The sequence below is a fragment of the Lolium rigidum genome, chromosome 5 (assembly GCF_022539505.1).
Source record: "Lolium rigidum isolate FL_2022 chromosome 5, APGP_CSIRO_Lrig_0.1, whole genome shotgun sequence".
NCBI lineage: Eukaryota > Viridiplantae > Streptophyta > Magnoliopsida > Poales > Poaceae > Lolium > Lolium rigidum.
The window spans coordinates 77,824,688-77,896,776 of record NC_061512.1 but is presented as its reverse complement, the minus strand read 5'-3'; the positions used below and the strand labels follow the sequence as shown (position 1 = coordinate 77,896,776).

At 41.9% G+C, this 72,089-nt stretch overlaps 3 protein-coding genes and 1 pseudogene across 4 annotated transcripts; 2 read left to right on the top strand and 2 right to left on the bottom strand.

Moving 5' to 3' along the window:
- Window positions 1-29,397: 29,397 nt before the first annotated feature.
- LOC124653442 (phosphoserine phosphatase, chloroplastic-like) lies at window positions 29,398-34,620 on the bottom strand. The gene is made up of 8 exons (XM_047192507.1): window positions 34,512-34,620; window positions 34,112-34,351; window positions 33,896-34,028; window positions 33,684-33,791; window positions 31,493-31,586; window positions 30,182-30,331; window positions 30,057-30,110; window positions 29,398-29,682 (listed from the first exon to the last, which is right to left on the bottom strand). The coding sequence occupies exons 2-8, from the start codon at window positions 34,335-34,337 to the stop codon at window positions 29,557-29,559; spliced, it is 891 nt and encodes a 296-aa protein (XP_047048463.1). The 5' UTR covers window positions 34,338-34,351; window positions 34,512-34,620; the 3' UTR covers window positions 29,398-29,556.
- Window positions 34,621-34,746: 126 nt separating this feature from the next.
- LOC124655452 lies at window positions 34,747-38,944 on the top strand (annotated as a pseudogene).
- A 2,457-nt stretch (window positions 38,945-41,401) lies between these two features.
- Window positions 41,402-45,420, top strand: LOC124653910 (DNAJ protein JJJ1 homolog). Its single transcript, XM_047192969.1, has 3 exons — window positions 41,402-43,105; window positions 45,034-45,092; window positions 45,198-45,420. Exons 1-3 carry the CDS (start codon window positions 41,441-41,443, stop codon window positions 45,265-45,267), a joined length of 1,794 nt encoding a protein of 597 aa, XP_047048925.1. The 5' UTR covers window positions 41,402-41,440; the 3' UTR covers window positions 45,268-45,420.
- An 8,259-nt stretch (window positions 45,421-53,679) lies between these two features.
- On the bottom strand, window positions 53,680-56,128 carry LOC124653534 (ureide permease 1-like). Of its 2 annotated transcripts, none has more exons than XM_047192586.1 (7): window positions 55,892-56,128; window positions 55,653-55,791; window positions 55,190-55,358; window positions 54,971-55,025; window positions 54,787-54,915; window positions 54,258-54,632; window positions 53,680-54,046 (listed from the first exon to the last, which is right to left on the bottom strand). In XM_047192586.1, the coding sequence occupies exons 1-7, from the start codon at window positions 56,126-56,128 to the stop codon at window positions 53,888-53,890; spliced, it is 1,263 nt and encodes a 420-aa protein (XP_047048542.1). In that variant the 3' UTR covers window positions 53,680-53,887. The 2 variants fall into 2 exon arrangements, with proteins under 2 accessions (XP_047048542.1, XP_047048543.1); XM_047192587.1 differs by having other exon boundaries at window positions 54,787-54,893; window positions 54,982-55,025.
- Window positions 56,129-72,089: the final 15,961 nt, after the last annotated feature.

Genomic DNA, 72,089 nt, shown 5'->3' with positions numbered 1-72,089 from the left:
GCGATGAAGAGACCTCCGGGAGATGATTCCCCTCTCCGGCAGGGTGCCGGAGGCGATCTCCTGAATCCCCCGAGATGGGATTGGCGGCGGCTGCCTCTCTGGAAGGTTTTCCGTATCGTGGCTCTCGGTACAGAGGGTTTCGCGACGAAGGCTTTAAGTAGGCGGAAGGGCGGAGTCGGAGGAGTCACGGGGGCCCCACACGCTAGGGCCACGCGGGCCCCCCTTAGGCCGCGCCGCCCTAGTGTGGCGGCGCCCGTGGCCCCACTCTCGTTTCTCCCTCGGTCTTCCGGAAGCTTCGTGGAAAAATAAGCCCCCGGGCGTTGATTTCGTCCAATTCCGAGAATATTTCCTTTGTAGGATTTTCGAAACCAAAAACGACAGAAAACAAGAATCGGCTCTTCGGCATCTCGTCAATAGGTTAGTGCTGGAAAATGCATAATAATGACATATAATGTGTATAAAACATGTGAGTATCATCATAAAAGTAGCATGGAACATAAGAAATTATAGATACGTTTGAGACGTATCAAGCATCCCCAAGCTTAGTTCCTACTCGCCCTCGAGTAGGTAAACGATAACAAGAATAATTTCTGAAGTGACATGCTGATACGTCTCCAACGTACCTATAATTTCTGATGTTCCATGCTTGTTTTATGACAATACCTACATGTTTTGCTTGCACTTTATAATGTTTTTATGCATTTTCCGGAACTAACCTATTAACAAGATGCTGAAGTGCCGGTCTCGTTTTCTGTCGTTTTTGGTTCCGAAAAGGCTGTTCGGGCAATATTCTCGGAATTGGACGAAATCAACGCCAAACATCTTTTTTTTCCCGGAAGACCCCAGAACACCGAAGGAGAGTCGGAGGCGGGCCAGGGGGCCACCACACGACAGGGCCGCGCGGGCTCCACCCTGGCCGCGCCGGCCTATGGGGAGGAGGCCCGAGGCGCCCTCCTGCGCCGTCTCTTTGCCTATATAAGCCCTTTCGACCTAAAAACGCGATACCTTTTGACGAAACTCCAGAAAGACTCCAGGGGCGCCGCCGCCATCGCGAAACTCCAATTCGGGGGACAGAAATCTCTGTTCCGGCACCTGCCGGGACGGGGAAGTGCCCCGGAAGCCATCTCCATCGACGCCATCGCCTCCATCATGCTCCGTGAGTAGTTCCCCCATGGACTACGGGTTCTAGCGATAGCTAGTTGGTACTCTCTATCCCATGTACTTCAATACAATGGTCTCATGAGCTGCCTTACATGATTGAGATCCATCCGATGTAATCGGTGTTGTGTTTGTTGGGATCCGATGGATGATACATTATGATTAGTCTATCTATAAAGTTTGTGAAGTTATTGTTGCTTGCAATCTTGTTATGCTTAATGCTTGTCACTAGGGCCCGAGTGGCATGATCTTAGATTTAAGCTCTATACTTATTGCTTAGATTGTATCTACAAGTTGTATGCACATGTCTATGTCTCGAAACCAAAGGCCCCAAAGTGACGAGAATTGGGACAACTAGAGGGGAAGGCTTAGATATGAGGATCACATGTTTTCACGGAGTGTTAATGCTTTGCTCCGGTGCTCTATTAAAAGGAGTACCTTAATTTCCGATAGATTCCCTAGAGGCCCTAGCTGCCACTTGCTGGTAGGACAAAAGATGTTGTGCAAGTTTCTCATTGCGAGCACGTACGACTATATATGGAAAACATGCCTACATGATTAATGATCTTGATGTTCCGTCTTAATGCTTTGATTCCTATCAATTGCCCAACCGTAATTTGTTCACCCAACACTTGTTACTTGTTATTGGAGAGTTACCACTAGTGTAGATCTCGGGAACCCCGGTCCATCTCTCATCATTATATACTCGTTCTACATGTCTTTGGAAGTAGTATCAACTATTTTCCGGTGCCATTGCTCCTGTGTTATTGCTACTGCTGCCGTGTTACTTGTTACTATTACTCTCATACTACTCGCTGCTTTCACATCACCCCCGTTATTAGTGCTTTTCCAGGTGCAATTGAATTGACAACTCGATTGTTAAGGCTTATAAGTATTCTTTACCTCCCCTTGTGTCGAATCAATAAATTTGGGTTTTACTTCCCTCGAAAACTGTTGCGATCCCCTATACTTGTGGGTTATCAAGACTGTTTTACGGCGCCGTTGCTGGGGAGGCATAGCTCTACTCATAAGTTCACACTGGGGAGTACACTCTACCTCTCTCTCTGTTTTTATTTTATTTTATTTTGTTTTGCTTAGTTTACTTTTGTCTAATTTATTTGTGCTTAGTTTATTTCTGTCTAGTATTATTTTGCTTAGTTTACTTTTGTCTAGTTTCTTTTTGTCTTGTTTTACTTTTCTCATATACCCAAAAATCCATAAAAATTTGAAAAACCTAAAAATTAAAAACTATCTGTTATGGGAGAACCCGTAACCTACTTGGAGCTTATAGAATATTATAATAATTATAGAGAATCAAGAGCGGGAAAAGTGATGAGTGTTGTGATAGAAAAATTGAATACAATTGCTAAAATCTTGCTTAAACGCCATGATATAAACAGTTGCTCTCAACAGGACACTAAACATCTTAAATTTCAATGTGGCTTTAGTGAGGAATTTTTAATTAAGAACTATAATCGGAATAGCTATATTCATTTTGGGTTTGAAGAGGTAGAACAATTTTTCATATTTATGGGAGCCTCTGAGATAGAATCCTTCATGGTTAAAAATTATGAAACTTGTGTTGTTTGTAAGGACCTTAAAGATTATGTCTCTTCTATCCTTAATTTTTGCAATGAAAGTTACAATGATAATCCTTATATTATTGATTATAAAGAGAGACTCATTAATGCACAAGAATGCACTCACAATTTGCGGGGACTCGTGGAAGAAGAAATTGATGAACCTGAAAGCTCATTGGATGAAAAAGAGGAGAAAAATGATGAACCTGAAAGCTCATTGGATGAAAAAGAAGAGGAGAGTGATGAACAAAAGGAGGAAGAATGGATTAGCTACCCATGCAAACCTTCTAATGAGAGTAACTCTTTATCTCTTACACTATTTGATTGTCCTCCATGCTTACCGAAAGAGGTTAAATGTTATGTTCCTGTGGATTCTCTTGAAATATTCCCTATGAGTAAAACTTGTGAGAATAATTATGCTACTCGTTATTTATGATAATCCATGCTACTTTGATAAATCTTATGATAATGCTTTGTTTGTGCCTCGATGTCGAAATGCATGGTACTAAAGAGTTTTGCTTGGCAAATGTTTATGATAAATCTCTAGATGATGGTCCTATGTTACTTGATACTATTAATTGTACTACTAATGAAAATGGGATTGGAGAGTTCTTGACTTTATCTATGAGTCCCATATCTTTTGAGATTGATCAATCATCTTGTTACATTATTGATAAAAGTGGGTTTGAAAGTTTTAATCCTATTATTTCTGAGCTTGATAAAAATCATGTGTTTATGGATCATGAAAGCATGCTATATGTGATAGTTATATTATTGAGTTTGTTCATGAAGCTACTGAAAATTATTATGAGAGAGTAAAATATAGTTGTAGAAATTTTCATGGTGCTAAAACACCTCTCTATATGCTTAAAATTTTGAAGTTACTCTTGTTTTATCTTCTTATGCTTGTTACTTGGTTCTTCATGAAGTTATTTATGTACAAGATTCCTATGCATAGGAAGTGGGTTAGACTTAAATGTGTTTTGAATTTGCTTCTTGATGCTCTCTTTTGCTTCAACTCTTATTTCTTGCGAGTGCATCATTAAAAACTGATGAGCCCATCTTAATGGCTATAAAGAAAGAACTTTTTGGGAGATAACCCATGTCTTTATTTTTGATACTGTTTTGTTGTGTCTTGGAAGTTGTTACTACTGTAGAAACCTCTCCTTATCTTTATTTTATTGCAATATTGTGCCAAGTGACGCCTCTAATCGAAGGTTGATACTAGATTTGATTTCTGCGCAGAAACAGATTTCTATCTGTCACGAATCTGGGCTGTTTTCTCTGTAGGTAACTCATAAAAATCTGCCAATTTACGTGCGTGTTCCTCAGATATGTACGCAACTTTCATTAGTTTTGAGTTTTCTGATTTGAGCAACGGAAGTACCTTTTAAAAATTCGTGTTTACTGCCTGTTCTGTTTTGACAGATTCTGTCTTTGTTTTTTGCATTGTCTCTTGTGGACTTTAAGTGAGGCTTTCTAGACGTGGAGAGCTGTAGCTAATGTTTTATTGAGTTCTTGCAATGTGTCACTACAGGACCAAAGTGGATTAAAGTTTTTTGAGTACTAACCCCTCTAATGAAGTCTATGAGAAGTTTGGTGTGAAGGAAGTTTTCAAGGATCAAGAGAGGAGGATGATATATGATCAAGAAGAGTGAAAAGTCTAAACTTGGGGATGCCCCCGTGGTTCATCCCTGCATATTTCAAGAAGACTCAAGCGTCTAAGCTTGGGGATGCCCAAGGCATCCCCTTCTTCACCAACTTATCAGGTTTCTTCTATTGAAACTATATTTTTATTCGGTCACATCATATGTGCTTTACTTGGAGCGTCTATGTGCTTTTATTTTTGTTTTTGTTTGAATAAGATCGGATCCTAGCAATCCTTGTTTGGGAGAGAGACACGCTCCGCTTTTTCATATGAACACTTGTTCTTCGTTTTACTTTTAATGTTCATTGATAAAAGTTGGAAGCTACATCACTTATGGTTATTTGGTTGGAAACAGAAAATACCTCATATTGTCTTGGATAATTTGATACTTGGCAATTGTTTTGAGCTCTCAAGTAGATCATGTTTAATCTCTTGCATCATGTAGTTTAAACCTATTAGTGGAGAACTACCGTAGAGCTTGTTGAAATTGGTTTGCATGATTGGTCTCTCTAAGGTCTAGATATTTTACGGTAAAAGTGTTTGAGCAACAAGGAAGACAGTGTAGAGTTTTATAATGCTTGCAATATGTTCTTATGTAAGTTTTGTCTGTACTCGGTTCATACTTGTGTTTGCTTCAAACAACCTTGCTAGCCCAAATCCTTGTACTGAGAGGAAATGCTTCTCGTGCATCCAAAACCTTGAGCCAAAACCTATGCCATTTGTGTCCACCATATATACCTACTATGTGGTATTTCCTGCCATTCCAAGCAAATACTTCATGTGCTACCTTTAAACAATTCAAAAGCTATTATCTCTTATTTGTGTCAATGTTTTATAGCTCATGAGGAAGTATGTGGTGTTTTATCTTTCGATCTTGTCATTTACTTCGGACAGACTTTTACCAATGGACTAGTGGCTTCATCCGCTTATCCAATAATTTTGCAAAAAGAGCTGGCGCGGGGTTCCCGACCCCCAATTAATCAACTTTCATTAATAATTCTCTTCACATGTTTTGCTCGATTCATCGGTAAGCAACTTAATTTTGCAAATAGACACTCCTCCATGGTATGTGAATGTTGGAAGGCACCCGAAGATTCGGTTAGCCATGGCTTGTGAAAGCAAAAGGTTGGGAGGAGTGTCAACCATAAATAAAACTAAAGTACATGTGTAAACAAAAGAGAAGAGGGATGATCTACCTTGCTGGTAGAGATAACGTCCTTCATGGGAGCTGCTCTTGAAAGTCTGGTTGATAAGGTAGTTAGAGTACCCATTACCATTCGTTGACAACAACAAACACCTCTCAAAACTTTACTTTTATGCTCTCTATATGATTTCAAAACTTAAAAAGCTCTAGCACATGATTTAATCCCTGCTTCCCTCTATGAAGGGCCATTCTTTTACTTTATGTTGAGTCAGTTTTCCTACTTCCTTCCATCTTAGAAGCAAACACTTGTGTTAACTGTGCATTGATTCTTACATACTTGCATATTTGCATTCATCATATTACTTTGTGTTGACAATTATCCATGAGATATGCATGTTGAAAGTTCAAAGCAACTGCTGAAACTTAAATCTTCCTCTGTGTTGCTTCAATGCCTTTACTTTGAATTTATTGCTTTATGAGTTAACTCTTACGCAAGACTTTTGATGCTTGTCTTGAAAGTACTATTCATGAAAAGTTTTTCTATATGTTATCTATTTGTTAGCAACTATAGATCATTGCCTTGAGTCACTGTATTCATCTCATATGCTTTATAATAGTATGATCAAGGTTATGTAAGTAGCATGTCACTACAGAAATTATTCTTTTTATCGTTTACCTACTCGAGGGCGAGTAGGAACTAAGCTTGGGGATGCTGATACGTCTCCAACGTACCTATAATTTCTGATGTTCCATGCTTGTTTTATGACAATACCTACATGTTTTGCTTGCCCTTTATAATGTTTTTATGCATTTTCCGGAACTAACCTATTAACAAGATGCCGAAGTGTCAGTTCTCGTTTTCTGCCGTTTTTGGTTCCGAAAAGGCTCGTTCGGGCAATATTCTCGGAATTGGACGAAATCAACGCCAAACATCTTATTTTTCCCGGAAGACCCCAAAACACTGAAGGAGAGTCGGAGGCGGGCCAGGGGGCCACCACACGACAGGGCCGCGCATGCTCCACCCTGGCCGCGCCGGCCTATGGGGAGGAGGCCCCAGGCGCCCTCCTGCGCCGTCTCTTCGCCTATATAAGCCCTTTCGACCTAAAAACGCGATACCTTTTGACGAAACTCCAGAAAGACTCCAGGGGCGCCGCCGCCATCGCGAAACTCCAATTCGGGGGACGAAGTCTGCGTTCCGGCACCTGCCGGGACGGGGAAGTGCCCCGGAAGCCATCTCCATCGACGCCATCGCCTCCATCATGCTCCGTGAGTAGTTCCCCCATGGACTACGGGTTCTAGCGATAGCTAGTTGGTACTCTCTATCCCATGTACTTCAATACAATGGTTTCATGAGCTGCCTTACATGATTGAGATCCATCTGATGTAATCGGTGTTGTGTTTGTTGGGATCCGATGGATGATACAATATGATTAGTCTATCTATAAAGTTTGTGAAGTTATTGTTGCTGCAATCTTGTTATGCTTAATGCTTGTCACTAGGGCCCGAGTGGCATGATCTTAGATTTAAGCTCTATACTTATTGCTTAGATTGTATCTACAAGTTGTATGCACATGTCTATGTCCGGAACCAAAGGCCCCAAAGTGACGGAAATTGGGACAACTAGAGGGGAAGGCTTAGATATGAGGATCACATGTTTTCACGGAGTGTTAATGCTTTGCTCCGGTACTCTATTAAAAGGAGTACCTTAATTTCCGATAGATTCCCTAGAGGCCCGTACGCCACCGACTTGGTAGGACAAAAGATGTTGTGCAAGTTTCTCATTGCGAGCACGTACGACTATATATGGAAAACATGCCTACATGATTAATGATCTTGATGTTCTGTCTTAATGCTTTGATTCCTATCAATTGCCCAAGCTGTAATTTGTTCACCCAACACTTGTTACTTGTTATTGGAGAGTTACCACTAGTGTAGATCGCTGGGAATCCCGGTCCATCTCTCATCATTATATACTCGTTCTACATGTCATTGGAAGTAGTATCAACTATTTTCCGGTGACATTGCTCCTGTGTTATTGCTACTGCTTCTGTGTTACTGTTACTATTGCTCTCATACTATCTGCTTGCTTTCACATCACCCCGTTATTAGTGCTTTTCCAGGTGCAGCTGAATTGACAACTCAGTTGTTAAGGCTTATAAGTATTCTTTACCTCCCCTTGTGTCGAATCAATAAATTTGGGTTTTACTTCCCTCGAAGACTGTTGCGATCCCCTATACTTGTGGGTTATCACATGCTATCATAATCTTGATCAATACTATTGTAAAGCACATGAGATGAATGCAGCGATTCGAAGCAATGATGAAGACAATGAGTAAACAAATGAATCATATAGCAAAGACTTTTCATGAATAGTACTTTCAAGACAAGCATCAATAAGACTTGCATAACAGTTAACTCATAAGCAATAAATTCTTAGTAGAAGGCTTTGAAACAACACAAAGGAAGATATAAGTTTCAGCGGTTGCTTTCAACTTCAACATGTATATCTCATGGATAATTGTCAACACAAAGTAATATAACAAGTGCAATAGGTAAACATGTAGGAATCAATGCACACAGTTTACACAAGTGTTTGCTTCTAAGATAGAAAGAATAGGTAAACTGACTCAACAATAAACTAGAAGAATGGCCCTTCGCAGAGGGAAGCATTGATTACTATTTTTGTGCTAGAGCTTTTCATTTTGAAAACATAGAAACAATTTTGTCAACGGTAGTAATAAATCATATGTGTTATGTATAAGACATCCTATAAGTTGCAAGCCTCATGCATAGTATACTAATAGTGCTCGCACCTTGTCCTAATTAGCTTGGATTAACACGGATTATCATTGCATAACATATGTTTCAACCAAGTGTCACAAAGGGGTACCTCTATGCCGCTCGTACAAGGGTCTAAGGACAAGGTTCGCATTGGATTTCTCGCTTTTGATCGTTCTCAACTTAGACACCCATACCGGGACAACATAGACAACAGATAATGGACTCCTCTTTTAATGCTTAAGCATTTAACAAAAGATAATATTCTCATAAGAAATTGAGGATTTGTGTCCAAACTGAAACTTCCACCATGATTCATGGCTTTAGTTAGCGGCCCAATGTTCTTCTCTAACAATATGCATACTCAAACCATTTGATCATGAAAATCTCCCTTACTTCAGACAAGACGAACATGCATAGCAACTCACATGATATTCAACAAAGGTAAAAAGTTGATGGCGTCCTCAGAAACATGGTTACCGCTCAACAAGCAACTTATTAAGAAATAAGATACATAAGTACATATTCTTCACCACAATAGTTTTTAAGGCTATTTTCCCATGAGCTATGTATTGTAAAGGCAAAGAATAGAAGTTTAAAGGTAGCACTCAAGTAATGTACTTTGGAATGGTAGAGAAATACCATGTGGTAGGTAGGTATGGTGGACACAAATGGCATAGTTTTTGGCTCAAGGATTTGGATGCACGAGAAGAATCCCTCTCAATACAAGGCTAGGCTAGCAAGGTTGTTTGAAGCAAACTCAAGTATAAAACGGTGCAGCAAGACTCACATATGAACATATTGTAAGTATTATAAGACTTTACATCGTCTCCTTGTTGCTCAAACACCTCAACTAGAAAATATCTAGACTTAGAGAGACCAATCATGCAAACCAAATTTTAACAAGCTCTATGCAGTTCTTCATTAATAGGTGCAAAGTACATGATGCAAGAGCTTAAACATGATCTATATGAGCACAACAATTGCCAAGTATCAAATTATTCAAGACATTATTCCAATTACCACATGTGGCATTTTCCGTTTCCAACCATATATCAATGAACGAGGTAGTTCAACCTTCGCAATGAACATTAAGAAAAAGCTAAGAACACATGTGTTCATACGAAACAGCGGAGCGTGTCTCTCTCCCACGCAAAGAATGCTAGGATCCGATTTTATTCAAACAAAAACAAAAATAAAAGCAAACAGACGCTCCAAGTAAAGCACATAAGATGTGACTGAATAAAAATATAGTTTCACTAGAGGTGACCCGATAAGTTGTCGATGAAGAAGGGGATGCCTTGGGCATCCACAAGCTTAGATGCTTGAGTCTTCTTAAAATATGCGGGGATGAACCACGGGGGCATCCCCAAGCTTAGACTTTTCACTCTTCTTGATCATATTGTATCATCCTCCTCTCTTGACCCTTGAAAACTTCCTCCACACCAAACTCGAAACAAACTCATTAGAGGGTTAGTGCATAATTGAAAATTCATATATTGAGAGGTGACACAATAATTCTTAACACTTGCACAAAGCTACTGAAAGTTAATGGGACAAAGAAATCCATCAAACATAGCAAAACAGGCAATGCGAAATAAAAGGCAGAATCTGTCAAAACAGAACAGTCCGTAAAGACGAATTTTTCAGGGGCACTTTTACTTGCTCAAATGAAAATGCTCAAATTGAATGAAAGTTGCGTATATATCTGAGGATCACGCACGTAAATTGGCAGATTTTTCTGAGTTACCTACAGAGAACTCTGTCCAAATTCGTGACAGCAAGAAATCTGTTTCTGCGCAGTAATCCAAATCTAGTATTGACTTTACTATCAAAGACTTTACTTGGCACAACAATGCAATAAAATAAAGATAAGGAGAGGTTGCTACAGTAGTAACAACTTCCAAGACTCAAATATAAAAAAGTGATGTAGTAAAATCATGGGTTGTCTCCCATAAGCGCTTTTCTTTAACGCCTTTCAGCTAGGCGCAGAAAGTGTGAATCAAGTGTTATCAAGAGATGAAGCATTGATAGAGTAGTTTGGAGTTTTCTCAACTATGCATTGTATCTTATCTATGTAAGTTTTAGAGGCTCCTTTTTCATTACTCTTAGGCTTGCTATTCTCATCAAACAAATTTTCAGGGACAAGCCAACCGTAGTTATTTTCTAGAGCTTCATGCATTCCTAGGAGCTTGCAGGGTATTGATGTCTTAATCTCCCCTCCATCATTAACATTATTAGTGTACTTTATTCTATCAATGTCTATCTTTTTAAGGGTACTAGCAAAGTTGGTGTAAGAGCCAAGCATCTTATATTTAATAAAGACTTTTCGAGCCTCTCTTGCTACACCACCAAATTCTTTAAGAAGGGTTTCTAAGATAAAATCTTTCTTTTCTCCTTCCTCCATATCAGAGAGTGTAAGAAACATATGCTGAATTATAGGATTGCGATTAACAAATTTAGTTTCCAACATGTGTACTAAAGAGGTAGCAGCAATTTCATAAGTAGGAGCAAGTTCTACCAACTGTCTATCTTCAAAATCTTCAGCTGTACTAACATGAGTGAAAAAATCTTCTATATTATCTCTTCCAATTATAGACCCTCGTCCTACCGGTATGTATTTTAGAGTGTACTTAGGAGGAAACATGATGAAATAAACAAAAGGTAAATAAAGTAAATGCAAGTAACTAATTTTTTTTGTGTGTTTTTAATATAGAGATCAAGACAGTAAATAAAGTAAAACTAGCAACTAATTTTGTTTTGTGTTTTGTTTTAGTGCATCAAACAAAGTAGTAAATAAAATAAAGTAAGCAAGACAAAAACAAAGTAAAGAGATTGGAAGTGGGAGACTCCCCTTGCAGCGTGTCTTGATCTCCCCGGCAACGGCGCCAGAAAAAGAGCTTGATGCGTGCAGTTAACACACGTCCGTTGGGAACCCCAAGAGGAAGGTGTGATGCGTACAGTAGCAAGTTTTCCCTCAGAAAGAAACCAAGGTTTATCGAACCAGTAGGAGCCAAGAAGTACGTTGAAGGTTGTTGGTGACGGAGTGTAGTGCGGCGCAACACCAGGGATTCCGACGTCAACGTGGAACCTACACAACACAATCAAAATACTTTGCCCCAACGTAACAGTGAGGTTGTCAATCTCACCGGCTTGCTGTAAACAAAGGATTAGATGTATAGTGTGGATGATGATGTTTGTTTGCGAAGAACAGTAAAGAACAATTGCAGTAGATTGTATTTCAGATGTAAAGAATGGACCGGGGTCCACAGTTCACTAGTGGTGTCTCTCCCATAAGATAGATAGCATGTTGGGTGAACAAATTACAGTTGGACAATTGACAAATAAAAAAGGAATAACAATGCACATACATATATCATGATGAGTACTATGAGATTTAATCAGGGCATTACGACAAAGTACATAGACCGCTATCCAGCATGCATCTATGCCTAAATAGTCCACTTTCAGGTTATCATCCGAACCCCTTCCGGTATTAAGTTGCAAGCAACAGACAATTGCATTAAGTATGGTGCGTAATGTAATCAACACAAATATCCTTATACAAAACATCGATGTTTTATTCCTAGTGGCAACAGCACATCCACAACCTTAGAACTTTCTCGTCATCGTCCCGCATTCAATGGAGGCATGAACCCACTATCGAGCATAAATACTCCCTCTTGGAGTTACAAGTATCAACTTGGCCGAGCCTCTACTAGCAACGGAGAGCATGCAAGAACATAAACAACATATATGATAGATTGATAATCAACTTGACATACTATTCAATATTCATCGGATCCCAACAAACACAACATGTAGCATTACAAATAGATGATCTTGATCATGATAGGCAGCTCACAAGATCTAACATGATAGCACAATGAGGAGAAGACAACCATCTAGCTACTGCTATGGACCCATAGTCCAGGGGTGAACTACTCACACATCGATCCGGAGGCGATCATGGCGATGAAGAGACCTCCGGGAGATGATTCCCCTCTCCGGCAGGGTGCTGGAGGCGATCTCCTGAATCCCCCGAGATGGGATTGGTGGCGGCTGCCTCTCTGGAAGGTTTTCCGTATCGTGGCTCTCGGTACAGAGGGTTTCACGACGAAGGCTTTAAGTAGGCGGAATGTGGTGACCCGGCATACCACTGCATGGTGTAGTATGCAAGTCTGATATAACATCAATGAAACACAGTTCCACTCGTATTATATCGCTCAGAGTGGTACAACAGAAACATATGCGGGTCCAAGGCATGTCTATAGAATTACAACATCGACTCTATTACATAAGATCAGCACAGCCTCCTACTTTACAATGAGGTAAATCTGCAATAAACTTCAGAAGAACGACCCGTAGTCTAATTCTATCACGAACTCTATTTGTAGAGTATTTGACTAGCTATATAGGCTAAGAATAGATTCTAGCTAAGTACGAGCTAGGTTGAGGAAGCTAGTTCCTTTCTACTGCTAATCTAGGTTTTCTCCTTGTTGGATGACGTATCTGACTCCGCTGACAGGGTCCTGTATCTTGAAGTAGTTGTTGACTCCTCGGCCTTCGAGTTGCATTGTAGATCCTCCTTCGATGCCTCCAAATCTAAGCAGGGGATTTAAGAGTGGGATGAGTACGAGCATACTCAACAAGTTCATTATAGGAAAGAGGTGTTTAATGCACTAGCTACGGCATTAGACCAGAAAGTCTAATACCAATGCAAGTTTTCATAACCATTTCTTCAAAAGGATGCTTTTATTCAGAAGAACTATGTCCGTCAGCCTTCACCGGTTTACTAGAACTTCATGGAGCTCCTTTCCGGTTCGCAGTTCCATATCCCGGAACAGGGAGTGACAGGTCACGGTTCTTTACACTCTGCAGAGGTGTGTTGCTTTACCCATAAGAGATCTTAACCTTGGTGCCAACCGGGCGCGCAACCCGTCCACACTTCCTATGGTGTGAGGCCCGGTATAAGGTCTAGCCAATCATGTTCCTCCGCTACCTTGAACACCCACCCTTTGTTGCATGCCCCGACCCTGGGTCCTCGCCGGTCCCATTATTCCCATATATTTCAGGGTAGACCCCGACCACGACGACAGTCTGGGATCGAACCAAACTCCTTTGCCGGTAGCTGCAACCCATCATAGACCGCAATACCGTGGGGACTTAGGACTCCCCAGCCTCACCAGCTTGCTCCTTCGGGCGACAAGTGTACTACGGACTATGCCGTGGGGACTTAGGACTCCCCGGCCTCACCGGCTTGCCCCTTGGATTACAAGTGTACTACGGTAAAGCGCATCCGTTGATGAACGAGAGGTGGAAACACTTTTGACTACTCCGTCCCACTCCGGATCTTATGGTTAACACGGGTATTACGGCACAAGAATCACTGGTGACATTTGTTGTTTAATCCTAGATGGATATAAACCCGTGCAATGGAACCTCCACCATATCAACACAATCCATGGTTCCATTGCCCACCACATAGTCATATTCATAGTTATGAAAATAGTGGTTTTGATTTTTATGCAATAGTGATAACCATAATACTTTGCAAGTAATTTGATAGAAATACTCAAATGACATGAGCAAGTGATGAACTTGCCTTTCTTGACTGCAAGATTATGCAGACAAGGTCTTCGATGCGTATTAACTCCAAATTCTGAAATAGCATCATCGTCCGGTAAGGACGATGTTTAAAATATTGGCAAGGATGCAATAATGCATAAGAATGAGATGCAATCGCTCTAAGCGTGACCTAACCCTGATGATTTAGGATCAGTGAGTTGTAATGATTGGTTTAGGGTGTGTTGCACTTTTAGAGTGATTCACATACAAGGTTCTTATTCAGGTGTGATTTACTTGGTATTATAAACAGGTAGATAGTAAAGCATAATAATCAATTGAGCACACAAAGAATGATAATTGGCATAATGTTAACAAGTAAAGAACAGTGGTCAATTTTAGTACTATATGGCATGGTTAACGATTAATTATCATATACTTTAAAAGAATAACTTTTGAAGAACATGTTCTTTAATAAAGAACAAGTATGATAATTAGGTTGATGGGGTTCTATGGTTGACTATGGTTTCATTTAGTTTCTGGAGTAAGTATTAGATGTATCCCAACAATGTTGGATTCATCAACACCTAGGGTTGGTAAGGTTGAGTTAAGCCTAGGCATCCTAAGCAATTATTCATACAAGGTTGCTATCAGGACTGTTTCATCTTATTGGTGATGGCTAGCTAGGGTTTGTATTTCCTATAAGGCATGGTTGATGATGATTCCTTATTTTCTTTAAAAGAATAACTTTTGAAGAACATAGTTCTTAATTAATAAGAAGTATTACAATTAAGGTTGAGGTTGTCTAGGTTTTGTTATTGGATTCACTAAGTAAAGAATGGTGGTTTCCTAAGTAGGATGATTAATAATTATCTCACACAGATAGGGTTTAGTGGAGTATGGTTAGGTAATGCAAGATAATGGGCATGGTTGCTATTAGGGATCATTACCATGGTGTGATGCTAATTAAATAGGAATGGTTAAGGTTGATAAGTTGGATGATAGGAACTAGGGTTTAGATGTGGTTGATCCAATTGGATCAACTAAGTTGGATAGGTATGCGTATATGGACTACTATATGATTGATGATGGGGCTCCTACAATTTTTATGTGGCATGGCATGTGTTTAATTCCTGTTATGATACTATGGATGAAAAATAGAATACCATGATTACATGTGAGGATCTAGGGTTTAGGTTTTAGAAGTAATTTAGGGTTCACATGTAATAATGGAACTAGGGTTCCTAATTAATTTAGGGTTTTAGGATTTTCACATGAATTGGTAAGGTTGTGATTTCATTTAATAAGTAATTAGGGTTTCCTAATTACTATGTTGTTCTTAGGTTAATAACTTCATAAAAAGGTTGAAGTTATTATTGACTTTGAAATTAAAATAATATTGGACTTGGCATCTTGTTATTTTTGAACAATTAATAATTAGGACAATTATTAATTAAGTTTTAAATTCCAACATTAAAGATTAAATAAGTTACAAATAAAGAAAATTAGGGTTAATGTTTTCTTTATTTACTTTACTGGTTTTTATTTATTTTAAATATTTTTTCCTAATTATTGAATTTTAATTCAATTTAGAATTAAAGAAAAGGCTTATTTAATAAGTACTAAATAAGTAAATTTTTATTAAAAATAAAAATTTCATTTTATATTTTTATTGGATAGAGTTTATTTTTATTTGAATTTTGATATCTTATTTGCATTTTTCTGAGTTAAAATGAATTTTCTATGAATTTGTAAAGTTTAAACTATTTTCTGGATTTTCAATTAAATGGAAAAAACTACATATACCGGTTCAGATCTAACTACAGGGGCTGACCGGTGGGGTCTCTGACCAGGTCCGTGGCCACGCAGGCAGCGACCGGTCAAAGAGCCTGCGATGGCCCCACTGCCACGCTGGCCTTGCCGGTGGCTCAACGCCGGCGGGCAGTCGGAGACGGCGCCACCGTTTTACGACCTCCCCGGACACGAAACTAACTCCTACGGACTCCCCTCTACGCTCTGGATACCGTGGTAGGGTTGGATTTTAAAATGGATCATCGGAGCGTCGCCGGCAAGCATGTCCGCGGCGGAGGAACTCTGGCGAGATCTCGAATCGCACGCTGATACGCCTCCGACGTATCCATAATTTCTGTCGTTCCATGCTTGTTTTATGACAATACTTACATGTTTTGCTTGCACTTTATGATGTTTTTATGCGTTTTCCGGAACTAACCTATTAACAAGATGCCACAGTGCCAGTTCCTGTTTTCTCGCTGTTTTTGGTTCCGTAAAGGCTGTTCGGGCAATATTCTCGGAATTGGACGAAATCAACGCCAAACCTCCTATTTTCTCCGGAAGGCTCCGAACACCGAAGAAGAGTCGGAGAGGGCCAGGGGGCCACCACACCACATGGCGGCGCGGGCCAGGCCTAGGCCGCGCCGGCCTAGGGTGTGGCGCCCCCAGGTGCCTCCCTGCGCCGCCTCTTCGCCTATATAATCCCTTTCGACCTAAAAACGCATCACCAATTGACGAAACTCCAGAAAAGTTACTGTGGCGCCGCCGCCATCGCGAAACTCCAATTCGGGGGACAGAAGTCTCTGTCCCGGCACCCTGCCGGGACGGGGAAGTGCCCCCGGAAGCCATCTCCATCAACGCCATCGCCTCCGCCATGCTCCGTGAGTAGTTCCCCCATGGACTACGGGTTCTAGCAGTAGCTATGTCGGTATTCTCTCCCCCATGTACTTCAATACAATGGTCTCATGAGCTGCCTTACATGATTGAGATTCATCCGATGTAATCGGTGTTGTGTTTGTTGGGATCCGATGGATGATACATTATGATTAGTCTATCTATAAAGTTTGTGAAGTTATTGTTGCTGCAATCTTGTTATGCTTAATGCTTGTCGAGTAGGGCCCGAGTGGCATGATCTTAGATTTGAGCTTTATAATTATTGCTTAGATTGTATCTACAAGTTGTATGCACATGTCACTGTCCGGAACCAATGGCCCCGAAGTGACAGAAATCGGGACAACCGGAGGGGATGGTAGTGATGTGAGGATCACATGTTTTCACGGTGTGTTAATGCTTTGCTCCGGTGCTCTATTAAAAGGAGTACCTTAATATCCAAGTAGTTTCCCTTGAGGCCCGGCTGCCACCGGCTGGTAGGACAAAAGATGTTGTGCAAGTTTCTCATTGCGAGCACGTACGACTATATACGGAAAACATGCCTACATGATTAATAAGCCTGATGTTCTTTCTTAATGCCTTTGATTCCTATCAATTGCCCAACTATAATTTGTTCACCCAACACTTGTTATTGGAGAGTTACCACTAGTGTAGATCGCTGGGAACCCCGGTCCATCTCTCATCATAATATACTTGTTCTACATGTCATTGGAAGTAGTATCAACTATCTTCTCGTGCCATTGCTCTCATATTGTCATATCGCTGCTGTGTATATCTTGTTACTATTGCTCTCATATTACTCGCTACTTTCACATCACCCCTGTTGCTAGTGCTTTTCCAGTGTGCAGCTGAATTGACAACTCAGTTGTTAAGGCTTATAAGTATTCTTTACCTCCCCTTGTGTCGAATCAATAAATTTGGGTTATACTACCCTCGAAGACTATCGCGATCCCCTATACTTGTGGGTCATCAAGACTCGTTTTACGGCGCCGTTGCCGGGGAGGCATAGCTCTACTCATAAGTTCACCTGGGGAGTACACTCTACCTCTCTCTCTCGTTTTATTTTATTTTGTTTTGCTTAGTTTACTTTTGTCTAGTTTATTTTTGCTTAGTTTATTTCTGTCTAGTATTAGTTTGCGTAGTTTACTTTTGCTTAGTTTATTTTTGTCTTGTTTTATTTGTCTCATATACCCAAAAATCCATAAAAATTTGAAAAATCTAAAAATTAAAAACTGCTGTTATGGGAGAACCAACAACCTACTTGGAGCTTATAGAATGTTATAATTGTTATAGAGAATCAAGAACTGGTAAAATAATGAGTGCTATGATAGAAAAATTGAATACAATTGCTAAAATCTTGCTTGAACGCCATGATATAAACTGTTGCTCTCAACAGGATACTAAACATCTTAAATTTCAATGTGGCTTTAGTGAGGAATATTTTATTAAGAGTTATAATCGGAATTGCTACATTCATTATGGGTTCGAAGAGGTAGAACAATTTGTCTTATTTATGGGAGCCTCCGAGATAGAATCCTTCATGGTTGAGAATTATGAAACTTGTGCTATTTGTAAGGACCTTAAAGATTATGTCTCTACTATCCTTAATTCTTGCATAGAATGCTACAGTAGGAATCCTTATATACTTGATTATAAAGAGAGAGACATTAATGCACAAGAATGCACTCACAATTTGCAGGAACCGGTGGAAGAAGAAACTGATGAACCTGAAAGCGCATTGGATGAAAAAGAGGAGGAAATTGATGAACCAGAAAGCTCATTGGATGAAAAAGAAGAGGAGAGCGACAAACAAAAGGGGGAAGAATGGATTAGCTACCCATGCCAACCTTCTAATGAGAGTAACTCTTTATCTCTTACATTATTTGATTGTCCTCCATGCCTACCGAAAGAGGTTGAATGTTATGTTCCTGTGGATTCTCTTGAAATATTGCCTATGAGTAAAACTTGTGAAAATAATTATGCTACTATTATATATGATAATCCATGCTACTTTGATAAGTCTTATGATAATGCTTTGTTTGTGCTCGATGTCGAAATGCATGGTACTAAAGAATTTTGCTTAGCAAATGTTTATGATAAAGCTCTAGATGATGGTCCTATGTTACTTGATACTATTAATTGTACTACTAATGAAAATGGGATTGGTGAGTTTTTGACTTTATCTATGAGTCCCATATCTCTTGAGATTGATCAACTACCTTGTTATATTATTAATAAAAGTAAGTTTGAAAGTTTTAATTCCACTATTCTTGAGATTGATAAAAATTATGTGTTTGGAAATCATGAAAAGTATGCTGCATGTGATAGTTATATTGTTGAGTTTGTTCATGAAGCTACTGAAAATTATTATGAGAGAGGAAAATATGGTTGTAGAAATTTGCATGGTACTAAAACACCTCTCTATGTGCTTAAAATTTTGAAGTTACTCTTGTTTTATCTTATTATGCTTGTTACTTTGCTCTTCATGAACTTGTTTATGTACAAGATTCCTTTTCATAGAAAGCATGTTAGACTTAAATGTGTTTTGAATTTGCCTCTTGATGCTCTCTTTTGCTTCAAATACTATTTCTTGCGAGTGCATCATTAAAACTCGTCGAGCCCATCTTAATGGCTATAAAGAAAGCAACTTCTTGGGAGATAACCCATGTGTTATTTTGCTACAGTACTTTGTTTTATATTTGTGTCTTGGAAGTTGTTTACTACTGTAGCAACCTCTCCTTATCTTAGTTTTGTGTTTTGTTGTGCCAAGTGAAGCCTCTAATCGAAGGTCGATTCTAGATTTGGATTTCTGCGCAGAAACAGATTTCTTTGCTGTCACGAATCTGGGCAAAATTCTCTGTAGGTAACTCAGAAAATTATGCCAATTTACGTGAGTGATCCTCAGATATGTACGCAACTTTCATTAGTTTTGAGTTTTGTGATTTGAACAACGGAAGTATTTTATTAAAATTCGTCTTTACTGGCTGTTCTGTTTTGGCAGATTCTGTCTCTGTTTTTTGCATTGTCTCTTGTGGACTTTAAGCGAGGTTTTCTAGACGTAGAGAGCTGTAGCTAATGTTTTATTGAGTTCTTGCAATGTGTCACTACAGGACCAAGGTGGATTCAAATTTTTTGAGTACTAACCCCTCTAATGAAGTTTATGAGAAGTTTGTTGTGAAGGAAGTTTTCAAGGGTCAAGAGAGGAGGATGATATATGATCAAGAAGAGTGAAAAGCCTAAGCTTGGGGATGCCCCCGTGGTTCATCCCTGCATATTTCAAGAAGACTCAAGCGTCTAAGCTTGGGGATGCCCAAGGCATCCCCTTCTTCATCAACTTATCGAGTTCCTCCCCTGAAACTATATTTTTATTCAGTCACATCATATGTGCTTTACTTGGAGCGTCTGTGTGTTTATTTTTCGTTTTGTTTGTGTTTGAATAAGATCGGATCCTAGCAATCCTTGATTGGGAGAGATACACGCTCCGCTTTTTCATATGAACACTTGTTCTTCGTTTTACTTTTAATGTTCAATGATAAAAGTTGGAAGCTACAGTACTTATCTTTATTTGGTTGGAAAAGGAAAATGCCTCATATGTCTTGGATAATTTGACACTTGGCAATTGTTTTGAGCTCTCAAGTAGATCATAAGTTTTTGCATGTAGTTTAAACCTATTAGTGGAGAACTACTGTAGAGCTTGTTAAAATTGTTTTGCATAATTGATCTCTCTTAAGGTCTAGATATTTTCTGGTAAAAGTGTTTGAGCAACAAGGAAGACAGTGTAGAGTATTATAATGCTTGCAATATGTTCTTATGTAAGTTTTGCTGTACCGGTTCATACTTGTGTTTGCTTCAAACAACCTTGCTAGCCTAAGCCTTGTATCGAGAGGGAATACTTCTCATGCATCCAAAATCCTTGAGCCAACCACTATGCCAATTGTGTCCACCATACCTACCTACTATGTGGTATTTCCTGCCATTCCAAAGTAAATTGCTTGAGTGCTACCTTTAAATAATTCAAAATGCTTCTCAATTTGTGTTAATGTTTTATAGCTCATGAGGAAGTATGTGGTGTTTAGCTTTCAACCTTGTCATTTACTTTTGACGGACTCTCATATGGACTAGTGGCACATCCGCTTATCCAATAATTTTGCAAAAAGAGCCGGCAATGGGATTCCCGATCCCGAATTAATTAACTCAAATAGACACTCCTCCATGGTATGTGATTGTTGGAAGGCACCCGAAGGATTCGGTTAGCCATGGCTTGAGAAAGCAAAGGTTGGGGGGAGTGTCATCATAATAAAACTAAAATAAAAAGGCACTAATTCATGGTATGAGATTGTTGGCAGGCACCCGAGGATTCGGTTAGCCATGGTTTGTGAAAGAAAGGTTGGAAGGAGTGCCACCCAAAAAATAAAAATAAAATGGGAGCCGCTCTTGGAAGTCCGGTTGGCGAGGTAGTTAGTGTACCCATTACCATTCGTTGACAACAACAAACACCTCTCAAAACTTTACTTTTTATGCTCTCTATATGTTTTCACAACCAAAGCTCTAGCACAAATATAGCAATCGATGCTTTCCTCTTTGAAGGACCATTCTTTTACTTTTATGTTGAGTCAGTTACCTACTTCCTCCCACCTTAGAAGCAAACACGTGTGTTAACTGTGCATTGATTCTTACATACTTGCATATTTGCATTCATCATATTACTTTGTGTTGACAATATCCATGAGATATACATGTTGAAAGTTGAAAGCAACCGCTGAAACTTATATCCTCCTTTGTGTTGCTTCGATGCCTTTACTATGAACTTATTGCTTTATGAGTTAACTCTTGTGCAAGAATTTTGATGCTTGTCTTGAAAGTACTATTCATGAAAAGTTTTGCTATATGTTATCTATTTAGCAACTATAGATCATTGCCTTGAGTCACTTCATTCATTTCATATGCTTTGTAATAGTATGATCAAGGTTATGTAAGTAGCATGTCACTACAGAAATTATTCTTTTTATCGTTTACCTGCTCGGGACGAGCGGGAACTAAGCTTGGGGATGCTGATACGCCTCCGACGTATCCATAATTTCTGTCGTTCCATGCTTGTTTTATGACAATACTTACATGTTTTGCTTGCACTTTATGATGTTTTTATGCGTTTTCCGGAACTAACCTATTAACAAGATGCCGCGAGTGCCGGTTCTCGTTTTCTGCTGTTTTTGGTTCCGGAAAGGCTGTTCGGGCAATATTCTCGGAATTGGACGAAATCAACGCCAAACCTCCTATTTTCTCCGGAAGGCTCCGAACACCGAAGAAGAGTCGGAGAGGGGCCAGGGGGCCACCACACCACATGGCGGCGCGGGCCAGGCCTAGGCCGCGCCGGCCTAGGGTGTGGCGCCCCCAGGTGCCCCCCATGCGCCGCCTCTTCGCCTATATAATCCCTTTCGACCTAAAAACGCATCACCAATTGACGAAACTCCAGAAAAGTTACTGTGGCGCCGCCGCCATCGCGAAACCCCAATTCGGGGGACAGAAGTCTCTATCCCGGCACCTCGCCGGACGGGGAAGTGCCCCGGAAGCCATCTCCATCAACGCCATCGCCTCCGCCATGCTCCGTGAGTAGTTCCCCCATGGACTACGGGTTCTAGCGAGTAGCTATGTCGGTATTCTCTCCCCCATGTACTTCAATACAATGGTCTCATGAGCTGCCTTACATGATTGAGATTCATCCGATGTAATCGGTGTTGTGTTTGTTGGGATCCGATGGATGATACATTATGATTAGTCTATCTATAAAGTTTGTGAAGTTATTGTTGCTGCAATCTTGTTATGCTTAATGCTTGTCACTAGGGCCCGAGTGGCATGATCTTAGATTTGAGCTTTATAATTATTGCTTAGATTGTATCTACAAGTTGTATGCACATGTCACTGTCCGGAACCAATGGCCCCGAAGTGATAGAAATCGGGACAACCGGAGGGGATGGTAGTGATGTGAGGATCACATGTTTTCACGGTGTGTTAATGCTTTGCTCCGGTGCTCTATTAAAAGGAGTACCTTAATATCCAGATAGTTTCCCTTGAGGCCCTGCTGCCACCAGCTGGTAGGACAAAAGATGTTGTGCAAGTTTCTCATTGCGAGCACGTACGACTATATACTGGAAAACATGCCTACATGATTAATAAGCCCGATGTTCTTTCTTAATGCCTTTGATTCCTATCAATTGCCCAACTATAATTTGTTCACCCAACACTTGTTATTGGAGAGTTACCACTAGTGTAGATCGCCGGGAACCCCGGTCCATCTCTCATCATAATATACTTGTTCTACATGTCATTGGAAGTAGTATCAACTATCTTCTCGTGCCATTGCTCTCATATTGCTGTTATTCGTCGCTCGTGTTACCGTTACTATTGCTCTCATATTACCGCTACTTTCACATCACCCCCGTTGCTAGTGCTTTTCCAGGTGCAGCTGAATTGACAACTCAGTTGTTAAGGCTTATAAGTATTCTTTACCTCCCCTTGTGTCGAATCAATAAATTTGGGTTATACTACCCTCGAAGACTATCGCGATCCCCTATACTTGTGGGTCATCACACGCTATGGTTGATGAAAATGCGTAAATAAGAGGTCTCTGAGCGCGCACACTCACCCTGATGTTGATAGAAGGCTCGGTGAGGAAGGTTGATGATGGTGGCGAGCTCGATTTCACGAATTCCGAGGATGACCGGAGAAAGGGAACGGTTAAATTGGCCTAGCTCCGACCTCCCCTTGATGCTGGGCTTCTACCAGACATTGTACACGTCTAGGCGCACCCCGTCGACCACTGCACGGATGCTGGGCGACCCCAGTCGTCGACTGCTTGCTCGACACCGGCGGCCAGTAATTAAAGATGGCGAGAGATACAGAGAGTTTGAGAGGGATTGGGAGGGCGGAGGCGAACAAGGGCAGTACGGCGGTCCTCCTGGTGGCTTTATAGGGCATGAGATGGTCCACAATGGCGGCATGACTACGGTGGCCGGTTGGGGATGCACGATGATGTCGGCGTGGTATTTGGGCGGGAATCTTGGCGCACCGACAAGGAGCGGATGCCACTGGAGTTCTCCTCGGTTCTGGGATGGTCATTGGCGTCCGGGGCTCGTCCTTATCGACGACGGGGACGTGGTCGGAGAGCTCCCCCCGCCGTGTCGTTCTCAGGGAGGAAGAAGAAGTAGCTTCGCTTCTTCTTTTTTTTATTTGCATCGAAAAGTTATTTGGGTCGGGTTGGTTCTGGCGGTGGGCTAGGCCTTGTTGGTGGGCTGATGCTGGGCTCCGTGGCCAGGTAAGTCCATCTCTTCTTCTTTTCTGTTTTTTTTTTCTGTTTTAATTTTTTATTTTGAATTATGTTTTAATTCAAATCTGTTTTTGCAGGATTTTAAATGTATGGGTCCTTTGGGGAGTTTATAAAGATAGTAATATAACTTTATATAAGATCTTAAGAATATTTTATATGTATAATGTCACCCTTGTTTATTAAATGTTATTAGGGATTGGAAATGGGCATCTATATAGTCATAATTTTCAATATCAATTTAGGGTGGTCCAAACTATTTTCAAATAGGCCCTTCTAAGTACCTATTGATAGTTAGGTTTGTGTTACCTTGCAAGAAACAACTTTCAAAGTATAGCTCATTATTCAGTTTCTTATTTAAGAATATGATCTCATGACATTATTTCATGTGATCATGGTTGTTAAGGATTTGGAAAATTGTGTAGGCTATCTTCCAGTATTAATCTCTTCTTCTAAACCTTTTCTTTTAAAATGGTTAAGGTGGATCTTATTCCCCTCATGAGACTTCTATTTATTTGGAAACAATAGTTAGTTACACCTATATAGCATGGCTTGAAAGATAGATTAAGTTGGTATCTTGATTCATTTCAGGGTTGGCTGAGCAATTCCCTTATTCCTATTTTAGCTTAGGCATGGTTTTAGGTTTATATTATGATCACCATAGTGATACATAATCTAGAGTTGAGATATACTTCTAGTTTGTAGAGTTGGGATGACTTCATATTGCACTTGCTAGGATTTATTCTCCCCTAACCAAGGTAATATGATTACTTGCTTAATTATTTCTATTCTCCTTTAATTACTAATGATTTGAGAATTGATTGTATCTTATTTCTATTAACTTCCTTGATATCCCAGGAGAATACCTAAGATAATTACTTAGAGTTATTCTCAAGATATGATGATATAATCATCCTGATGATTGGTTAATTATCTCCCTAAGGTTCAAGTGTTGCCTCAACTACTTATGTGTAGCTCCATAGCTTGATCCCACTCATATAAGAATAGTTATTCTAGGGTTTATGGTGTACTCCTAATATCTCCTTAGGTATCTAGGCTAAGGTTCCATTTGTCTAGCTTAATTGGGTTAGTCTCTTCCTCACCTGATCAATTCATGAATATGGTATTATTTCATGTGACATTAGGTTATCTCATCACTCTAAATGGAAAAGGTTTACAACCTAATACTTCAATTCAATGGTTGTCCTTTATTCATGAATAGGTATAACTAGGGTTAGTATGAATAGTCTCTCTCATTTGGGAAGGACTTCAATTCTAACCTAAAGTTATGCTCCAAGGATAATGATGTAGTCACCAATATCTATGGTTAACATAAATGGGTTCTCTTTCTAGGGAAGGTCTTGATTAATATCCTAGGGTTCCTCTTGAAGATGATGTTGTGATCTTATGGATATTTATATCCAAGGTTCAGTTCAGGGTTTATCATTGATCCTCTAATAAGTAACATAAAACTCTCACTTCTCTAGGTTTGATGTATATTAATATGTAGTAGAGAGGAATATATATTTCTAGAGTTTATCTCCTTGTATTGTTTCCTAGAATGAAGTGAACTGGTTACCATGAGGTTCATGGTAGGATCAAGGATTAGTTTAAGGCATGGAAAAGCTAAGTCAAGAATGGTTTCTCCATTTTATTGTTAATTGGTTTGTAATTGAATTGGTGTTAGTATATTATGACAAGGATTGCCATATTATAATATTTTATAAGATCAAGTAATTGATCAATTAGTAAAGTGTTTTTGTGTTGATTATTAGTTCCATTTGATCTAACCCCTTAGATCAAATTATCACTACCCAAAACAAGGTTTTAGCAAAGTCACATTGAGGTTTATAGCGCTTGACTTGATGAGCTATCTCAATTCCACCAAGGTCAAGTGAAACTTCAGCTATCGTGGATCGTTTTACTTTAAAGCGCGAAAATTCCCGCATTTTCTATGCATGAATGCAATGCACACATCTGTTTCCTCTATTTTTGTAACCCCAATACCTGGGATATTACACGGAAGGGCGCAGTCGGAGGAGTCACGGGGGCCCCACACGCTAGGGCCGCGCGGGCCCCCCTTAGGCCGCGCCGCCCTAGTGTGGCGGCGCCCCGTGGCCCCACTTCGTTTCTCCCTCGGTCTTCTGGAAGCTTCGTGGAAAAATAAGCCCCTGGGCGTTGATTTCGTCCAATTCCGAGAATATTTCCTTTGTAGGATTTCTGAAACCAAAAACAACAGAAAACATCAACTGACTCTTCGGCATCTCGTCAATAGGTTAGTGTCGGAAAATGCATAATAATGACATATAATGTGTATAAAACATGTGAGTATCATCATAAAAGTAGCATGGAACATAAGAAATTATAGATACGTTTGCGACGTATCATGGTTATACAGAGAGAGGGTGAGGACCTATTCGCAATTATCTATTTTCTTCAATGCTCCAACGAAAACCATCATGTCCCGCCTGGAAACTGCCACGTGTCACCTCCACATTGAATTGTATGAGTTGTGCACGTCCAGGATAAGTTGTTGTATGAGTGGAACACACTTTGAGAGATGTTGTATGAAAATGCACATAGAAGACAAGTTGTTGTACCTCTGGTGCAATACCTCAACATTTTAACATCAACTCTGTCCGGTGAGCCCCATCTATCAGTGCTGAGTTGGCGATACAGATGGAGAAGAAGATGAGCTGAACGTGGAGCCCAACTGTGTCAGCCCCACATCTTTCCCCTATTCTTCTTGTTCCTCCTCTATATTTTCTCTTCCATTTTTCCTGGCGTTCACCCATCCCTAGCCGACGCTCGCCCCCGCCCGCGGCCATCCTCATCCCCGAGCTCGCTTGCGCCGGCAGCCTTCCCCTCCCCGAGCTCGCCCTGCGCCGGTGGCCTTCCCCATCCCCGAGCTTGCCTGCGGCTGTCCCCGTCCCCGATCTCACCCACCGCCGTCCCCGTCCTCGAGCTCGTCTGTACCGACGGCCTTCCCCGTTCCCAAGCTTGCCCGCGGCCTTCCCCATCCCCCAAGATCGCCTGCGCCGGGGGAACGGGAGGCAAAGGGCTAGCGAGCGTGGCCTACGACCAGTGGTGCGGCCGTGCGGGGTGAGCCACGCGGTGGCGAAAGCTGTGGGGCGGGCGAGGAAGCGCCGGGAAGCAACGCTGGCACGGCTCCGGTCGGTGGTGCTAGTCGCGCGGCCCGCGCTGCGCAGCAGCCGCCATCGCTACCGAAATTTGGTGGGAGAGAAACAACTGAGGAGGAGGAAGAAGGTTAGGGAGTGGAAAAAAAGATGAGGCCTGACAAGTGGGCCCATGTCCACCTTAGATTGTGCTACACATAAGCTGCCAGCTCAGCCTTACAAATGGACCAGTTGCTGTTATAATATTGTTAGACGACTATTTGCTTGATTTGTAATGCTATGGGATAGAAGTTTTAGTTTTTAGCAAAAATTTCCAAGAATGGTACTCACCTGTAACCAATGCTCCAATTATGGTTGATTTGTGTAATTTACTCCGGAAGGTGCAGGATTCATGGAGAAATCTATCCTAATCCAACATGGCATTGACTGGTTTTTCTTTGACAATTACAATGCCCGTCAGCAAAACCGCAAACCAAAATAATTTTGTCCGGCTCAACTTAAAACACAATCATGAAGCAATTTTATTTATGATTTGAAAGTCCACCTCAACCTGTATTTACTTATAAGAACAAAATTCACTTCAAAAGGTTCTAACTTTCGATATTTTTGTTCAATATTTGGGTCCATACAGACATAAAAGTGTGGAAGTCTCTAAACCCATTATCAACATACAAGTAAAGTAATTCTCAATGCAATCCTCACACTATATAAAAACGACCAAAAACTGAATTCTTCATTCATAATAGGTACGTAACCTAAAAGATAAATTTCATCCCTTTTGTAAATAGATGATGATGCAAATTGCTAAATTCAACACACGAGAAAGCACCTAAGTATTGCTAGAAATAAACCTATTAAAAAGATAGAGATTACAAGGTATTATAAATTCTTCTGGCTTGAAAAACAAGCGAGAGAGGATCAAATAATCCCTTGCGATTATTTGGTAATGCGGGTTGGCGAACGCTGACTAAGATAGCGATTTTGCGTAATGAATATCTCCTGAAGAGTCTTGTTGTGTTCTTCAAGATAAGCAATCATGCGATGTTTCTGCTTATGTCTTCACCTATCTTGTTCACATGATTAGCAAAAAATTTGCACATATCATTAAGCGCATACTTGTGCTCAATTTTGTCAAGACGTTCATGCACATTAGCGTGGTGTGAAGATTCTTTACTCTGATCGTACTCAACCTTACCAACCCTTTCTTCGAGAGTCTGCGGGTTCTTCCTTGCGGATGAAAATCCTGAGAAGGTTTTAGCCTTCTTGAGTATGCTTTTCTCATGCTCAAGTTTGTCAAGACGTTCATGCACATTAGCGTGGCGTGAAGATTCTTTACTCTGGTTGTACTCAAGCTTATCAACCCTTTCTTCGAGAGTCAGCACGTTCGGATGAACATCCTGAGAAGGTTTTTGCTTTCTTGAGTATGGTTTCCTCCTGCTCCTCCCTCAACCTTGCTCTGGTCTTATACTTGAGGAGAAGGGCAGTGTGGGCGTACTCGGCTGCTTCCACATGCTCCTTTTCGCCGCCATTGCTTAGTGATTGGATTTTGCCCATGAGCTTGTCATGCCGGGTTCATTCTTCCTTGTTGGGATCTTGATGGTTGTAGACATGCTCTATACAGAGATCATCGTCAGAGTTGTATCCAAAGTACGTGAAAAGAGCTTAAACCGTTACATTATTGCCATCATATTTCTTGATTTTTATTTGTATCTTATTCATGTGAGGTTTTAGATATTGTGGTTATCTTCAGGTGAAGCTCAATTTTACCAAAAGCGGATTTCGGATGAAAAAACTTATTGCGTTTTTGGTTTTCAAGGTTCTACCGGTTTATCTCTTTTAGAGAGGTCAAACATTTAATCTTAGGGATATACTCCTTTCTTGGAATATAACGTTTCTCTTCTTGAACTTGCAGAGCTTCTTGTTATCTTCAAAACAAGCATATGTTCATCGACATCGAGATCTACCACCACACACACACCAAATCTCCGGCCCCAGCTGATGCCCTCAATTATCTGGTTCTAGTCTAAACTTCCACAATAAAAATATTGGCTAGTCAAATTTTTTGTTGACCTCTCCGTTAACCAAGAGTTGGCAAACAGTAACCGATAATATTGATATGCCAAAAAATTGTCAACCATCAAAACCAACACCAAACATACCTAATAGTGCCAAAATAGCTATCCGCAGCCAAACAACGTATATATCGCCAAACCGTGTATATCCCCAGATAATATATATCATCACCACATCATTAAGAGCATACACAAATCAAACTAAAAACGAGTTAAAACCCATTTGCCTGAAACGACGGTGTGTATCTAGTTGTCTTCCTAGTATGGTGAGGCTGGTGATTAGATCGACTTCTCTTGAACGAGAAATAAAACTGTTTAACTAAATAACCACCAACAAACATGCCTTGATAAACAGCCTGCAAAGAATTTCCGATAAACAGCCTGGAAAGAATTTCCATGAGCAATTATTTACTGACCAAACTGTAGTATAAGAATTGTATTACTAACTGTATAATACTATAGTGAACTGTATCATGCCAAATAGGTCATCAACTCTTGGAAATCAGAGACAACCCAGTCGGCTTTTCTTGCGACTGGTTCCCTCATCTGCACCCCTCCATAGCAGACAAAGAGGTCTGCTCCACCAGGTTGGCGAGCCTACAACACCATACACGGAAAAGATGAGTTATGTTTTTGATGTTCCATCCACGGGACAGGTCCTTTCTGTAGCAGTGACAGTTAAGTATGATCTATTTCCAGAGCTAATTCTGCAGCGCTATGGGGAAATTAATATCAAGATGAGAGAAAAGAAACCATGGGCCTGATGCCTGATCAATCAAAGCAATCCCGGTAGCAAAATCGCTAGACCAATTCAACCATTTCTGTTCTATATGCACTGATTACAAATGGAAATTTACTAATCATTATTATATGCAATTTAATCCCGTTAATCAATTGATGATGGGTATGATATGCCTTACTGTAGGGCTATCATTGTTCCATAAGCATCACTATGACGAACAATTAAATACCTCAAGATCAGTTGCACCATCTCCAATCATAACGAGTGTCTTGTAACCACACATCTGCATACACAAAGTACATCAGCAATGTGCCAGGAAGCAAAAAAGTGATGTGCTAAGAGTTACTGTCAGACCTGTCGTATTTGTCGAACTGCTATGGCTTTACCACCACTTCGGGAAGTAGGCTCTGCTGGGTCAAACCCAACATATTCTCCATAATTTCCAAACAGTAGTTGGTTTGCATAAATGTTTTCAGGGGGGATGCCAAGCTCCAATGCGAGAGGCTGACAGAGAAAGCAGTTGTGTACCTCTTAGCAATTTATGAAGAGGGACTGGTAAATATAGCTGAAATTCTTAGAAAGAGGTCCATTTAAAACCCTCAACTATAGTGTCTGGGCTGGTTTGAACCTGAACTATGAAACCGCATATATCAAATCTGAACTTTCTGAAGTCAATTAATTTGAAGTTTTGGACCCTAGGCCGGTTTTGGAGTGATTTTACATTTTGCAGTTTTCAAATAAAATATGAAAATATTCATAGATGTAGCCATGTAGGGAATGCTAGGACATGTACAAAAAAAGACATGAAATAGATTCCTCTTATCATTTACATACGGCATGCTTTCCATTTCTTTGGGGATGAATTTTGCAGGTTCTCAATTTGATCGTCCCTGTGTTTACAATTTTATTTCAAACTTTTCAAAAACTTTCAATATGCAAAACCAGACTAAGCTGTTAAGTGGCGTGTCCTCTTCTGAAATTCTCAAAGATCTTAAACAATTGCAGGTATGTAAAAGCTAGAGTGAGGGCTGAAAAAAATCAACCAATATGATCATCTGCTTTCCATACAAATAACATATAAGATAATTGAATTTCCAGTCAGAAATATTTTTTGGACTTTATTCGTTATCGTTTCGTAGCATTCCTTACATCCATGAATTCTTTCTAACTTTTTTCTTAAATACCCAAAATACAAAACCACTTTTCAAAACCAGTGTCATTCATTTTAAACCATTTAAGAAAGTTCAAGATTTAATATACTCCCTCCATCTCATGAAACTTGTCTGAGATTTGTCAAAATTTGGATGTATCTAAATACTAGATAGTGTCTAGATACATCTAATTTTTGACAAATCTAAGACAACTTTCATAGGACGGAGGGAGTACACATTTCCATCGTTCAAGGATTTGATTTAAAATGGGATTTTTTTTCATAATTGCAGAATCTAGCTTTCTTTCTATTTCCAACTTAAGAAGTCTCACTACAGTCATCTTATGAAATACGAGATCACATACCACAGAAGGGTAGAACTATATAAACGTAAGTCAATCTGAAAGAGATTTTCCAATGAAATCAACAAGAGCTTCATGAATAAAATCAGATTTCAATTCGCATGATGACTACCCTGAAATATCATCGGGAAAGTATCAGTGGAAGTCATATACCTTGAACATCTGTCGGAAGCCACCAGAGACAAGGTAGATATCAACATTTTTGGCTCTTAGCCTTTTGATCAATTTAGCGATTCCAGGAGATATCCTGTAGATCAACATTTGCCCAACAACATCAGCAATACCAGAAAGCTAGGTACTCTTAGCATCTTGATGAATTTAGCAATTCCAGGATATATCCTGTAGATCAACATTTTCCCAACATCATTTGCAATACCAGAAAGCTAGGTACTCTAAGCATTTTGATCAAGTTAGAAATTCCAGGAGATATCCTGTAGATCAACATTTGGCCAACATCATTAGTAATACCACAAAGCTAGGTACAGCTACGACACTTTTCCACTGTAACATGGAAATTCTATTTGGCTGCTGTACAAATAAGAAACTTCTAATGTTCAAGTAGCAATGAGCTAAACATTACCCATTTGTAAAAATATAATCAAAATTATCAAGTACTGCAGTTTCCGATATATCAAAACAGGCAGAAAATGTGATTATATCAATAATATTTTCCATGCCATAACTTAATCTGGCGAATGATGGAGAGGCAGATTACTGTCTTATGCAGCAAGGATAACTTTGATTCGATCTTGCCTAGCAAGCATCCCTGTTTACCTGCTGTCTGCTATCAAGTTTCCTTCATGGGCTATAAAAGCCATTAACTCGCAAATGGCACATTGCCTCTGGGACAATTATGAAGGACACTATAAATACCATCTGGCTCGTTGGGAACTAGTGGCGATGAAAAAAGAATATGGTGGGCTAGGAATTCCGAACATTAGAGAGCTCAACATTTGTCTGTTGGCTTCTTGGATTAGAAGGTATAATATGGACAATAACAAATTGTGGAAACAAATAATTGACTATAAATATGACACTAATAACCCGAATGTCTTCAGTTGTAGAGAAACTGAGATTTCACCGTTCTGGAAAGGTGTCATGTGGGCGGCTAGAGCTGCAAAATTAGGATACCAATGGATGATTGGTAAAGGTGATAAAATTAGGTTCTGGGAGGATCAATGGCTGGGAAATACGAGCTTAGCAATTATGTTCTGGGACCTTTACTTTGTGTGCAATCAACAAGGGGCAACTATTAAGGAAGTCTGGGATGGGAGCGAGTTAAAACTCACCTTTAGGAGAGTGTTTAACTCGAAGATGATGGAACAATGGTACCAATTAGAACAAATTGCATCTTCGGTGATTTTTACAAGTGATGAGGATAGTTTGGTTTGGAAATTACATAGCTCCGGGTTATATACTTCACAATCTCTGTATGCAGTACTTAACTTTAGAGGAGTTATCCCTGTCTTTATCCCTGCTGTTTGGAAATTAAATGTGCCCCCTAGGGTTCAGGTATTCTTGTGGCTGGTATCACATAACAAGCTTCTAACACGAGATAACCTGGAGAAAAGGCAAACAATTCTAGATAAAACTTGCTTACTTTGCAATGAAAACGAAACTGTGGAACATTTGTTCTTTTCCTGTGATATTTTGAGAATCATGTGGACAGAGATATCTATCATTCTTCAAAAAGAGATTGGTTTAAGCTTTGAAAGTGTGGCCAGGTTATGGGTGAGCAATAAAAAGAATGTGGTTACTAATATGGTTGTTGCTGCTATTATGTGGTCAACATGGAAACATAGAAATGACATGTTCTTTGGCCGATGTATATGGTCTGGGATGCAGGTTTTGTGGAGGAGAATGGTGAAAATGTTGAAGCGATGGAGTCCTCTCTGTCCGTCGAAGAATCGGAGTTTCATGGAAGAGTGCGTGAAGAGATTGGAGTTGAAGATGGTGGAAGCCCCGGCGCTCTCAAGATACTGAAGAGGCGCAAAACAATGTTGATGGTTGGTCCTAGGACACCGGAGATGCTGGCTCCTCGCCTGATGATGGATGTGTAGTTTTCTGCTATGTGATTAAGAGGAGAAAAAGAAAAAACTGGAGTTATAGCTGATCAGACTCATGTCATATGCTAGATGGTGGTTTTCTGTCTGGCTGTAGGGGTGGTTAAAATAGTTCTTGTCTGTTTTGTTCGGTTAGTTTGAGTCTGTTTCTAGTTGGGGCTGTAATAAGTACTGCTATGCTGTGACTGTCTTTTCGTTTCTATGGAAATGGAAAGGGGCGGAGGCCTGTTGATCTAAAAAAAATCTGGCGAATGATAGAATCAGGCTACAACTGGGCTTACCTTGGTGGCCTCTTCTCCATGCATTCGTTAACTTGGTACAAGGATGGCTTGAACAAGGACAGCCGAGCCGCTAGCGCCTCTTCAAACGGAACCGATCCAGTCATTGCCCTAGAAACATGATGCGAAATGAGCACTTGAGTGGGGAATTCTACACTAACATCGCCGCTATTTTCAGCGGATAACTTTGGTAATGCAAGCCAGCATCTCTTTACTTGGCCGTCCACTCAGCGACCGCCGGCCCCGCTCCGCAGAAATCGGCGAGCTCATCGATACCCTCGTCCAGGCAGACCGTGCTATCCACATCGAAGCACACCGCATCGGCGTTGCACCAGGTCCTGATAACCTCTGTACAAGGGAAAGTACATAATGGTGTTAGGCATTTAGGCGCAGCGTGACTGCACACGGCAAAGGATTCTCGGCAAAATGACCTTCTGAAGGTAGGCGGTTCTCCGGACCAGGGGAGCGCGGCGCGCTCTTGGGCACCTCCAGCGCAGCTGCTACGAAGCCCGGATGATTCGAGAGCTTAACACCACGAAACGAAAGATCTCCAGAGCCTGCTGCTGAATACGAGTTCAGTGGTGGCCGGATCGACGGCAACCGAGGAGCTTGAAACCGCTGACTCGGGCAGATTCGCGTACTAACCAGCCGGGCCATGTGTATGAAACGCCCTGCAAGAACCAAACGAGGACGACGTCAGCAGCGCGCATCGCTGGATCATGTGAAAAGGGAACAATTCGAGCAGCAAATTGACACCGTATCCAGGTGCGTCCATCCCGAATTCGAAGGAAATATAGGAAAACCAGCAACTGAGAGCTCCGGTGATCTCACCTTTGAGTCGATGGCGCGCGGCGGCGGCGGCGGGCGGCGGTTTCTGTTCCGTCAGCTTGAGTGAAGTGGTGACGACTGCCTCACTGTGTCTGTGACCGGTAAGATGCAAGCGGTCTTTCTGCGATCCAACGGTCGCGATGAGACCACGTCGGTGCTCTGCCTCGGCTCGTGCCGCTACGCGCACCCGCAGAGTTGTACCCAGGAGGTTGGCTATTGACTTCCACCTCTGGCATGGCCTTGGCCTCCTTCAGGGCCTCGCTCCCGATCGCCGCCGCCACCGCCGTCGTGAGGACCCGTGCCGCCGTCGTCCGCCGCGCCATGTCCTCCTCCGTCTCCGTCTCTGGCTCGCAAGCGAGGGTGGGCGTGGTGCAGATGACCTCCGTGGGGGACCTCGACGCCAACTACGCCACCTGCTCCCGCCTCACCAAGGCAAGCCCCTGCACTCCCTTCCCCTAACCCTACACGGCCGCAGTTGCCGCCGCGAGATTGGAGCTGATCACCTGCTGCGATTTGCAACTGGAGTTAGCCTCTAATTGCCGCGTGTAGCTATCAGGCAATGTGTTCTCGCTGTGGAGTTGCAGAAATGGCTGCATTTCGTCTCACAAGAACTAGAAATAGGAGATATCCCTATAAATTACATACGCTCTTATGGGATCTGGGATGCACGAATAGATGGTTTTATAAACGTACCAACCAAAACTGAGCTCTATGCTCTATGCTCTATCGGTGTCTTCATTGGTTTTATTCTTCCTGCAACATTCAGTGCTGTTCCTTTCAGTTTTCCTACTCCACTTTATACTAGAATACCAGATCAACGCAGAGTAGACCAACCTGAGATGATCTTTTCGTAGGAAGCTGCTGCCGCCGGAGTGAAATTTCTCTGCTTCCCTGAGGTCTTCTCATTCATAGGATCCAAGGATGGAGAGTCGGTTAAGATAGCCGAATCACTGGATGGCCCAATAATGCAGAGATACTGCTCACTTGCAAAGTCAGTAAGAACATATTTCTCAATTTTCTTTTGCCATTCTCACAGCAGAGCCTTCTCATTCGAATTTTGTAGTGACTATGTCTTCTAATTCCCTAATTTACTTTACCTACTAGCCTTTGTGTTTATATTCTACCAACTCTTAGATGTAGCAGTCGTTGTTTCACAGCGTCTAACTCAGTACGCCATCTTACAAATGAATCTTCTAACCTTCAGTATGCGTCTTTCTCCTTTGTACATCTTTTAGCCTGTATGGATAAGAACACAAGTGTATGTGTAGCTCCTTTACCTGTGTATTGACACAAAGTTTTCATTTATGATTTAAGTTTTGTTGAATAAGTGAATTGGCCTGTTGGGTCCTTACCTTAGCTTCATTCTGCAGTGACTCAAGTATGTGGTTGTCTCTTGGAGGGTTTCAAGAGAAAGGGCCGGATGATTCACACCAGTACAATACACACGTATTAATCGATGACTCTGGAAAAGTTAGGAGTTCATATCGAAAAATACATTTGTAAGTGCCTTTTCCATGGCTCTTGGGAGAAATTTGCTTTCAGAAATACTTGGAAGCAGTTTATTTTAGCTGCTTATTCTATGGCATCCATAGAATGTTGAACAGTAGGTTTTCAATTTACATAGGTAAGTGAACGATGAGATGCATTCAAATGTTATATGCTGCATATATATTGTCACTTCCGGATAAGAGAAACATTGACCATGACTACATTTGGCATGCCATGGATTTTAATATATATATCTTAGCAAGCATAGTTATATCACGAAGCCACAGAGTTATATTCTGAACTTCCGCCTGAATAATGAACTTTGGGTAAATGACTGTTGCTTATTTCTTCCTTTACCTTTTCCTTCTTGTTGTGGTGCATTTGCAACACTGTAGTTTGGTTATTCACATTGGGATTATTATGCTGAAGGTTTGATGTGGATGTACCTGGCAATATGGTTTATAAGGAAAGCCGATTCACGACAGCAGGTGTTTACTTATTAAATTCTTAAGTTTTCCCAGTTTTCTCTATTATATGCTAAATGTTTGTGGGTCCTCGAAGAGTAAATGGCCATTTTATCTGTTGCATTTTTTGTCAAATCTTTTATACCGATGGTGCTGCATAAGTGTCCTCTATAAATTTACTCATGTTAAATTTAGCTTTAGTTTCTAACTTGACGTTACTTTTCTTAATGCCATTTAGTTAAACAACTTCAAATGATAGAGATCGTATTCGACTGGCAGCAGTACTCGGTGCCCTGTTTATTCTGGATTCCTAAACTTTCTACAAAATTTATATGTTGTATCTGCTTTGCAATTTTCAATGATCTTTACCGTCTTAGTAGATTTTGGAAGATAGTAAATATGTATCACTGGTAATATTAGTGTTTTCTGTCCTGTCAAGCTAAGCGAGTAAGCGTTAGAAAGTCTTGAAATTATCTGTTCTTTTCACACTGATGCATGTCTTCTGCCAACGATTATGAATGATATTGCAATGACGTTCGATGGGATCTTTTGTATCAGAAATTCAGCATAAACTGGAAGACTAGCTTATTTCTCTCTCATTCTCCTGTAAATGTTATTTCTAGTAGAAAATCTTATCTGCTTGGATCATTAGGAAATCGTAGAAGAATAAGTAAATTTTACACTGTTCTGCGCATTCAACCAACCAAGATATTTTCCTTCAAAAAACCCAACCAACCAAGTTGCCAAATTTCAGCTTTTCTTGACTGCGGAAGGGATTCAACATAGTACTCTAATAGTACCTGCAGAGTATCCAATTGATTTCTACTTCACATTTGTATGTGATTTTTCATGATATATCTACTATCTTATCAGGTGATACTGTCGTTGCGGCGGATAGCCCTTTGGACGATTGGGGCTTACGGTTTGCTATGATTTGAGATTTCCAGAGATTTATCAATGTTTGCGTTTTAAGCACCAAGCACAGGTGATTGTGTATGCCAGTGGACTATACATAAGATTTAAGATGTCTTTATATTAAGATCTTTTTCATCATGCATTCATACCCCTTTATAAATGTCAAAACAATTGCATACTTTTCTAGTATTTTCTTATAATTTCATATTTTGTTAGGTCTTGCTTGTACCATCTGCGTTCACAAAGGTAACCGGGGAGGCACACTGGGAAATTCTTCTTCGTGCTCGTGCAATCGAGACACAATGTTATGTACGTAAATCTAACCCTTTTTGCTGCTCGTTAACTTTTGCATGTAGGATTTTCTTTGACAGTTTTACATGTAGGGTTCTAATGTTTCATATAGTTGACACAGCATGATACGATAAATTGAAAGTTAATTTTAGTTTTTTTTAGTCAAATACCTATTGTGTTGGTAGTTTCACACCATGGAGCACATGTTTGAACCACATCACAGCAGTGGAGGTGAATAATTTGTGGTCTCTGGTTGGATATTCAGAACAGTTGAGCTTTGCTTATTTCAAAAGCCTTTGCATTATATGGAATTCAGAGAAATATCAAAATTGTTTGTTAGCTTTCTAAGTTAGGCAACTTAAAATAACTTTCAAATATTCCCCAGGTTATTGCTGCAGCTCAAGCTGGAAAACACAATGAGAAAAGAGAAAGCTACGGTGATTCTATAATTATTGACCCATGGGGAGTAGTTATAGCTCGACTTCCAGGTATAGCTTTTCATTTTATGTTATGATTCTTGTGTTGAGACTTGGGAGATTATCTTCGGTCCTTTTCAGATTTTGTATATTACTATAGTCAGAACCATCAAGAGTGCCTTTCTTTTGAGCTCCTCATCAATATTTGCTTCTTTTATATGCTTGTCCTGGAAAATAGAGTCAAATATTATCATGCTGATGCTTTTGTGTTCGTCTTTTATTCAATGTTTGCAATACAATATGTGGAACAAGTTTTACAATGTAGTGCCACTTGCATGGTCTTTTGATTGTAAGACAAATTTTTTTTTCTACAGATCGACTGTCCACTGGATTTGCAGTAGCAGATATCGACTTGTCAAAAGTTGAGGCTGTGCGAACCAAAATGCCAATTTCCGAGGTAACAATGTCTCATGTGCCATCTTTGTACTTACGTCGAAGTACTCCAGAAGCTGTACTCCTGTAATGTTTTAACTGTCTTATGTTTTGCAGCAGCGCAAGTTTGACAGCATCTTGAAATCCTCATCATTGTAACTGCAACGCTTATTAGAGTCGTTGGTATCATCTTATGAGAGAGCTGGCCTTGCACGGTTCGCGCTCATTTCCACATTCCAGAGATTCTTCTTGTGTGTAACTGCCATTTTGTTGAGAAAATGATCCAATAGTTCAATTACGGACTTCAGTGAGATATGGTGTAGAACAAAATAAGCTGCAATGGTAGTAAGTAGCATATATATCTTGTAATGTAAATATAGCATCCATACTTGGCTCAGAGCACCTTATATGCCGTAATTTGGCAAGAACATGCGATGTATGAGTATGAGCGTGGGGCTTGCCTGAACCAAAAGCGCGGAGCAAGAACATGCGATTCCTGGAAAAGAATGTTGCTTCTTTTGCTAGTCAGCTAAAGGCCGCCATTCACCTCCAAGGCAAATCCCTCCATTGCACCCACCTCACTATCTCCGAAACATTCGCCATTTTGGAACAATCCGGCTGCCCGTAGCCCTTTGTTGTTCACGACATTCACAGAGACGACAATACTCTTGATCATTAACTGACCGGCTGAGCTCGACCAAGTCTCTGGGGAAGTACAGAGCCTATGCGTGAGAAGTACACCATCGAGGTAGATGGAGTAAGAGGCCTTGCAAGTGCGCTCTCCCATGCTCGCTCTCTATGATGTCAGTTTACTCTTTAGGTATATTACATGTATAACTCGATTGTTGGTGATTCACAAGAATTATTATAGCATTCACTTAGTTGTTCTTTATGATCGGAGCCAGTAGCGGAGCTAGGATGCGACGACGCCCCAGGCCATCTTGATGCTACAGTGCGCTACAGTGATGCTACAGTGCGATTTTCCTACAGTGAAGCTTTGCATTCCTCGCTCACGCCCCGGGCCAAGGCTGCTGTAGCCTGGGGCCTGTCTCCGCCACTGCTCGGAGCTAAGGGATGGGTTAAAGATTATTCGCTCTCGAGTAGAGGGGGTGAATATGCGATTGTAATATTAAGTTCAAAATTGGTTGCTTTTAATAAGTTAGTTTTATACTTTGTGCCTTGGAAATTTGTTTCGGGCTCATGAGTGCATATGCTCCCTCTGCCAAAAAATATATATATATTGAAGTGTCGAAAATTATTGACAAAAAATTCTACATGTACATCTCCACAATATATGTGCATTCGAAAACCGATATATTTTGTGCTCTATGTAAAAAAACATACAAATTTTCTTTTGGAAAGTCTTATATTTAGCACCGAATATTGTATTTTTTACACATGCCACATGACGAGTCAATTTTCCATGAAACGACTTTGTGAGCGTGAAGATGTACATGGAATTTTTCGTCTCAATTTTTTTAACATGTCAAAATATATCCAAGCATGTATGCTTTTCAAAAGATAGGATGCATGAGAGAGAGAGAGAAAGGGAGAGAGGGAGGGAGGGAGGGAGGGAGGGAGGGGGAGGGAGAGAGAGAGAGACAATAATATACACCTCCTTTAGCTAAGACACTAAGTTCATTCCCAATCATTAAGACAATTTTTCACACGAATAGGCAATCATCGATCTTCACAAACACTTGTCTCCTACACAATCATCACAAAGCTTTTCATGTCACACCTAACAATCTAGGGGGTGCACATCCTCCAAAATGTAACAACTCTTGGCTAGCACTTGGATCTTGAAGTCCTTGCAAACATTCACAAAGTCGTTCTCTCAAAGAAGCATATGTATCTTAAAGGATTTGAGTGGAGTGTACGGAGTAGTGCAAAGAATAGGAGTGTAAGACTCTAGCATGAGGCAGCGGTTTCTTCCTCACTCTTTCCCCTCACTTTTGTACATGAGAAGGGGTATATATAAGCAAAAGGGAAGTTGTTACATGAAAAAGTAATGCCCCCTATAATTCCTCATGGTTAACCCTGCTAGTGACAGATTAATTCAAAATTTGAAATATAATGCAAGGAAACCAACTTCTATCGACCTGACATGAAAACCTCAAAAAGCCACAACACATCAAAGTTACGTGCAAGGAGAACTTGGAGGCTTTGCTCAAAACTACAAGTTACATTCCATAGTACATGAAGCAAACAACTCGAAGGTTCTTACATTGACCAGGTTATTCAGTTGTTTTCCATTCAATACCGGTGTTGGTATTCTCATCAATGTTGGTTAATTGGATTACTGGTTGCATCGTGCACGTAGTCTGTAATTGGAGAACTCTCGTTGGTATTTGATCTTTCAAGTGATTTATGTGTCATTTTCTACGGTTGCCTTTAGAAAAAACAGTTTGTGTCTTGAAATAAGAAAATAGTTCGAATATCTCGAAGATTTGCTCGTTTTTTAGACTTTATTTTATAACCGCTCTAATATATCATGGTATCAATAAAGTAGAGTATATATATTTTATAGTGTACTTATTGAATATTATAGATGTCAATTTTTTTTTGCTATATTTGGTAGAACTGGAATTTTAAGTACTCTCTTTAATCCATATTACTTGCCACTAAAATAAACGTATCTACAATTAGAATATGTCTAGATACATCTATATCAATATGAATCAGAGTATGTTTGTAGATGTTTGACAACATTAGATACATCTATATTAATACGAATCGGAGTATGTTTGTAGATGTTTGACAAAATCTTTGGAGTCGAGTTACTTTACAACACGGTCCTGTGAAAGAAGAGTTGAGCTACAGCTCTGCAAGTTAGGCCCACCTTTACTTATTACACGGCAACGCCTCCTCCCCTGAGCCTGAGCCGGACGGACACACCTCGAAAACCCTAGCCTTTTCGGCGGCCATGGCGTCGGCGGCGCCCAAGCGGTGCTACTACGAGATCCTCGGCCTCTCCCGCGACTGCTCCCCGAGCGAAATCAAGCTCGCCTTCCGCCGCCTCGCGCTATCCCTCCACCCCGACAAGCAGCCCCTGGGCTCCGACGTCGCCGCCGCCACCGCCGCATTCCAGGAGCTGCAGCACGCGCACTCCGTCCTCTCCGACCCCCAGGAGCGCGCCCACTACGACTCCCACCGCTCCCAGATCCTCTTCGCCGACCACGGATCCTCCAGCGCATCCGCCTCCCCCGTCCCCGACATATTCTCCGTCTTTGTCCCCTCCGCCTTCTCCGGATTCTCGGACTCCGGCCGCGGGTTCTACAAGGTCTATGGCGACGTGTTCGACAAGGTGTACAAGCAGGAGGTCGCCTACGCCCGCCGCATGGGCATCCCCACCGACTCCATCCCCACGCCGCCCGTCATTGGCAACCTCGACTCCTATTACACCCAGGTCACCGCCTTCTACAACTACTGGCTGGGGTTTGCCTCGGTCATGGACTTCGGGTGGGCGGCCGAGTGGGACGTTTCACGCGGGGAGAGCCGCCGTGACAGGAGGATCATGGAGGAGGATAACAAGAAGGCAATGCGCAAGGCTAGGCGCGAGTACAACGACAACGTCAGAGCGTTGGCAGCCTTCTGCAAGAAGAGGGACAAGCGGGTGGTGGATATGGCGCTGAAGAAGAAGGCAGAGGAGGCAAAGAAGAAGGTGGAGGAGATGGAAAGGAAGAAGGCAGAGGAGAGGAAGAAGAAGGAGCGAGCCATGGCATATCAGGAGCCTGAGTGGGCAAGGGTGGATGAGGACGAGCTAGTGTTTGAAGAAGAGGATGATGAGGAAACGATGGAAAAGAAGAAGGAGGAGCTGTACTGCGTGGCGTGTAATAAGAAGTTTAAGTCGGAGAAGCAGTGGAAGAACCATGAGCAGTCTAAGAAGCACAAGGATAAGGTGGCTGAACTGAGGATGGCCTTTAAGGAGGAGGAGGAGGCTCTAAAGGAAGCCAACGATGAGGGGGAAGAAGATGATGTCGGGTTCGATTTTAAGCCTGCGGAGGAGTCAGAGGAGAGTGATTGGTCAGATGCTGTAGAAGAGTTGGCTGAAGAGTTGGAAGAGGGCTTGGAGATTGGGGGTGAAGAGAATGGCGATAAGGACTTCGATAACGCGAAGCAGGAGGTTGGTTCATTTGATGAGACGAGTGTCTTGGAGGCGATGTTGTCAAGCCACAAGAACAAGGAGAGCGCTTATGTGGTTCCTCAAGAGGAAGCTCCACCTGTTGTTGCAGAGGACGACAATGTTGATGATAGAAGTTCTGCAGTTAATAGTGTCAAGAAGAAACCTCGTCGGAGACGCGCTGCAAAGAAGGGACAAGATGAAGGTAATAATGCTGATAGCGGAGAAGGTATGAGGAATAATGTTCTGCATGAGGAGTCTGGACATGATAATGGTGGAAATGATGCTGATGATAAGATGGAGGATCCTTTATCTTCAAATGATGAAGGGACATCGTCAAGCAAAGGAGATCAACTGAAAGGAAAAAACGACAATCCTAAAAAGAACAAAAAGAACAAGAAAGGTGCAGAAAAGAAACCAACTGTTCCTGCTGAAAAAAAGAGTACGACAAAGGGAAAGAAGCAAAAGGTACATTCATACTCATCCGCTCCTTGTACTGTATAAGAACTCATTCATTTTTATTTGTGCATAGTTGACAGCAAGCTCATCGTGATTGAACCTTGTAATGATATTCATTCTGATAGCAAAAACTATTTGAGCTATACTTGTCCAGATACAGATGTGAACTTCATGCTTATCAGACCTTGTAGAATCCGCTTGATTAATCCTAAGTGCTTGAACCACTTTCTACTAATGGTTGATTAATCACCTAACCGCTTAAACCCTAAGTGCTTGATTAATCACCTAACCGTTTAAACCACTTTCTACTAATGGTTATATTGGAGCTGTGTGGATAGGTAGTCTTTTGTTGCTGAAGAACCAATTAGAACACTGGACAGCAGAAAACTATACGCTTTGACTACGAATACACCTTTAGAGAGCCATGTGCAGAAGAGTTGAATGTACTAATGGTGATAGTTTCTAACATGTAGTAATATTAGCGAAGGCTTTGTCTAGCATGTTTGACGACTTCTAGAAGTCTGCCACATTATAATATATACTATAATTATTGTGTGGACTTCAAACATCTTACTAAGAGGAATGAAATAGGGTAGTACTCCCTCCGTTCATAATTCTTGTCGAGGGAGTAGCATTTATGACAACTGTGTATGGTGATCAGGCACGCGGATGCGGGATGCAGATGGGATTGAGCTAGGCAGATGAAATCTTTGTGCTGTGTATAAGCTGGCTCTACATGTTTGTATTTGTCTGCTTTGTTTATAAAAAGAAACTTCAGTCCTGGGACTCTCATCAAGTGATGATCATTGGTTTTTTCGAAAATGATTATACCTAACATATTCCAGTGTGTAGGCTCGCTCATTTCGGTCCGTATATAATCCACATTGAAATATCTAAAACATCTTATAGTAGTGAACAGAGAGAGTACTAATTAGCGAAGATAACTCGTCGTTTTCCACGGACACTCAAATTGCTGTTGTTTGGTAAAAAAATGAAATTGGCCCACAAAATTCAAGCTATACTTGTCCAGATACAGATGTGAACTTCATGCTTATCTGCCACCTGAGATTCTACTTCTACATTTTGCATGTAGTAAAATAAAAGCTGAGGATGATTAAGTATAGATCATATGTATATAGGTTGTTGCTGACATTGATCCACATAATGGGTAGGGAGTAACCTCAGAGTAGACAGGAACTTGTGTTTTGTTAGCTGCAGGCTCAATTATCATGTGATGCGTTCTTGTGGTGCCTGCTGAAGGAAGCCGGTCTAGATAGTTGAAACAATTTGAGTTTTCTGTTTTTTCTTGTTGTGTTTGATGTTTTTGCTCCTCCAATAAAACCCACTTTTTTTTTCTTTGCGTGCATGGAATCTACAATCAGTTGTTTTTCACTATCCTGGTAATCTTGTAAATACTAACTATATATTGTTAAAAAGTAACACTCACTTGGGAGTTGATATTTTATAATCCCGAGCTCCCTTACTCCCTGTGTTTTGATAAACAAGTTCAAGATAGGCGTTTGCAATTATAAAAGAATTCTGAAATAATTGACATATCTACTTGTCAGAATATGTCTATTTACATCCAAAGTTTGGTAAAATTTAGTTAATTGGTTGTCTGCACTAAAAAGCGAAGCATGAAAGGTGAAAATAGTAAACCTTGTGCACACAATTTGTTTTGTCCTTTTTGTTTCAGAATTTTGTGAATTCAGAGTTCTTTCACATGCACATATCTAAATTTTGTGAAACACATAATTTGCTGAACATCACATTCCGCCACTGCTACATGTGGAGGATGTGATATAATTTGGAAATTTCATGAGGATATTTGAACATCAGGCCACTGCTATACGAAGCTTATCTGCATTGGTTTCTTTTAGCAATAACACTTTATGCTACATGCCATTGTATTAATAAAACTATCTACATTGTACCAGGATGTCTCGAAGACACGCAGTAATGACTGTGAAACATGTGGAGATACTTTTGAATCAAGGTACACTTGGAGCTCAGTGTTCAGCACCCTGTCTCCACTTTTATGTCGCTATCATACCGTGACACTTCCCATTTATGATTAACCTCAAATAACTGTTTGTTGCAGGAGCAAGTTGTTTTCTCACTTGGAAGAGACGGGTCATGCTGTGATCAAGGCACGACAGAAAAATCGTTGAGGCGGCAATAATTATATTTTTGAGCATTCTCTTTCCCAGTTGATGCTGCTAGATCACCCGGGCAACCAATTGTCTCTTCTTGTAACTTTTTTTTTAGGGCTGCCATATCTGGTTTGGACCTGCAAATGCTCCACTGTAAATGAGTGTTGTTACCTGTGAGTCTGTGACCCAATTTTAATTGGTATCTATATTAGATCAAATTTTTTCCTTCCCCTTCTCTGTATGGAAGTGCAGTCTGTAATGTTCCACCAGGCATGTGATTTTGGCCACAAATACTCAGTAGAGTGTACTTGGCGAAGATCATAGTATTGTTTTTGTAGCATGATATTCTATTCAAGAAGGACACGGCTAGCTAGCATCCGGATGCTAGTTTGCCTATCTGAGCACTCGTCTTATAAAAGGAAATACTTTTATATCTAAAAGAGAAAGGTTGAGAAGAGCTCACGTGAATTACCAAAAAACACCACGTGTGCATTTAATTTGACGTGAAGAGAATTTAAAAAGTCATAACTCTTAAACCGTGTATCGAAATTGCATTCCGTTTTTACCGTTAGGCCTCTCGCGACGAGATCTTCGGAACTAGATCCCATTTGTATATGTTTCGATAATTTTTTTTTTGAAAACCAACTTTGTTGCTATGGAAATCAACTTTAGTGTTGTAGAAAAGCAACTCCCTACAAAGAGTTGCTTTCACTATTTTTTTTAATATTTTACATCCAACTTAGTTTTAAGATGCTTACTTAACAATAATGGCCAATAATATCATAGTAATAAGACTTGCAACATTACACTACTAGTTGTTCACCATAGTTTCTTGTATCGTTTGTAGCCAGGTAACTTATTAGCGGTCAAAATACAACTTGATAACCAAATGAGGTAATTGCACTGCTCATACAACAACTTGTCCTTGGGGTGCAAAATCATACAAAAACTTGTAACATGTGTTCTAGTGGTACAACAACTTATAGTTTAGGTGCATTTTCATACAAAATCACTGTGAGGTTGACACATGGCGTTGCCCAGCTGGAAAAAGGCACAGGCCCACTCTTTAATATTTTGCAGAAAACCCCCTCCATTTACTCAATATCAAACCTTGCAACTACGAAATGAAGCGGTAATGGCTCGGGTCACGTAAAAAAAAGCTTATCACAGCCATGACTAGGGCGATTGAACTAGTAATCTTGTAGATTATTGTGTTAAAAATCTTGTAGGTTATGTCTTCGTGGCAGGATGCTAGCATGGATTGGATCATGCATTATACACCGTACCGACGAGTTGCTCTATCCCTGGTGGAGCTGCCAAGTACTTTGTCATATGACATCATGGTTATCTTTACAAACTATGTACTCCTCCAGCCCGTATGGCGCCACCGTCGCGGCCCTGGCTGCCATCGGCAAGTTTGAGTGGGAGAGGATGGTGTTTCTGGAGGAACTCGGTGGCGAGAGGGGTTCAAGCCGTAGGATCTGCTGGACGCGCCCGCGGAGATGCTTGGCAAGGCCGGGCTGCCGTCGGCGTACAAGGTGGTGCTCGATAACAGCAGTGTCATGGTTGTGAAGTGGCTCCGCGGTGTGGGCGCCAGCATCGGCACCCTACAAGAAGGAGTTCGAGCACCACATGCACATGCCCATGCTCCGTCACCCAAGGTCGTGCCGCTCGACGCGTACTACTACGGCCGTGACAAGAAGCTTCTCATCTACGAGTTCATGCCCAACGACAGCCTCTTCTCCCTCCTTCCACGCAAGTGCCCACAAATTCTTCACCTTTTCTTCATGCGGTTCCCCGAAAACGGGCTGAGCTCCATAATCATTTATTGATAAGGAAAACAACAACAAAGTTCAGAAGAAATAGTAAGCATCTAGGTGCTAAGCATAACAGAAAAGAAACTTGTTGTCGCCATTAATTTCGTCGAACACTTGATGTCGTTGTTGCTGAATTGATCATGTGAAAACGTATGTCTATATGTCGTGCCAGGTAACCCAGATCCGGGACGCACGCGCGTGGCCTGGCCTTCATCCACCACGCTAGCCAGCGCGGCGGGAGTGGGACGCCGAAGCTGGTGCACGACAACATCTAGAGCACGAATCCTCGCCAGGCACGGCTCGTGGACTGCGGACTGGCGCAGCTGAGTTGCTCATCGCCGAGCTCGGCCGCGTACCGCGCACCAGAGGCCCCGCCGTCATGGCCGTGGGCGTTGCAGAAGGGCCACGTGTACTCGTTCGGGGTAGTCCCCCTGGAACTACTCACTGGACAGTGCGTGTGCAACGACGGCGTAGCAGCGGAGGAGCTGCCGCGGTGGGTGCAATCCGTCAGGTGGGAGGAGTGGACGTCGGAGGTGTTCGACCCGGAGCTGATGAAGGACATGGGCAACAAGGCGGAGATGGTGGCATGCAGCCCCAACTGGGGCTGAGTTGCGTGGCGATTGTTTCAGCAGATTTACCTGCAATCTCTTTTGGGCTATGGTTCATTAATTTGTTCAGAGGATCCATATTAGTGTGTGGTCTCTTGGATCTGATCGCCTCTGCCGATGGTGTTTCGTCCATGGATGATGGAGGCTCTGATTAGAATAGTCAGGTCAAATAAACTGATCAAAAGAATTAAAATAAATCGAGGGTTTTTCTGCGAATTAAAATAAATCGAGGGTTTTTCTGCGAAATGTCCAGCGGGGCAATGCCATGTGTCAACCTCACAGCGGTTTTGTATGAGAATGCACCTAAAGTACAAGTTGTTGTACCATTAGAACACAAATTGCAAGTTTTTGTATGATTTTGCACATGAAGGACAAGTTGTTGTATGAGTGGTGCAATTACCTCTAACCAAATGGTACACAACTTAGCTTCGGTGGTAGACAACTTAAATGTGGTGACACTATATAAGACAATCAATGCAACTTAATCATAGTTGGTATACAACTTAACAAGAACGTGTATGCAACTTAACAAGTTGGAATGCAACTTAATAGTAGCGGGTATACAGGTTATAAATAGTGGGTATGCAACTTAGCACATGTGTAAAGTAACAATTTAATGTCTACAAATACGAATTAGCAAATGTGTGAGTAAACAATTTATTATGTGTAAAATACAACTTAGCTCATATGTGGAACCCGTAATACCGCCTACAAAAATTTATAACCTAGTACATGTGTGAATAAATAAAAAATTGTCTTCATGGTAGTTGTCGTCTCGAGGTACACAACTCCATCTCGATCAACACGGATGTGGCTGATCCCACGAGCCAAGACACAAGGAGCTATGCAAGCTACAAGAAGCCGAATGTGATATCTCTTTGATACTGCTTAGGTGAGAGCTCTAGGACGATGGAGAGGACGAGATGTGGGCGGACTGTCTAGCTCAGCATATATCGACGACTAGAGCGAATCGAGCGATATGAAGAGAGGTTGTGACATCGCCGATAGGAAACTCATACAACTTAGCACTAGTGGTACATAAACTTAGCAGGGAATACATGTACTTGTAGGTACGACCACTCCTTGAATTAAGATGTTGCCACTATCATGTAGAGGTAGACAAATTCACATATAGGGTATGTAACTTAGCATCAATTGTGTGTATATAAATTAGCAACAATGGGTATGCAACTTAGCACTAGTGGTATATGAACTAATAATGAGCATGCAACTTACTACATGTGTGAACTAGATGGGGTATATAACTTAGCACAAGGGGGTATACAACTTAGAGATAATGGGTATGCAACTTAGTAATGTGTGAATCAACAATTTACTATCTACAAACACAACTTAGCAAATGTGTGGGAGAAAAAATTGTGTGTAGAATACAACTTAGCTCATACATGGAACCAATAATACCACCGACAAAAATACAACTTAGTACATGTGTGGAGAAATAAATACACGACATGCAGGAAGCCGAAGTGGGTGTCGCTTTGAGATCGACGGTGCCCAACCCTCGGCATAATGGTGGCAAGTAAGAGCCCCATGATGAGGGGGGGGGGATGTCTAGCTCGGCATATGTGGCGGCAGTAGCTAATTGAAGGAGATGAAGAGGGGTTACGACATACCGATAAGAAACTTCATAGATGAGGTATGTCATAAACTTAGCAAATAATGAGTATGCAACTTATTGGATGTCCCCGAAGGGACAATGAGTATGCAACTTAGAGCATGTGTGAAGCAACAAAACACATATCGACGAAGAAGTGTGCGTGCTGTCTAGATTGGTGTATGGCGGTGACAAAATAAAATCAAGTGATGTGAAATAAAATGTGCAAGAAAACAATTTATTGTGTGCAAAAATCAAGTTTTTTTCTTTTTGCGATAAAGGCTGAAAAGGTTACAGAAGGCATCTTACAGATAGACCCAAGACACACAGAAGAAAAGCAAGACAACCCTCCTAGATCCCATCGACAACAACGAGTACAGAATGCGCTGCTGGCGCGCCGCCGCCACTTCGTCGCACAAGCCTTGGACTGGATGAAGCCCCTCCACGGACGAGAAATCGACGATCCTCAGCTCCTGAGAGCCTCCACCCTGCACCGTTGACACTGACGACCCGCATCACCTCAACATCACCTTCAGGAAGAACACAATCCGGAGCCGCCACCCCACGAACTCCGGTGAGGGGAAGGCGGAGCTCGCGCCTCCGAAGAGCCACAAGGTCGCCAGGGACAGCAGATCTACGGTGGAGCCCCGCTGGAGCGCCATCGACCGAGGAAGGGATCGCCGCCCCAATATACCACACCGACGCCACCACCACCTCCACGGAGCCGCCGGCCGGAAACCCACGCACCCCTGCACTATAACACGCCGGATCCGGGGATTCCCCGTCCTCCCGCTGCTGGAGCGGCCACCAGAGGACGACAAATCCACCGAATCGGGGCGGCAAGGTGGAGTGCACAGGAGAGCCCAGAAATCGTCTTTCATTACCGTGGATGGGGAAAGGAAACGGTCCAAGTCGACAACGGATGCAAGTTAACCTTAATTGGTATATAACTTAATAATATAAGGTATGCAACTTAACCCTAATGGATATACAATTTAATAATAGTGAGTTACAACTTAACGCTAATGGATATACAACTTAGCAATAGTTAGAAATTCAACTACATAGTATTAAGACTTGCAACATTACACTACTACTTGTCCACCATAGTTTCTAGCATCATTAGTAACCAGACAACTTAGTAGCAACAAAAAATACAACTTAATAGCAAAACAGTAGACAACTTAGGGGCTGTTGTATGCAACTCCACGAAGAAAGTACGCAACTTAACAATATTGGGTATACAATTTAGAAACAGTTGGTATGCACCTTAGTACACATGTGAAGCAACAATATACCGCCTACAAACACGACTTATTGAATATGCGAGTGAACAATTTATTATGTGCAAGATACAACTTAGCGCATTTGTAGAACAAAAAAATTGCAAATAAAATACAACTTTTTCATGTGTCAAGACAATAATACTGCGAATACAACTTAGCATAGCAACATTTTTACAAGCATTCACTCTCAGATTCAGTAGTTACTAGCGTTGTTTTTGTGGTAGAAAAATCAGACATGTGCTAAATAAGGGTGTTTTGTCAATCGATTGCTAGACTTAGCTGAGGATATGACCGTCACCGAAGGAAGAGAGAGATCTAGCTCTAGCTAGCTAGCTCGGCAGCTCGTAGAGGATAAGGCGAACGCATCAGTTCGAGGACGCGCGTCCAATTCGATTCGTTCTGCGGGGAGAGATGTTGTGGCAGGAATCCTCCCCCGTGCGTACCCACCGCCGCTCCTACCCAACTTGATGCGCGCCTCCCTGCCCCCAACATCCAAGCGCCGCCTGGACAAACCAGCAGAAGGCGGGGTAACACGGGACGCCGGAGCTCATGCTCCTACAGGCAGGTGAGCTCGAGGCGGCAGAGCTCGTGCTCCTATACGAGATCGAGCAGTTTTCGCCAGTCGAGCTCGGGGCGGCGGAGCGCGCGCTCCTGGACGAGGTGGAGAAGGAGCAGACCGGTGAGCTCGGGACTCCGGCGGCGACCTCTCCGGCGAATCAGCAACATCTCCCCTGCCTCCTAACTTGCTGGATAGAGGTTGCGACATCCCGAACGCCTTCGTCAGTACCCCGTCGCCGTCCTACTCCCCGTGCCAGGAATCGATCTGAGGCGCAACGAATCGAGCGAATCGGCCATTGCCGTCCCCGACTCTGGTTGCGCATCGCCGCCTCTGATTCGCTCGTCTCCGAGCACGTCCGCCTCATCTGCAGGCTTTACCGGTGAGCCCCCAGTTCTCCCCATTCTCCTCGTGCCCGCGGGCATCGTGGGATGCCATTCCGGCCATCTCTGGAGCTGAGCACTCTAGGTGCGGTGGCAGAACTCGGACTAGGCAAGCTGAGCCCTTGGCGGCGTGTTAGGGAGACCGGGGTGGCGCACGGTGGGCAGGCTGGCGGCGGGATCGCGAGATGGGCAGGCCGTCGGCGGGATCGCTACGTGGAGTGGAGTCCGGCGGAGCTTTCCATGGTTAAGGAGTGGGGATGGGGCAGAACATGGAGAGAGGGGCATGTGGGTCCACCCTGAACGTTGCTGTCCAATTGTCAGGCCCAGATGCGCAAATGTCGGGACGAAGCTCGTGCACGGCGCGATCGAGGGTGACGAAATCGCATCGGACAGTCACAAATTGGATGCTCGTTTTGCCAGATAGCATCCAAGCACTTTTTAGCACGTGGGATTCAAGAATAGATTTCAGTTTGCGCAGAATCAAATCAACCTATTTGTGCTGTCATTTGATTTCACATGCAACTTGGGATTCAACATGCTAGCAAGATTCCCCTTCTCTGCCCTGACTCTAGTAAAATTTGAAACAACAGTACTGGGCAGCAAGCCATTTAAGTGGTATAAGCGGGATCCTGCTTTGCATCGCGACTTAAAATTTCCATGAGGTATGTAACAAAAATTCCCTAGGAAAATGAGTCCCGGAAATACTCGACTTGCCCATTTGGCGCACTTCCCCAGCTCCGGCCTCTCTGGCAATGGATGACCATGGTCAGGGCCTCAGGGGGAGCTCGGGCAAGGGGGGTTAGGAGCTCGTCCAAACTTACGGCTCAGTAGAGGTGAATTCCAGGGGGGAGCTCGTCCAAAGGGAGGAGGCTTGGCACCCACGGGGAGAGGGGCACTTCCTCTGGTGCTGCTGCATGCTGCATGATCAATGGAGTAACTCAGGAAGATTAGCTACAGAATTTGCAATCCTATACACGTTTGCAGCTGACCAACTATGCTGGATTGAATCCTAGGTCAACCAAGGGCAATGGAACGTCATCCAGCCTCCTTCGGCAACAGCACAACAGTGTCTACTGCTCCATGGACCAACTGAAAGACTTACAATACTCAATACATACCAATTCTAAGCCCGCCATGGCTGGGTAGGTTTTATGAACTTTCTCTCATCATGGCATGGGATGGTTGCCAGCTAAATGGATATGGCTTACACCTATCCACAACAAGCACCGAACACGAGAGACAACACTGAGGCCAAAACATGGACCTGATGCTGGTTGTGACCAATGCCCCTGCTCTACTGTACATTGCAAAACTTCACAATGGGTCTGGGCAGAAATGGACTTCAAGTTGACTCCCTGGACTTGTTCAGGAAGTCCAAAGCCACAACGCCTTCAAGACATGGACGATCAGCTTTGCCACATATGAAATTAATACCCATTTTTTGATGGTTTCATCGCCTTTCTAATTGCAGATGCCTAGTACATAACTGGAAGGTGCAATACAGGATACTGAATCTGAAGCAAATTCTATGCTGTTTCTTAACCAAAATGTGTTGCATGTGCCCTTATTCTTTCGCAATCAAGGAACCGGAGAATTTTGTTTTAGAACGAAAGGAGAATACGCTGAACAAGGCAGTATCACATGATTCTATACTGGGTGGCAAACTTTTATCACTAGCGTCAGGGTTCTCGTTTTCCTTTCCTTTGTTTTCTTCCACTTTTCAGGCCTTGGCTGCGATGCACATATAATGTAAAAAAGCAAACTGAAAATACCGACATCCGATATTATTATTATTTTGGGTTTAAAGAAAAGGTTAGGGTATCACTTTTGGGGTGTATACCACTTCCGGATATGTTCAAAACTGCACTTGAAACAATCATCCACAAAATTGAAAACTATATGTTAGATAATATTTGAGCTCATAATATTTTCATATATAATCGGTTTATTACAATTGAAAACTATATCCACGGGTATTAAGCTAGTTATCATATAGTCATCTATGTGTTACAATCCTACAAATGGAAAACGCTCGCAGAATCCTCCCAAAATCTCTCTTTCAACGAAAGAGGCTCTAAAACTCTTCCCTAAAGGAAAAAAAATTCTTCCTTAAAAAACCCCATTCAAATGGGAACTTCGCGAACACAATCTGCTTCCCGTATCACAGTCCCTTCCCTTCCAGTTTTACTTAACTCCTACGCCTTGTGAAAGGATGGGACAACCGATCACTTGTGCGCCTGTGACCAGATGAAGCCATGAGTCCTACAGCCGGCGACGAACATGAGCAGCATGACCACGAGGAGAGTGCACTCTTTCTTTGACGACTTCGGTTATTTCATCGAATAGCACGATACCGCCGAACGTGGCAACCGATCACTTTGTGCTCCTGTGACCTGCTGAAGCCATGAGTGTTGCTACCGCGGCGACGAACATGAGCAGCATGAACGCTAGCAGGGTGTACGTTTTCCTTGACGACTTTCGGTACTCCCCGAATAGCACAATGCCCCAGAATGTGCTCACAAGTGGCAACGCCTGATGAATATCAATACAAGAAGCAGTTAGGCAAAAAAGTTTCTTCTTCTCTCTAAAGATTTTTGTAAGTTTCTAACAGCTCATGTTTTAGAGATCCAATTTATTCAACATCTTCAATCACACAGAATGCAACCATTGTGGTTTGCTCTTCAGATAAGAAGATATAAGGGGAAAAAAGATATAAGAAAAACTAGGAATCCATTGAACAAACCTCGACAGCATCAGCAGCAGCATAACCAGCAGCCTGACCACCCATGAACTGGAAGCCATTGCCTAAACCACAAAGCAAGCCGGCAAGAAGAGCCCATTGCCTGCCATCCCAGTCATTCAGATAGGCCTTGAAGGATGACTTTGGCACGCCAGCCATTGGACGGTAGAGGAACAAGATGTTCAACCCGGTACCAACGGCAAAACACGAGATGGAGAAGTAGAAGAAGGCAGTGTAGACCACCAGATGTGGGACGCCATCTTTCAGGGTGTGCCACTGGTCATTGGTTGCCAGGTTGAGCGCTGGGGAGAAAAGCGACAAGCAGACACCAGCAAAGAAAACTATCCCAAGCCCCATAAGGGTGCTTGATCCGAACACCTGGAAAAGAAAGAAGTTTTACTAGATCAGTTCATTGGTATAGTGATAGCAATTGCGCTTCTCACTTTTGAGCACAATGTTCAGAGCAAAGATCAAATACTAGCTGAATTATTCTATAGTGATGGTTTATGACAGAATTATTGGTTTAGTTTACCTTAATTGAACGTCGCTGTTCGAGCTCAACTAGGTATTCTACAGTTCCTGCTTCAGCTCTGGTGGCATATTCTGTAGAAGCTCCCTTCTCAATGTCTACTAGAACATCTGAAATAGGAAAAGTTAAGAACTAGAATCCGCAACTGCAATACATTATTAGTGCCAGTAGTCCATACAATATGAACATGTATGATACCTTTGTCTATAAGTTGACTGCTTGGCTCTGTACCTCCATTTTTCCTGTCAAATTACATGCTATAATGATCAGAGAAAGTAATATAAGACATAAAATGGATTAAAAGGATTGGCACCGAGAGAACCTAGCAGAGTAAGTTAACAAGTGGATACTGTGACCCGGTTTCTCGGTGTAGAAAAAAATGTGCAAGAAAGTAAGACCATGCTACCCAAGTTTGTACCTATTCGTGGATCCACTTAGTTTTTCTTTATTATCAGCAGCATTGGAAGAGTGGACACTAGTGCCAAGGATGACTGCAACAAGGAAGCATGCCACTCCAGTGAAAAGAATATCTGCCCTGTTGATGCGGTTGTCCAGGAAGTAATTCAAGGTTGTGCCTGAAAATACAAGACGCAAATTAATGAAATAAATTTCCAAGAAACAAAGGGACAGCTGCAATTGTGTTTAATTATTAGATCAGGGCATAGGCTTAGAGCCAGCAGGTAAATTGGTGCATACGCTGAAATTGACCAAAAAACTGAAAAGGTTCGACATCAAATTTGAATTTGTTGTACTCATATGCTGAAAGCTTTTTCATAAAATCAAGGGTTGATGAAATATCTTCAATTTGTTTAAACCAAGAAAATAATGGCTTGATAATGATCTGTAATTAGCAGAGGAGATGAACTTACCTATTACAACAACCATGCTTGCGACGATAACCTCAGTAACCGACAGACCAACATATGCCCAGGCATACTGAGTACAAAGGTTCCCAACACTGAGCACAACACCCCCTGCCATTGCAAACAACACTGAATGCCAGTTGTCCTTCATCGCAGAAATTATCCAGTGTCAGCAAACTTGATGAAAAATCGATTGTCGCATTGTTAAGTTCTTGCGTAAATAGTTAAATAATAAAACAACAAACCTGACTGAGTTGGGTGAAGAAATTGGGCATACTTTCCTTGCTCTCCCCAAGCTGGCCCAGGGTAAGCGCGATGAGCACCGCAGCAAGGAGGTTAGTTATCGAGTAGTCGAGGTAGGTGTGCTGCGGCAGCCGGCCCCTGCGCTCCAGGAGGGTGAGCAGCGCCGGCCACGTGCCCAGGAAGATGAGGGAGGCACACATGAGAGCAATCGCACTCCCTTTATCTTCTACGATGAACATCTTGAGGCCTTTCTTGTTGGAGGACAAGGTATTTAGTATAGACTATAGAAGGGGCCTTCAACAAACTGCAGGCATCATGCATGTGAGAGATGTCAGTTAAGCTACTAATCTGGAATTGTGTGAACACAAATGATCAATGAACACACTGCTTTCTTCATCTCTGCATAGCTGGGAGACTAGGATGGACTGAACGATTGAATCCCAGGCTCGTTACAGAGTGCAATAATATCATAACAAAAGAAGGGGGTAAAAACATTTAGAAGAAAACAATCCTAGAATTGAGAAGCTAGCAGCAGCGATCTAACACGAAAGTGGTCCAACTTTTGTCGGCGATCGAGTGCATGCATGTAGGAGGAGCAGGATAGGAGGAATTACGTCGAGGAGGAGACAATGAAGCGCGCTAGGAAGATGGCCTTGTGGGTCTTCCCTCGATAGAGCTCCTCGAGAGACACTACCTATGCCCACCTCCCCTGTGTTTATATCAATGAAAAAACTAGCGCGCTAATACAAATAGCGTGAGCTTCAGAAAAAACGCTATAGACGCTATAGCATGCTAATAGTGTGCTATTTTTCAAACTAGCGTTTAACAAAAAAATATGAAAATTCAGGATTTCAGCACTTATGTTGGTAAGGCATGGAGGTTGCAATCGGAACCACTCATTTGCATTGAGATCCGCACCTTTTTACCAAAAGGGGTCCACTTTCTTTAGTTTCTACATCTCCATAATCAAAAATAGTAAGGGGACCGGCTCCTTTCCTCTTACAAGAGCACCATTTTGGGTAATCTAGCCTGACCTAATATACTCTATAGGGTTCAGCTTTTCACCTCGATCGAAACATGTGATCAGCTTTTTCGAATCACGTGATAGGTTAAATCTAAGATAGGTTTGGTTTCACACTCAACTTAGGCTAGTCATAGTGGAGTGTAACTTAGACTAGTAACATGACATATGCTACTAGTCTAAGTTACTACCTCCATAGTGGGTAGTAACTTATATGTGGTGTCATGCATTGTATCATTTACTATGGTGTAGACTCAACTTGTCTTGGGGTGTGCGATGTTATGGTAACATAGCTAGTTACCACCTCACTCTCTTTTTTCATTCATTACCATGCCATGTCACCAAAACGCCTTGGGTTGTGTGATGTTACTAGCTAAGTTACTCCCACTATGAGCAGTCTTAGATCTCTTCGTTCTCTCTCGTGACCGTAATGAAAATTTCTTTTTCGGTGCCGTGCATTTTTCTGATGAACAAAAAACCATGCATTGATTACCCATGTCCGCGCTGCATCATCACGCCAGCTTGCTCCCTTATTTTTCGCTGTTGTTGCTTCCCGACATTGCTGCTTCACCTGCTCCCGCACGCACGTGCACGACAGCTGCCTGTTTGGAGCTACTAGTAGTGGCGGAGCTTGAAAGAAAAACCTGGGCGGGCGAAATCAGAGATGACACAGAGAATTGCTCCAAAACTATACATTAGTTCAGATTTCATAAGTACTACATTGGTCCAGCAGATCATCATACATGAACTACTCCAAAACAAAATACAGCACAGTAGCATACAAAGAATAAGTTTGGCCGCAGGGCAATGATTTACATACTAAAGATCAGCTCTCCGACCTTTTTCGCTTCTAAAGTCTTCAATTACATCTTCATAGATATAAGTTTCCAGAATTTCACCCTCTATGTTAACTAATAAACTATTTGCAAGATAGTCATCTTCCATCTTATTTCGCAACCGCGTTTTAATGATCTTCATACTAGAGAATGCACGTTCAGCACTCGCCGTTGAAACTGGACGCGTAATTAGCAAGCGGAGTAACCTCTCAAGCAAATTAAAGATAGCATGTCTTCCTGTCTCCACTAGGCATTGACAAAGACCGATTAAGGTTGATATGTTTTTCAACTCCTTATCCTTGGAAGCATCCGAAGCAAAATGTTTTAGTTGAAGTTGCAATCCATAAATATCTTGTTGGGGGAATTCTGACGGGTAGTACTTTTTCACCATCTCACAGATATCACTAGCTTTGAACCCTCTAAATTTGTTTCTAACGCGAGCATGTGCAAATGCAACAAAGAGAGAGAAAGAGTATTACACGGTGGTGAGAGAATGAGAAACAATACGTGTGGATGGGAGAATAAGAGCAAATACGTGTGGATGGGAGAATAATTCAATTTCAAGCGAAAAGGAAAAATCCTATCGTAAAGGAGCCATCTATGGAGATAAAGAGTGCGTATGTAAGTACCGGAAGGTTCCAAACGTTTAGGGAATGGTGCACGAGTGGAATCTACAGCGGTTAACAAAGGTCCAATAATTCTTACAGATTGATAGGAAAATGGAATTCAAAATCTTATTTTGAAATATAATATGTATTAGTCCTCAATTCTTACATATTGATAGGAAAAATGGAAAAAAAAAGTCTAGATTAATTTTGAATAATTCTTTTAGCAATTATGTGCCATCATGGCACACAATTGCTAAAAGGATTATTCAAAATTAATACGAAACACAAGGGTTCCATGCATATATTCTAATGGCGCCCTTGTGTTTCGTAGGTCAGTAGGTGGTCTTTGTTGATAGCCGGTGATTGATAAACAAGTTTTACTTAACTAGGAAAATAATCAATACAATTTAAGTAGGTAATTTCATATATACAACATTCTCTTTGAGCAATTTACAAATTAGAAAAATAACCACTTACCACCAAACAATGGGAAAATTATAAAAGGAGCCACTAGCCATGTGGAAGGTGCGTGAGTCAAGTGTACAATGGTTCTCCCCATATGTTACAAAGTGCAATGTGAACAGTCAGTATCCGATTTGTGTCTTAATAAATTCCTATAGATGTGCTTGGATATGATTTATAGAAAGAGCCACACGTGATAGGTGCGTGAGTCAAGTGTACATGAGCAATGAACCACAATTATTTTAGAACCAAACCATTCTGCTATTTATGCAAAAAAAAAAACCTTGTACCCCTACCATGGCACTAAATTTCATTTAGAATCATTTATTTTGAACCGTCACTAAGAGGTGATTAGACAATTTATTAAAAGAAAAAAAGAGGTAAATGCCTACCCAACTATCATCACAACAACCTAAATTTAGGAATTAGGAACAATGTCATATTCGAGGATCAGCAGGAAACGAGAAACATGATAGTAAAGATAAAATGATGATTTGACTCACGCACCTCGGCTGGCTAACCCGAAGCTGTCAGAGACAGAGGCTAGGGGCCAGACCCAAATGGTCACGGACGTCTTCGCTGACAGATAAAGGACATTAGCACCGCAGGCCTATGAGTCTGAGGGAAGTGGGTTCAGTGGAGACCAAAGAGCCTCCGGCGATGATTTCTCCCCTCCGAAAGGGTGCTAGGAAGAGCATTAGAACCCTCTCGAGCTAGGGTCCGCGATGGCGGTCGCGATGGAACTTTTCGTGGATGGAGACTCGGGTGTTTAGGTTTTTCCCGAGATCGTGAATAAATAGGCGGAAGGGCGAGGTCGGTGGAGGCCGGGGGGCCACACCACCCCATGACGCGGGCCTAGGCCAGGCCGCGCCAAGGCATGGTCTGGCCGCCCTGCGCCTCTTCTTCGTCCAACCTGTAAGGGTACATTGCCCCTATGTGTGGTTTTGGTAATTAATGACAACCCCTATGGACTAATGTTTTCATTGAGTTTATATGAAGGAATATTCCATAGGTACTACTTGTATTCCATGTGTTGGATTCAAGTATGGATGCCATGAAGATAAAGGTATACCTTGTGTATTGGCATCAAGATCATCGGTTTGAAGATACATATGTGATATGATCAAGAAGAAGAAATGAAGATGGAGTTCTTATGTGGAACTCAATTTTAGCCATGCTCTATCTTATGAGAGTATGAGAAGGTACAAGGTTAAGTCGGGCAAGTTCAAGATGAGCATCTCAAGTGGATCACATGCTTGAAGCTTGCCGTCCATTTGGTGATAATGTACATGTGAAGATGTGCATCAATAGAGCTTTCCCATCATAGTGTATGGGGGAGCATTTGTGAGTCTTCACGAAGCAACATTGGTCAAGTGAGGCATTCCGGCTTGTGTAGAGCTTGAAGAGTTATCATCAAGATCAAGCGGGATGCACAAGGCAAATGTATGACCTTGATAGGTTTTCCTTTTACCGGTCTCAAGGTGGTTGATGGGAGACCGGATTATAGGATAGATAGCCGCACTATCAAGAGGGGCTTTCGGTTGGGTAACTTGATCACATCGTCTTAGGGAGCTCAATCCTTTGCATACTTTGCATATCCTTATTGCTTCTTGGTGTTTCTCTCGTGAGGTTCTTGAGCTTGTTTCTAGCTTACAACAGCCAGTTCATCGAAACGAATCCGCATGCATCTTCTACTGCGTTTCGAGTTTGGACGTCTTCACCGTCGGGAGACTCCCTCTCTAAAATCATCTAAAAATGTTCTGTGAGGAGTCTCCATATTTCCAGTTTTTGTTGGGATTCTATTCGTCGTTATCTTTCCAACAAAATTGGTTTCAAGTCAATCGGAGTTCGGGAGCATTAGTTATTAAAGAAAAAGGAACAGAAGAAAAGAATAAAAGGAAAAAGTATAAGAAGGGGCTGCCGACTGCCGCCTGACCGGACCGGCCACTAGCCCACCCGGTCCGCGACCGGACCTGGCACCGGTGCCTTCCGGCCGGATCCGGGCTTGTGGCTCGTGACCGGCCTCGGGCCCGGTCCGTGACCAGCCTGCCGGCGCACTCGCCCGGCCGGAGCCTCGTTGGCCGCCTCCGCCCGTCCGGGCCTCACGGCTAGGCTGCCCGCGCGCCCGCGCGCCTCTTGCTATCCGCCGCCCGCGCGTCGCTGCGCCGCCCGGCTGCTGGGCCGGTCCGGCCGGACGGGCCACCGGCCGCCTCGCCATCCGGTCGCCGGCTCGGCAGCCGGCCGGGCCACTCTTAGAGCGTTTGTTTCTGACCGTTTTCTTGTCTTTTCTCTGCTTTTCCCCAACGGGTATATTTGCTCCCTGAGCTATAAATAGCCCCTTCTTCCACCTTGAGCAGATGACTTCTTCCCCTTTCTCTCACCTCCATTGTTGCATTTTGAAGAAGTTGCTCTCTCTCTTGTTCCCCCCATGATTCTTGCTCATTCTTGAGGGATCTAAGAGAGGAGATCTAGATCTACACTTCCACCACACCATTTCTTCTCTAAGTGAGGGGAACTCTTGGGATCTAGATCTTGGAGTCTTTGGTTGACTTTCCCCTTGTTCTTCTTCTCCAATCTCATCCTAGCATTCGTTGCTTTGGTGGGATTTGAGTGTGAAGGACTTGAACACCTCCGGTGTTCTTGCTTTGCATCATTGCATAGTGTTGAGCTCTCCACCACGATTTGTTCGAGTGAGAGACCGTGAGCTTGTTACTCTTGGAGGGTGACCTCCTAGTTGGCTTGGTGGTTGGTGTCCCGGTGATCTCTTCGTGGAAGATTGTGAAGGGGCCCGGGCTTCTCCTTCGTGGAGCTTGTGAAGTGGTTGTGGAGCTTGCCATCTCCGGAGCGGAGGAAAAGCTAACCATAAGGAAAGGGCCATTATCCTTCGTGGGTGTGGTTCGGAGAATAGGGTGAGCCTTCGTGGCGCGGGGAATCCTTCGTGGGACCTCCACTCCTCCAAACGTGGCGTACCTTGTTGCAAAGCAAGGGAACACGGGAATACATCCTCGTCTCCGCGTGCCTCGGTTATTTCTATACCCGAGCTCTCTTTCCTTGTGATAGCCATCGTGCTTGAAGTACATATATCTTGCTATCACTTGTGCTACATATATCTTGTGCCTATCTTGCTTAGCTCTAGTTGCTATTGTTACACTTAGTTGAGCTTAGCATATTTAGGGTTTGTGCTTGTGATGTCTACGGGAGCTTCTATTCTTGTAGACAGTGTTGGGCCTCCAAGAGCAGAGGTTTGTAGAACAGCAGCAAGTTTTCCTTAAGTGGATTACCCAAGGTTTATCGATCTCAGGGAGGAAGAGGTCAAAGATATCCCTCTCATGCAACCCTGCAACCACAAAGCAAGAAGTCTCTTGTGTCCCCAACACACCTAATAGGTGCACTAGTTCGGCGAAGAGATAGTGAAATACAGGTGGTATAAATAAGTAGTAGCAACGCAACGACACCGTAAAAGTGCTTTGCCCGGGACAAGTAAACAAGCGATAGTAACGCAGCGATAGTAACGCAGCAGTAGTAACGCATAGAAACAAGAAACAAGCAGCGATAGCGATATTTAGGAACAAGGCCTAGGGATTAGACTTTCACTAGTGGACACTCTCAACATTGATCACATAACAGAATAGATAAATGCATACTCTACACTTTTGTTGGATGATGAACACATTGCGTAGGATTACACGAACCCTCAATGCCGGAGTTAACAAGCTCCACAATAATGCTCATATTTTAGTAACCTTTAGTGTAAGATAGATCAAAAGACTAAACCAAGTACTAGCATAGCATGCACACTCGTCACCTTCATGCATATGTAGGAGGAATAGATCACATCAATATTATCATAGCAATAGTTAACTTCGCAATCTACAAGAGATCATGATCATAGCATAAACCAAGTACTAACACGGTGCACACACTCGTCACCTTTGCACACGTGCAGGAGGAATAAAACTACTTTAATAACACATCACTAGAGTAGCACATAGATAAATTGTGATACAAAACATATTGCAATCATAAAGAGATATAAATAAGCACCTCACTATGCCATTCAACAAGTGAATAAGTATTCTGTGAAATATAGCCTAAGAGACCCACACGGTGCACACACTGTCACCTTTACACACGTGGGACAAGGAGTCTCCGGAGATCACATAAGTAACTTGACTAGCATAATGACATCTAGATTACAAGCATCATCATATGAATCTCAATCATGTAAGGCAGCTCATGAGATTATTGTATTGAAGCACATAGGAGAGAGATGAACCACATAGCTACCGGTACAACCCCGAGCCTCGATGGAGAACTACTCCCTCCTCATGGGAGCAGCAGCGGTGATGAAGATGGCGGTGGAGATGGCAGCGGTGTCGATGGAGAAGCCTTCCGGGGCACTTCCCCGCTCCGGCAGGGTGCCGGAACGGAGACTCCTGTCCCCCGGATCTTGGCTTCACGATGGCGGCGGCTCCGGAAGGTTTTCCGTATCGTGGTTTTTCGCATCGCCGAGGTTTCAGCGACGGAGGCTTTATATAGGCGAAGAGGCGGCGCGGGAGGGCTCGAAGGGGTGGCCACACCATATGGCGGCGCGACCGGGCCTGGGCCGCGCCGGCCTGTGGTGCGGTGGCGTAGTGCCCTCCTCTCGGTCCTTCCCGGGTGTTCCGGATGCTTCCGGTGAAAATAGGAACCCGGGTCGTTCGATTTCGTCCAATTCCGAGAATATTTCGTTACTAGGATTTCGAAACCAAAAACAGCAGAAAACAGGAACTGGCACTTCGGCATCTTGTTAATAGGTTAGTTCCAGAAAATGCACGAATATGACATAAAGTGTGCATAAAACATGTAGGTATCATCAATAATATGGCATAGAACATAAGAAATTATCGATACGTCGGAGACGTATCAGCTTGTAAACTAAACGATAGTTTAATTCCGCATTCTTACAAGACAAATACGCAAGAGTTTGTAATTGCCTATTCACCCCCCCCCCCCCTCTAGGCGATATCTCGATCTTTCAATTGGTATCAGAGCAAGGTCTCTCCTTGTTTTAGGCTTCACCGCCTTGAGAGTAAAGATGTCGGCTAGTATAGTGCACAATGACACAATTATCTTTGTTGGCACAAATTATCTTTTGTGGCGAAATTGCTTGCTTTGCAATCTTCGGACCTTGTGTCCAAACATTGAGCAATTTCTAGATGTAGGTTTTTCTCCTCCGATGGATCCTCAAAATCTATCTTTAGAGGATGAGAAAAACTTACATCTTGAAGCTCTAGTATCTAATGAGCTTTTATTCTCCTTGAGACCCGATTTTCGTAGGTTCTTGATATATATAAAGCGAAAGTCGTCTCATGAGATGTGGATCAAGCTTAAGGAAATGTTTGGTGGATCCATTTCTCACTTGGTCGGTGGTGTCTCCGAGGAGCTCTCTTCCCCTTCACATCATGAAGAGCTCCAAGTTGCTTCCACCTCCGGCCGTGATGAGTTCTCATCTTCTTCCACTTCACCAACGTGTAGCAAGACACGAGGTAATGATATGGTGAGTGGTGAGGAAAATTGCAATGTTGATATTGTGCTCAATAGTGATGATTCTTCATCTCTATCCCATTGCAATGCTTCCGCTTTGGACTTAAACACATCTAGCATTGAAAATAATCTACATGCTTGTGTTGATAGTCCTTGCATATCATGTGTAAATTGCTTACATAAATCCCATGATGATATGTTTGCCTTGTCTTGCTCCCATAATCAAAATGCTTCTATTTCCTCTAGTTGTTTGTTGACTAACAATGTAGAGGAAACCGAACACTCTATGGATCAAGACATGTTTTCAAATGAGGATTCAAGAATTTCTTCATCTTCATCCTCCGGTATGCACATGTGCCTTATGGCAAATGGTTCAAAGGTATCTCCTACTTTGACTCCTAACACTTCCTCTAATGATGAGAGTGATGATGATAATAATGATGAAGAATATAATATCTTGGTGCATAATATGGCAATGGTATATGCTTCTCTTCATGATAATAAAGAAGCGCGTGCTAATCTCGAACACTCTATGGATACCTTGAGTAAATATAGGGAAACCATAGTGGAGTTGGAGTCCCATGTTGAAAATGGGGAAATGAGATTCACTCTCCTCAAGCATGAGCTAAAAGATGAGAAGCATACTAATTTTATGCTTACACAAAAATTTGAATCCTATATGCATGAAAATGAGAAAACTATTGTTGATGCTTGTGCTACTAACTCTAATTCTTGTGAAGCATCTATCTTAAAGGAGAATGTTGAGTTAAGGGCTCAACTTGAGTTGCTAACTAGCAATTATAGGGAATTGGAAGAAAGTCATAAAAAGCTCTCGGGCTCTCATGATGACCTTCTAATTTCCTATGATGGGCTAAAGTTAGCTCATGAGGCTAGCATCACTAAGGTAACATCTTGTGAGCCTCATGTGGACATTAGCACAATCTCTACTACAATGCTATATTGCCATGTGCTAGTCCTTGTAATCCATCTAGTCAAACTAGTGATACACCTTGTGTTGGATTACTTGCCTTGCCTTGTTGCTCTAACAATGAAGCTTCTACTTCCTCTAGTACTTGTATTTCTACTAACCATGTAGAGGAAATAAAAGAGCTCGAGGCCCAAGTCCTTTCTTTGAAGAAAGACTTGGAAAAGCGTCATGAAGGGAAATCCACACTTGACAAGATGCTAAGTGTGCAACAATCCCCCAATGACAAGAGTGGACTTGGATTCAACTCCAATAACAAGAACAAGTCCAAGAGCAAGAACAACAAGATGAAGGGCCAAGACAAAGTCAAGGATCCGGCCAAGTTGGTTTGCTTCAAGTGCAAGGTTGAAGGGCATCATGTTAGATCATGCCCATTGAAGAAGAAGAAGCACTTGAGTGAGAAACAACAAGGGAAACGGCCACAAGGTCAAGGTCAAGCTCATGCTCGACCTCAAGTTGAAGATAGGCCACTTCCCAAGAAGAATCAAGATGTTGTTCCCCAAGAGAAGAAATCAATAAAGAAGAGAAAGGGGAACACTTGCTACTTATGCCGTGTGAAGGGGCACTTTGCTTCTTCATGTTTAAGTGGTACCTTATCCAACCCTATCATTGTTGATAATGATTATTCTCTTGGTAAGGATAAGGATGGCAATGTGTTTGCCAAGTTTGTTGGAACTCAAAGTGGCTTCAAGAAAAGAACCATTTGGGTTGCCAAGCCTATTGTGACTAACCTCTTAGGACCCAACTTGGTTGGGGACCAACAAGCTCAAACTTGATCAATAGGTACATATGGAGGTCATTGGAGACTTGGCTACTTCATGAAGAATTAAGGGATCTTCATATATTATATTTTGACCAAGTCAAGTCATATGGATTATCATCTATATCTTATATCCAATGTTCCTCTTTGCGGTAACTTATACTTCAACTCATCATATTTATTGTAAGTTACTTGCCCCTTTGCATGTTTGGTTTTGTACCAAATATTTGTGTGTATGTGTTGTGTCTTACTTACCTATCTTGTGTATTCAAGTATGTTTGTTTGACTCATCATATACTTGTGTATTGTTTTGGAGCCTAATGCATCTTGATGAAATCTTATTTGGCTCTCTTTGAGTGATTAATGGAACATCCCATTTTGGGGGAGTGATATGCATTGTGCATCTCTCTTTCTTTAAAATGTGTGTATATGGGTATCACCACTTAGTATTGATATTGCAAGATTATCTAGTCACTATGTGGTGTGTCATACTCATGAGAAATTCAAATTCTAAATGTCCATTAATCAGCTCTAGTCGAATTTCAATTGCCTCTTGATTAAGAAGAAATGTTTTATCACATTATGGGTGAGTAATATGTTTTGTACATATCACAAACCTAGGAAATGTGAACATATGAGGTTATGCCACTTAGAGATGATGCTCTTAATTATCTTGTTCCTAGGTGGCATGTTTGCTCAAACAAGCTCCACTTATATTGAAAAGTTTCTATTGGCTCATCTTATGGATTCTTGTTTGAGTAAGAAATTCTTGGTACGGTTTTTCCTCAAATACATATCTCTATATCTTATTTGGGACACCGCTTGCTTCAAGTTATTCTAATCATTGCCGTGCGTGATTGTTTGACTAGTTGAAGCTATCAAGAATCTTCATCCGTGCATAATGCTTAATTCTATATACTTATCCTATGCCTTTTATTGTGAAGTTGATCCTTACTACCATTGTCATTTCACCACCGGAAATTATTTCCAATATACTCATTGTCTTTGACAATTGATAACCTTGTATGTGGTTGAATTCATGGATCATCTTCACCTTGGATTGCTTCTTATTTACTTATTTTATTTCCAAGAAATCTTTGTTGCTCCCATTTGTCTTCCTTGTCCCTTTGAAAAATCTTTTGATAAATTATCTTAATTCATATCAAGTGTTTGTTTTGGAAGACAAACCTTTTCCTTACGGCACATTGTGCCATTGTGAAAAGTGTAGAGGGTTTGGTTTATTTGTTTGAACCTTGCTCTTTTGGGAGTTTTGCTATCTCATTCCCTCTTACATGTTTTATTTGGTGAATGAGATAAATCTTTGAGCATGTTTGCTTTATTACATCCTTTATGCTCAATGGTCTCTTCTTAGTTCACTTGTTGAACTTTGTTGAACAAATCGTTTGTGATTTGCTTCTTAGATATAATTTGGACAACAAATTTGTTTTGTGACACCTCTATGCCTTATTTAATTCTTTTTGGTGTTTTGTCCAAAGTATATCTTTCTTGGATCTTTAAAAGTTTTGGTGCATGCTTATATGTAATTTGTTTATACTTGTAGCATGCTTGCTTTCTTTTGATCCAATATGTAGGATATACTCCATCAAATCCTAAATGGCTAAAATGTGCATGAAATTCAAATTTCATCTAAATATGCACATGTTTATATGAAGTGTGTCCTATATATTGTGGTTAGTCTAACCATGTTGGACCCAATAAGTTTGGGACCAAGATGTACTTGAATGATGTTTTAGGTACATTGGAGATGCAATGGAGACTTGTCTCATCTATAAGGAAGGTGTTGTCACCATATGAGAATTGGAGTCAAGCTAGGATGATCGATGAACTCTTATCTACTACATCAAGCCATTGCTATCTCGGTAACAAGTATCTTATTCATGCATTCTCATATAGCATCCAACCTCTTGTAGGTTGTATCTTGGCATGCAATTATTTATTTCGCAAATATTGCGGTTCTTGAAAAATCCTTTTAAAGAAAACTTCTTATTGTACATTTGAGTAATTTGAGAAGATGCATATGATAGGAATATATATATATATCATGTTTATGATTCACCTATCTCAAATATGTCTTCTAGCAATTTATTGCATATCAATTCCTCAAAGAGCTCTTACGTGCAATATTGATGAAATTGCGAAATAAATCCATATTTATGATACTTGTTGCCTTTCTCAAAACATTCCAACTAGCTCTACTTCCCTTATTGTTGGTTGTGATGTTTTTGAGATTTTCTTAGTTGAAGCTCATTCATATACCACTAGTGAAAATTGGAGCCATAGGCTATATATGCTTTTTAAGCAAATATCCTTTGGTATATTTTATGACTTCATTTTGGATATCTAGTCTTATTTATTTTGTTAACCTCTTGTGTGTGCATGTTTCTTTATGGATCATTTTGTCCACTTTAGAAACTTATATACATAAGAGCGTTAATCCATCACCTTGATATCCTTGTTCTTTGCCAACCATCTTCTTATCCTTTTGATTTTAGTGTTATTGGTAAAGAAGATTTATGAGTGCTTGGTTTATTTGTTTTTCTTCATGCACTCATATCTCGTAATTGTTGGACTCAAGTTGTTCTTGATAAGCATATTCTCTTTATCTTAGTTGTGTTCTAAATGATGTATAGGGAGTGAGGATTCCATGTTTGTGCATATTGTATTCAAATGCAAACATTATAAATTGTGCACGAACCTTGGGGAGCTTTCTTATTTTTAGAGCACTATATCTCTCTTATCATAATATCTTTGTTTGTCCAATTGGATCTTTGATTGCTTGCTTTACTTGTTGAAGCTCATTTCACCATGTTATCTTTATGCAATCTTTGATCCTCAATATAGTTTGACTTCCTTCAAGTATTCATCATTGGATATGTGCACTTGATTCCACTCAAATTATGAGAAGTGCACACTTTGGGGAGGAACTCACATTATATTGGCCTTCTAAAATTTTCACCCATTTTGACAATCGATGCCAATGGGGGAGAAGTTTAGAGGGTTTAAGGGAATGGTTTTAGACTTAATTTCGGTTTGTGCTTAAGTGTTTTGTCTCTCATGCATTCCATATTTATATGTCTTGCATGGTTGTATATATATAGTGGAAACTATCCCAAAGGTTAATCTTGACAATATATGCAATGAATTCATGTTCATCACACGTGCATACATTGTGGGGGAGTTTTTTCTATATATATTGGTTCTACTCACATCTCTCGCATTCGTTGTAGTTGTGTGAGTAGAGCCGGTTTTGATATGGGCTAGTAGCTTTGTGTTACTTGAGTACTTGTTTCTAATATTCATTATATAAACCCTCTTATTGTGGTTGTCATCAATTACCAAAATGGGGGAGATTGTAAGGGTACGTTGCCCCTATGTGTGGTTTTGGTAATTAATGACAACCCCTATGGACTAATGTTTTCATTGAGTTTATATGAAGGAATATTCCATAGGTACTACTTGTATTCCATGTGTTGGATTCAAGTATGGATGCCATGAAGATAAAGGTATACCTTGTGTATTGGCATCAAGATCATCGGTTTGAAGATACATATGTGATATGATCAAGAAGAAGAAATGAAGATGCAGTTCTTATGTGGAACTCAATTTTAGCCATGCTCTATCTTATGAGAGTATGAGAAGGTACAAGGTTAAGTCGGGCAAGTTCAAGATGAGCATCTCAAGTGGATCACATGCTTGAAGCTTGCCGTCCATTTGGTGATAATGTACATGTGAAGATGTGCATCAATAGAGCTTTCCCATCATAGTGTATGGGGGAGCATTTGTGAATCTTCACGAAGCAACATTGGTCAAGTGAGGCATTCCGGCTTGTGTAGAGCTTGAAGAGTTATCATCAAGATCAAGCGGGATGCACAAGGCAAATGTATGACCTTGATAGGTTTTCCTTTACCGGTCTCAAGGTGGTTGATGGGAGACCGGATTATAGGATAGATAGCCGCACTATCAAGAGGGGCTTTCGGTTGGGTAACTTGATCATATCGTCTTAGGGAGCTCAATCCTTTGCATACTTTGCATATCCTTATTGCTTCTTGGTGTTTCTCTGTGTGAGGTTCTTGAGCTTGTTGCTAGCTTTACAACAAGCCCAAGTTCATCGAAAACGGAATCCGCATGCATCTTCTATTGCGTTTTCGAGTTTGGACGTCTTTACCGTTTCTAGACGGTGGGAGACTCCCTCTCTAAAATCCGCATGCATCTTTTTGTTGGGATTCTATTCGTCGTTACCTTTCCAACAAAATTGGTTTCAAGTCAATCGGAGTTCGGGAGCATTAGTTATTAAAGAAAAAGGAAAAGGAGAAAAGAATAAAAGGAAAAAGAAAAAGAAGGGGCCAGGCTCGACCGCCGGTCCGACCGGACCGGCCACTGGCCCACCGGTCCGCGACCGGACTCGGCACCGGTGCCTTCCGGCCGGATCCAGGGCTTGTGGCTCGTGACCGCCTCGGGCCCGGTCCGTGACCGGCCTGCCCGGCGCGCCCCCCGGCCCGGCCGGATTCCTCGCTGGGCCGCCTCCGCCCCGGCTGGGCCTCACGGCCTGTGCTGCCCGCGCGCCCTCTTGCTATCCGCCGCCCGCGCGCTCGCTGCAGCCGCCCGGCTGCTGGGCCGGTCCGGCCGGACGGGCCACCGGCCGCCTCAGCGCCAAATCCGGTCGGCCGGCCTGGCAGCCGGCTGGGCCACTTTTTAGAGCGTTTTTTTCTGCCCGTTTTCTTGTCTTTTTCTCTGTTTTTCCCCCAACGGGTATACTTGCTCCCTAGCTATAAATAGCCTCTTCTTCCACCTTGAGCAATGACTTCTTCCCTTTCTCTCACCTCCATTGTTGCATTTTGAAGAAGTTGCTCTCTCTCTTGTTTCCCCCCCATGATTCTTGCTCATTCTTGAGGGATCTAAGAGAGGAGATCTAGATCTACACTTCCACCACACCATTTCTTCTCTAAGTGAGGGGAACTCTTGGGATCTAGATCTTGGAGTCTTTGGTTGACTTTCCCCTTGTTCTTCTTCTCCAATCTCATCCTAGCATTCGTTGCTTTGGTGGGATTTGAGTGTGAAGGACTTGAACACCTCCGGTGTTCTTGCTTTGCATCATTGCATAGTGTTGAGCTCTCCACCACGATTTGTTCGAGTGAGAGACCGTGAGCTTGTTACTCTTGGAGGGTGACCTCCTAGTTGGCTTGGTTGGTGTCCCGGTGATCTCTTCGTGGAAGATTGTGAAGGGGCCCGGGCTTCTCCTTCGTGGAGCTTGTGAAGTGGTTGTGGAGCTTGCCATCTCCGGAGCGGAGGAAAAGCTAACCATAAGGAAAGGGCCATTATCCTTCGTGGGTGTGGTTCGGAGAATAGGGTGAGCCTTCGTGGCGCGGGGAATCCTTCGTGGGACCTCCACTCCTCCAAACGTGACGTACCTTGTTGCAAAGCAAGGGAACACGGGAATACATCCTCGTCTCCGCGTGCCTCGGTTATTTCTATACCCGAGCTCTCTTTCCTTGTGATAGCCATCGTGCTTGAAGTACATATATCTTGCTATCACTTGTGCTACATATATCTTGTGCCTATCTTGCTTAGCTCTAGTTGCTATTGTTACACTTAGTTGAGCTTAGCATATTTAGGGTTTGTGCTTGTAAACTAAACGATAGTTTAATTCCGCATTCTGACAAGACAAATACGCAAGAGTTTGTAATTGCCTATTCACCCCCCCTCTAGGCGATATCTCGATCTTTCACAACCTCTGGACGTTATCTTCGTTACGGATAAATATTGACTTCGGCTTTTGTTTCGTCCAATTCCGAGAATATTTTTTGTACAATTTTTTTGAAATACAAAACAACATAAAACAGGGAACTGACACAATGACATCTTGTTAATAGGTTAGTGCCGGAAAATGTATAAAAATGCAACGAAATGTAAGCAAAACATATATAAATTGGTGTAAAACAAGCATGGAGCATCAATAAATATAGGTACATTTGCAATGTATC

Bases quoted from the DNA above. Each gene is read 5' to 3' on its own strand.
- LOC124653442 (XM_047192507.1), bottom strand. From the start codon at position 34,337: ATGGCCCGGCTGGTTAGTACGCGAATCTGCCCGAGTCAGCGGTTTCAA. The intron at 34,029-34,111 runs GTCATTTTGCCG...TCCCTTGTACAG, and splicing joins GAACCGCCTACCTTCAGAAG to AGGTTATCAGGACCTGGTGC. The intron at 30,332-31,492 runs GTATATGACTTC...TTTCTCTGTCAG, and splicing joins GCTTCCGACAGATGTTCAAG to CCTCTCGCATTGGAGCTTGG.
- LOC124653910 (XM_047192969.1), top strand. From the start codon at position 41,441: ATGGCGTCGGCGGCGCCCAAGCGGTGCTACTACGAGATCCTCGGCCTC. The intron at 43,106-45,033 runs GTACATTCATAC...ACATTGTACCAG, and splicing joins CAAAGGGAAAGAAGCAAAAG to GATGTCTCGAAGACACGCAG. The intron at 45,093-45,197 runs GTACACTTGGAG...TGTTTGTTGCAG, and splicing joins GGAGATACTTTTGAATCAAG to GAGCAAGTTGTTTTCTCACT.
- LOC124653534 (XM_047192586.1), bottom strand. From the start codon at position 56,128: ATGTTCATCGTAGAAGATAAAGGGAGTGCGATTGCTCTCATGTGTGCC. The intron at 55,359-55,652 runs GTAAGTTCATCT...TTGTATTTTCAG, and splicing joins AAGCATGGTTGTTGTAATAG to GCACAACCTTGAATTACTTC. The intron at 55,026-55,189 runs GTAGCATGGTCT...GTAATTTGACAG, and splicing joins ACGAATAGGTACAAACTTGG to GAAAAATGGAGGTACAGAGC.